Below are 56,741 nucleotides of genomic sequence, written 5' to 3'. Positions count from 1 at the left end.
AAACTACTGTATCTCTTTTTTTAAAAAAAGATGGCCTTATTTAATTAAGTCTTTTAACTTACCTTTCAAATACGTTCAGATTCTGCTGCTCTTACATACAAACCCATAGGTGCCCCCTTGGAAGAAAGGACTGTGGTATTTCCCTGGGGAAGAGAGTTGGGTCACGCAACTCCCTCATAGCAGTCGCAATGAAATTCAGAAGGCCTCACGCCCTCTCCTTTGTGTCACTGCTACACAGCTCTTCAGAAGTCTGGATATGTTTAAAATCCTAGATTATAAACATCTACATGAGTAAAGCCACAAATAGAAGGAAAAATCCAGAATATTAAACTACAAACTGTATGACACATGCTAAAATCTACCCAGCAGAAACTAGTCCATAGCATGCTTTTCCCCAGCCACACTAAACGTTGGTGAGAGGAGCCTTCGCTTTGATAGAACCGAGTATATTTTAATTTATTTATATCACGTTTCTGTGTGTTTGCTTATGCAATAATGTATACACATTAATTATTAATAATTTTGCTTTGTGGAAAATGTAAATTTGATCTAAATATTGAAAGAAGATGAAGGCTCCCTTGGGGCACAAAGGCCCCAACCTCATCCTGAGTGTAAAACTTAAAAAGAATTTACAGGACTGCAGAAATGCGGCAAAAGAATTCCCCACCAAGCAGCGTTATGACAGACACCTTTTGCTTGGTGTTGTTCCGTCCCTGAGAATTTTTTATGTGAGTTTTATTCAGACTGTCTGCTTAAAATGAGAAAGGAATCCAGCCAGGGCGAAATCCCCTTCGTTGCTGTCCAAGAGCACTCCATCAACAAAGAGGGGGGGGTCAGTTCCGTAAAGAAGGAGCTGGGAAGCAAAGAGATGATAGAAGAGCCAGCCAAAACCATGCCAGATAAAAATGGAGCATCTCCAGAAGACGATCATTAAGTTCACCATCAGGCACCGTTTAGACAACAGGCAGAGCCTCCCACTGCAGCAAATGTCCAAGGGACAGAAGGAGCGTCACCTGCCCAAAGGCATGTGTGTGGTTTGAAATAATCCCTTTGCACAGCTCTAAATGTCATTTTTCTTGATAAGCCAAATGAAACAACCATAACAATTACAAAAACATCAGCTCCGCTTCAAGCTCTGCTGCTGGTGAACTGAACCTCTTTAGTATTTTCAGGGAAGTTTTACCCAAACATTGGCAATATTAGAGACACACCACTTACGCTGAAAGCTGTTAAGTTTTGCCATTTATTTCGCTGAGGACCACCTCCTTACGTGCTAGAGCCTGGCTACTGGTTATGAATAATTTTCCCATTGTGCAAGCAGGCAGCTCCACTGGTTTTAGGGGTTCCTACTGTCCACTCTTCCATCTGGAAAGCTAGTAATCTGTTTAAATCTTTGGTACATTCTGTTTCTATGGTGAGGTGTTTGTAATTTCCATAATGGCAGCCTCCAGCTGAAGAAGGTGCATAAACTCAAACCTAAATTAAAGGTCTAGTAAAACCCGTCCAAGTTGTGTGTTTTAGGTACTTTGCTGCCCGGGGATCTCCATCTGTTGGGGTGATTTAATGCCAGGCAAGTCATTGCAAACAGCACAGGAAAGCATCTTGTACTAAGTGAAACTACTGAGAAACTATACTTATCTACTGTGCTATATTTATCTAGATTTTCCAATTTCTAGGCTGTTTTGAGCCAATATGAAGCAGCAGCCATCTAAATGCTGCACGTTTGAATTGCTGTACATCTGTTGGGTCACTGAAACTTTCCTCTGACTACTCTCAAAATAGCTATTTTAGCAACGCTTGCATTCTGACTGCAGAAATAAAAAGGGCAACTTCAAGATCGCTTTAAACAATTTCCGTCTAAACTGGAAAGATGTGTGTTACAAGCAGCCATGTCTTTCATGACTCGTTGCAGAATAAGATGTCTCAAATGAGTAGAGTCCCCCGGCACTTTGTCCTCTCCAGCTACCCCAATGGAGCACCAGAAGAGGAAACCTACAGTAACCTCCAAACAATCCCAGACACCACAGAGCAAATGGAGTTTAATATCAGGTATCACACCGCATTAATACTCCTTCTGTCGTCCTTGTCCTCCCCCGACAAACACAAACCCTCAGACTTTTAAGAAGACTCTTTGCTAAGCCAAATAATCATAGTGGATACTACTGGAAATGGAATAGATGCAAGTGTAGATAACCTGTAGTGCTTAGCACTGACCATACAAGATTATGCTGCATTAAATGTCTGCAAGTTTTTATCCTGCACAGGGACACAGATGTGTCTTTTCATTAGAAACCCACCTGTTATAGCAAGCAGCTGAGGAAGCCATTTTTACATAATTCTCTAGGCGCCTCTCACAACAAACTGATGGTGCTGCCTTGGGTTTTTCTTAATCCTGTACATACATTTTTCTCCAGTTCAAGAGTCAGGGGCTGCCTTTCCCCCCATCTGTGAAAATTCCTTTCTGTGTGGGATTTTTTGTTGGACTGATCAAACCAAGCCCAAGTTTTTTTAAGTAGATCTCTAGAATTAAGCTCTTAAACCCACTTACTGTTGAGTAGGTCTCATAAACAGATCTCAGCAGAAATACAAGTTAAAATAAAAATGTATAGTCATATTATTTTTTCTACCAAAAAAAAAGGTGCTTGCCTAAGAGAAGCTAAATTTCATTGAACATTTTCATCAGTAAAGCACCATCAGTTTTTGACATCAACACATGCCACAGACACAGTACAAGTATCTGCACGCCCCAGGACCTCCCTAACAGCCTTTAGGTTTGGGTCAAGTCATACCCTGGCATCACTCATTAGCTGGAGACCTGCACTGCATCATGGAAACCATTGGAGTAAAACTGTTGGATGGCAAAGCCAGCAGTTACACCATATGAAATATTTTGAGATGTTTGAAGGCTATTTCAATATTCTGGCTTTCAGATGCCCCCCCATCCCCAAACCAGAATTCCATTGTCTTGTATAAAGAAATTAGGCACCTAAATAACCAACACGTTTCTTCACAACTGCCAAATATGCAGCTTTTTATGAAAACATCAAAGCACTTTTGTATGCCTGTAAATATGTGTTTGAGATCTCTAATCAATGAAACCATAACAGGGGGAAAAACCTCCACCTTAACCTTTCACTTTTACATGTCCAGCTTATTCCACCTGTTAGAGGAATAACTGTGCCTGACACTCGCAGAGTGCTTTTTAGAGAATTGCTGTTGCAGTGTTTTGCTCTAACGTGCGCATCCCGAATGCCTTACAGCTCAGCCACCCAGGTTGGCCATCAGCTGGCCCTGATCGGGGATGAATTTGACAGGATGTACCACAGGAAGTTTGAAGATACACTGCTTCACCTGGCACGTGGGTAAGTTACCTTACTGGCAATCTCAGTCTTCGGATCCTTTTGAAAACCATGTTAGATAGATAAATAGTAATGTTTTGTTAGATAAACAATAACATTTCTGTACACAAAGTAAAAAATAAATAAATTGCTGCTACTGCTGCTTCATACAGAACCTAAAAAAATCAAACCAGATACCGCAGCTTGTTTTACAAGAAATAGCTTTATAATGTAAATTGTTTGCACAGACTATAGCCATTTACAGTCAAAAGATTAAATAGTTTCTTGGTATTTAAAATTGCATGGTAGTTTTCTAGGTTAGGCAGTATCTTTATGCACAACTGAGTGGTGAGAGGTCTGCAGCCTAGTGAGTGTGATGCTCTGGGCAATCCTGCTTCAGCAGGGGAGTTGGACTAGATGATCTTTATGGTCCCTTCCAACTCTAAAAATTCAGTGAAATTCAGTGAAATGCTTCAGGGATGAACGTGTTACTGCATGTCAAATAACCCACCCGTGCACATAACAAGAAAATGTGGCTAGACTAGTTTGAATTGCCTTCTATCTGCTGCGAGCCGACAGGGTTGTCATGGATAGATATTAACGGACATGCCGTAGCGTCCTAACCCGAGATACACCATCTGTGTCTGAACCCCCAAGCACTCATGTGCGGTTCTAGCTTGTCTCTCTTTGCTTCAGAGAGAGGACGGTCATTTATTGCAGACTTACAGAGAATGCAATTCAGTTACAGCTGTGTTCTTCCACATAGCATACAGTGATAGAACTTCTACCTCAGATGAATCCTCAGCTGGATTCATGCTGCAGAGAGACTGTGTGGAATTGCCGTGTCAGTCCTGTATTGCTGCCCCAAACTCTGATGCGTTAGAGGTCAACAGCTCTTCATTGGGTTGTGCTGTTCTCAGTCTGAAACAAGAGCAAAGGCACAGGATTGCTCTTCAGGAGCTCTGCTGCACATTTCCTTGTGATGTTAATGATCAATTAATGCTGAAACCACATTATCTTTAGCTTCCAAAGCCCTGCTAAGTTGCCAGATCTCCTTTCTAAATATTTGGAGAAATATACCTGCACACATAGACTTTCAGGAAGTAACATACTGGAGTTTGAGGTTTCTTTTTGTAGTTTTCTAAATCTTGGTATTTGATTTGCCAATTTTTAGAATAATAATAAAAAAAAAAGCATGGGGATAAAAAATTTATGTTGTTTTTGTTAAATCATCAGGTTTGCTATCAGTGTTTTCCAGACATGGAATATTATTAAAAGTGTTATAAGAAGCTTTGGAAATACTTTGAACAATAACTGGACAAAGAGGATCATTGGTTATGGAAGCTGGGTATGCACTCTCCCTTTTCTTCCACCTTTTTGTTGACAAGTAGGTAACAGCAACACCTAATTCCCATATAAATGTCAATAAGTAAAGCATATAATGTGGCTCTATGTTTGGGTTTATTCCTTAGTTTGTTGGTGTCCCCGCGTTGCCCCGTTTTTTCTTTTTAGGCTGAAATTTCTCATTTATAGACCAGAGTACACCAAATGTCTGCAAACAGACTCGAACAGCTGCCCAAGTCCCACACGACTCACGGGGGCTCCATGCAGGAGGAAGGCATCTCCCACCATAAGAAGCTGTAAGGGCCTACTCTCGGGGAGATAAGCAGGACTGCTACTGGCCGTGTTTTACCCTCCGTTTACCCCAGAGAAGAAAGGAGGTTATTTAGAGGCTGGATGTCACCCTGCCACTGCAGCAGTCACCATCGCCAGCAGCAAACCTGCACCCCAACACGCATTTCCGCAGAACTGGAATATATTCTCGATTTCACACTGACCTCGCACACAGGCATTCTTGTTAGCTTTTCTGCACCATCTTTTTGCCGCTTGTTATTTCTAATTACCTTCCCTTTTCTTCCCGCAGATTTGCAAGCTTCCTTTCAGGTGCGTCTGCCAGAAGCTGGTGCCTGCAGCCTTGCTTGTTGTTGCCTTTTGGTGGGCCATGAATTACGGACTGCTGAATTAACACAAGAGAATTACATTAGGAGGTCATTGCTGGACTCTGACCAATATCATTAACACCCAGGTGGTGGTAGTTGGTTTGTTTTTCAAATTTACACTGATAAAAATCTCTTTTATATTTAAAACCTAGGCTAGTGCTGGGTCACTGCTGTTTCATACTTTTTTTTTAAAAAGGAAAAATGTTTAAAATAAGGAGGTTGTTGCTGGATAACTGCCTGACTTGCTAGTTTTGATATGTGACTCCAGGCAATTAGAAAGTCTGTCTTTTTTGTGTTTGTTTTAATGCAATATAAAGTGTCTATTTCATATAAACAAGTTTCTTAAAGAGGTTCTGGATGTGGGGAAGACTGAAGGCATGCTGGACATCCTTTAAATTTTAACACTGTAAAAGCAATGGTAAAGATTAAAACCATGCTACTTCTTAAAAATTAAAATGTTGCTTCGGATGTTTTGCAGTGTTATCTACTTTATTTTCCAAGATTGTGCTATCACAGATTAATAACAATATATTGTCTCGTACATTTTATTACCTAATACTACAGGGCAGGCTTTATTTGATTTTTATGTGGTAAAATTAGCATATGAAATGATATTTTAGTGGAAAAAAGAGCTAGCAAGCTCTTTAGGTTAGGATGAGCTAGCAAGCAAGTTGGTTGGGTTGGTACTTGCAGTCCACTCAAGCCAAGCTATTACTTTTCTGGAATTCTTCAGAAATCTACTAACAGATTTTATATTCATCTGTTTCTTTCCCAAGTAAAACTTTGAGTTGCCCAGAAAAAAAAACAAAACCAAAACAAAAACAAGAATTTGATTGAATTTTCACTGAATTTCACTGAATTTTTTAGAGTTGGAAGGGACCATAGACATCATCTAGTCCAACTCTTCTGCTGAAGCAGGATTGCCCAGAGCATGTCAGAGCATGTTACTCAGGACTGCATCCAGGCGGGTCTTGAAAATCTCCAGAAAAGGGGACTCCACAACCTCCCTGGGCAGCCTGTTCCAGGGCTCTGTCACCCTCACCGTGATGAAGTTTTTTCTCATATTTGAGTGGAACCTCCTGTGTTCCAACTTGTGCCCATTGCCCCTCGTCCTCCCACTGGCAACCACTGAAAAGAGTCTGGCTCCCTCCTCCTTCAACCCACCCTTTAGATACTTATAAGCATTGATAATTTGGAAAAGGGTTTTTTCTGATGACACATGTCCTTTCGGAAGGCGTGAGCTCAGGGGGAAATAGATGACTAAGAGAAACTTGAGCACTGCTTAGAGAGTGGAGATGGTGTAGGTGTCACCCTCCTATGCTCCACAGGTGGCCATCAGGACACAGTTGGGCTGCTTCTCTCTCGACAACGCACCCCAACTGTACCAAGCTAGTCTCTATATCTGGGTGCATCTTCCCTACCCTTTGCTGTTGAAGCTGCTTTTCACTGTATACAGTTACGGACTCTCAGCGAGAGAAAATGAAAGTGCATCTCTGTGGTTTGGGTATTCCCCTCAGCAGAGGGGATACCTGCTTTCTGCCTAGTTACTAGAGTTAGCACACTTTTGAAAGAGGAAAATACAATATTTAATGGTCTAGTGATATAAGCATTCATCTGAGAGGCTGGAGTTTCAAGTTCGAGTCCCTGCTTTAAATCAGACACAAAATTTCAACCACTTTTCTTCAGTGGAGACAAACGCCAAACTCGGTCAAGTTTAAACGGGTTGAGGAATGTTTTTGCTTTCTTTCACGAATGGTGCCCAGATCCCATTATGATCTTAACCACCCATCTCAAAAAAATTCTTCTGAGAAAGAAAAAAAAAAAAAAAAAAAAAAGGTTCAACTAGATTTCATTCAACCATTTCACGTTAAAGGACTTTGAAATATCTTTGATTGACTTGAAACGCAGAGCAAAAAGAAGGTACGTAGAGGGTGGTGGTTCCAGCATACCTCGAAAGTCCAAGCAGCAGCACGTATTCTAGTGTCACCTTTTTTCAAAATGCCCTTGAGCTGATTTGCCCTTCAGCAGCAGGCAGGCAGTTTTTCCTAGAAAAGCACGGTTAGCACAACCTTAGTCTCACTCGGGCCAGCCGAATTGCTCATATAACCAAAAAAAAAACAACAACAAAACATATAACCAAAAAGTTTCATCAGCAAATCAACTGCTCTGTTTAATTCCATAACAGCAATGCGATAGAAAATATGTTAAAGTATGTTATTACATAGCGAAGGGTAAAAATTCCTCTCAAGACTCTAATAAACAATCTATGCACGTGTAATAAAAGTACCAGCTACCAAAGATGTGATTCTTCCCAGCTCAATCACTTTAGCACTACAAAATGATTTCAGTTATTTCTTGATAAATAATCTTTACGCGCTGGTGGGAGCAATGAGGAACGGGAGAGTGCCGCACTGCCTGCTCCATCCGAGAGCTGCGTGGGATGACTTTTCACACGCTTCCAATCAATAACGTAACATTTTCAATCACGAGAGAGGGGAATTTCGGCGTCCAGCGTACGCGGAGCAAAACACAGTCTCAAGGAATATAAAACACAATCACACCCACGAAGCACAGTGAAACACGAAGCGAACAGAATCCACAAGAATGAGCACAAAGTGGCGTGCGGCAGCGAGCAGTATTAACCAGACTCCTCTCACCTGCGAAGCTGAGCGAGGAGCCTCTTAGCTAATGCTCACTATGACTCAGGAGACCCAAATTTAATTATATCTCTTTTTTTTTTTTTTTTACTGCACACTTCCTCATGTGACAAGAGTTTACGGCACACAATTGTTTTTTGTTGGTTTTTTTTTTTCCACATCCTGTTTCTGCGTGTACCCAGGTGAAGGAACCGTGCCGGCTTTTCACCTCTTAAAACGTTCAGTTTCCAGAAGCAGAAGGGAGAGATGAGTAAACGCATTAAAAAAAAAAAAAAAAAAAAGGCAGACAACAGTAGTAAGATCCAGGATCCTTAATCGCTCTGCGATGCCGCTCTCGGCCTGGCCACAGAGAAGTTTTACGAGACACCCTTCTGCTCGTTTACAGCCATACACCAACGTGACGTCGCGCTGCCGGGCTCTACGCGAAAGCGAGCCCTGAACGCTCTCAATACAGAAGTAGGAAGACCTCCCGTCGCGTTTGGTTTTTTTTGTTTTTTTTTTTTAGCTGCTATAAACTGCAACATCAACACAAAAGCACGATACCGCTCGGCTTCTGGGTTTGGAGACAGGAGGCTCGCCGAGGGGCAGGCTCAGCGACGCAGGGCTTGCTACCTCGGCTTCGGCTCAAACGCTGCGCAGAAGAAAAGCAAACACCCACGCGGGGGCTACGCTTCCTTCTTCCCACTAATTAAACAGGGCCCACAAGAGCAGGATGCTCTTAGGATACAGACGTGCCTTCGGCGCTCTGCAGCTGACTAAGGCGCTAAGTTGATCTAATATTCTGCATTTGCAAACAGAGGTTTTAAGCTTGTTTCTCCCGAACGGCTTTTATTCTAGGCAAAGTGTGCAATAAAGTGAAATGAGGCCAAAAAAAAAAAAAAAAAGAGAAAAGCAATACAAATAGAAAACAGGTCTCCAAAACTTCCACAATAAAGTTAAAGAATTAAAAACTCCAGAAACTATAAAGCACCATACTAAAACCAAAATTGGTGCCACCAACATACCACGCTAAGTTCCAACTATCATAAAAGCCGCTTTCAAAGTAATTAACGTTGTGTTTGTGTAGTCGTAAACTTCTAACAGGGCACATAATTCAGCGTTCAGGAACAGGAACAGGATCTAGTCGAGATGTTCTTACCACCGAGCGACGCCTTTGGTATATGCTTTATTGAATAACTAACACCTTACCTGTAACAGAGGAGCCTCCACTGAAATAATTATCTTTACAGTATTCCCAACCCTTAACCGGCAGCCTCTAATAGTTCAATGATCAAACTGACAAATTCCTCCGTATTTTACTAATCATTAATGTTTACACATGCCAAAAGTGGAATTTGTACTGTAAAGGTAGGCTCGGCTGCCAATTCCAGTTCACAAAAGAACTGTTTAATAATACCATTATGCAATCATAATTCAGGCCAGGATTTTTAATTCACTTTTCCTTTCAGAAATGTGAAATTGCAAACCGATTAATACTGTAATTGGAAGTTATTCGGCAGTTCATAATACGCTATTCAAGATGTGCATGGTCATTTAAGTAATATATCCTAAATTTTTGTTAGATGTTGTTAAATATACCATTAAAATTTATTGTTACATATTTATATTATTATATTTATTATTAAATATACCATTAAAATACCAAAAAAAAAAAACAAAGTTAGAATTCAGTTGAAGCTTCCAATCCCACTGTAAGAGGCACAATATAACCTCTCCCTGTTTGTTTGTACGTGATCCTCTAGAAAATACTGTTCTAAACTCTTAGTTTAGAGTTTACTAAACTAAACTCCTAAAACTCTTAGTACCCCTTGCAGACAAGGGGGAAAGAAAGCAGGCACGCGTTTCCTGTGCAGCCTGCAGGTATCTTGCACAGGCAGCACGATGTTGTAACACGACCGGATCTATTTTAATAAGCCAAAGGTCGGTTACTGAATCCAAACCCATGGATTTGGATTCAGTAAATCCAAATCCTAAAAGCCATTCCGAGTGCCACCTCCAGCACTGCAGGCACTGAGGAAGGTGCTGGAGACCAGCAGGTGCTCCCCCCGCAGCCAGCCAGCCCGGGAACCTGCCAGCAGCCCTCACCCAGCCAACAGCAGACGGTGCCCACAAGGGAGCTGGGAAGCTCCTTCCGGCAAGGCTCGGGACAACCTGCTCCTCTCCAGCTCATCTCCTGCTTTTGGAAAACGTACATGCTGGAAAAACGCAGTCAAAAATATAGAAAACCAAAATACCAGCATTCAAATCCTTCTCCCTGGCACCCTGTTACCGCATTCACCCTGTCCAAAGGTGCCCCCCAAAAGATCTTTCCGCAAAGTTTCCAATGCTGACGTTTTCTGCTCCGTCAAGAAAAGTCACCCAAACTCAGCCTATGCAGCATCAGAGGCTCAGTCAGGGACGACAAAAGCCCTGCACCTCTGGGGAGGTGGGGAATTTTGGTAAGCTTCATTCAGTGATACGCTTCTTCTGCCTTTGGTGACTTTGCACAACCAACGCGGCGCTAGACAACTGGAGGGAAAATGACTTCCACCCACGTGTGGACTATAGGCCAGTAATGATGCACCCCACAGCATTAAAAATACCAAAAAAAGCTTTTTGGTTTATTTATAGCTTAACCTTAAGAAAATCACGTTCCTAATAATGTCTTCAGCCTTACCTGCCTGCTACCCGGCAATGCAGGCACAAATTAAAAGAATTTTAGAGAGATGAACGACCCACAAGTCAGTTGAGTTAGAAAACAGGAACATCAACGTACTGAAAGCCATACCAAGCCAGACGGCTCCTCCAAACACACCCTCGAGCCCAGCGCAGAGCCCTCCACGACCCGGAGCCAACAGCCCAGTTGTACCCCCGTAACCATACAGAAGATTCTGCACCAGACAGCCAAAGCTACTGACTTTTAACTTGAATCCACCACCCTCACCCCCCCGCAAAAAAAATTAAAAAAGGAAAAAAAAAAAGAAGAGAGGGGAAGTTGCTTGCAGGATTGAGGCCAAACAGAAGGCTATCTGGTGTATTTATTGGCTGTTTTGCAGTCCTGACACGGATGGAAGAGCCAGACTTTGCTTTTCCCTTCCACACCTGAGGCACACGGGGAAGGAAAACGTCCATTGCGATTACATGCATGGTGCTCTTTTCATCATGAGAAGCCATAAATGTTTAAAACTTCCTCTTTTAGGAGCACAAAGTTATTTTTAAATTAGGCAGAAAAAACAAGTTGCGTGGATTTTTCTCAAAAGGCTACTTTAGGTCCCCGCTGATTCCTCATCTTCCAGGGCATCTACGTGGTTATATTGTTTCCAGGCCTTTAAATTACATTTTTTGAGAACGGCTCCCAGCTGCTTCCCAGGCCCCACTTCAAACGTGTAAGGAAATTCTGTTCCTTGCTTTCTTTCGTACACAGAATGCATGGTCTGTTCCCACAGAACAGGTGAAACCACCTGCTTCACTAGCAGCTTCTTAATGTGCTTTGAGTGCATGTACTTTTTGCCATCAACATTGGAATAGACACAGACCAGTGGTTTCTGAATCTCAGTCGATTTTAGGACTTCAGCCAAGGGCTCTACTGCTGGTTCCATAAGTCTGGTATGAAAAGCCCCACTGACTGGAAGCATACTCGTACGTGTAAAATAGTATTTTCGGGCATTCTGCTGCAAAAACTCCAAAGCCTATAAAAGAGAAGAAGAAGTGAGAGTCTCGCACGACAGAGGTTCACCCAGCGACCCCACAAGAAGCACCTCACCAGACTTATCATCATAAAGCGATTTCTTTCCCCACCAAACCACGCCGTGAGCACACGCTGGCAAAAAAACCCACAGATCAAATACTTTTGTTTGGATAAACTAAGGCCGTACAGGTTAACTTCCACACAGAAGTGCAAAGTGAAAGTTTTGGTTTTTTTTTTTTTTAAAAAAAAAAAAGTGTTAAATTCAAATAAAGAGGTAATCATTCCGAAGCGATACCTGCAAGTGTCCTGCAATGACTCTGCTGTCTGGAAACAAATAGTTTGAGATTTCACACACGGGCTTTTCTATACCCAGCGATTCACAGTGTTTACGGGCTTCCGCACAGGCCAATTTGTAATTTGCCTCTCGCCGACCGATGACCGACAGCATTCCACTGGGGACAGCTTCCGACGCCTGCTGCATGGCCTCAGCGCGCACCTTCACCGCGTACAGCGCTACGGAGAAAAACAGAGAAGCCCGGTAAATATAAAGCCCCAGAAAACGTGGGGGCTGAAGGCGCCTTGCATCTGCGCCTGAGGAAGGGTGGCTGTGCGCTCTCATGAAACGTCCCTGCTTTTAATGCTGTGTTACACGTGGTAAAGTCAGCAGTGGAAAGAGAAAGTAAAATTTATCCTCTTAAAAAACCAAACCAAACAAAACAAAACAAAAAAAAACCAAAACCCCCCCCAAAAATCAAACAAAACCAAACCAAAACAACAACAAAAAAAACCCACAAAAAAAACCGGGAGGGGAAGAAGGGTAACATGCGATGCTTTGGAAAAAGCAGGGAGCGGGGGGGGGAGATCCCTACTCGGGGGGCTTGGGGGGGGCTCAGCGCACTCCCCGGGCACCTTCAGCAAAGTCCAGGGCTCCAGCGAAGACCAGCGCCGCGAACTCCCCCACGCTGTACCCGGCCGCCGCCACGCAGCTCTCCACCACCTGCACGGAGACAGACCCCAAGGCCCAACATCAGCCGCCCCGCGTCCCCCCGAGGCCCTGCGGGAGCCGCCCCGCAGCCGGCCCGGCGGGGCCCAGGCCCTGGCCTTCCCCCCACCGAGGGGGCCGCCCCGGCCTCCCCCCGCGCCGCTCACTTCAGGCCGCTGGTGGTTGAGCTTCTCCACGGCGGCCAGGGAGGCGACGAACACGGCGGGCTGGCAGTGCCGGGTGCGGTCCAGCTCGTCCCGCGGCCCCTCCAGGCAGAGGGAGAGGAGGTCGTAGCCCAGCACCTTCTCGGCCAGGCGGTACATGTCCCGCACGCCGGGATACCGCAGCAGCCCGCGACCCATCCCCACGAACTGGCTGCCCTGCCCGGGGAAAAGCAGCACCGTGCCCTCCCGGGGGGACCGCCGCTGCCGCCTCTCCGCCGCCTCCGCCGCGCCCGGCTCCTCGGCCTCCACCGAGCTCTGCAGCAGGTCGCTCAGGGTCGCCGCCCGGTCCCCACCGCCGGGGCGGGAACTGCCCCGCCGCCGCGTTACTACGCCGCGGAGGCCGCCGCGCCCGCTGCAGCCACCAAGCCGCCATGTCGTCGCCGCGGCCCAGCTGCCCATGGCGGCCGCCGCCCGGCCGCCCGCGCCCCGCGTTGCCACGGCAACCGGGCGGGCCCCGCCGGCAACCACCACCCCTATCCCCCCCGCCCCCTCCCCGCTCCGGGCAAAGCAGGGAGGAAAGTCGGGCCGGCCCCGCCGCCCTGGGCCCGGCCTGCACCGCTCCGCTCCTCCCGCCCGCCGCCGGAGGTCCCTCCCCGGGGCGGGCCCGGGCGGCAGGATGGGGCTCGGCCGCCGCCTCACGGCAGAGGAGGCGCGACGGGGCGGCGGCAGCAACGAGGAAGCGGAGGTAACCGCGGGGTTTCTCTGCCTGAGGGACGGCATGGGGATCGGGACGGGGACCGGGTCCCGGTGGCTCCCGGAGCGGTGCCGCCGCCGGGTTCCCGGCGGCGGCACCGCTCCGGGAACCACCGGGACCCTCCGGGGGCAGAAACAAAAAAAAAAAAGAAAAGTGAAAGGGTTCACTTCCCAGTTCAAGAAGGACAGGGAACTACTGGAAGGAGTCCAGTGGAGGGCTACAAAGATGACCAGGGGAATGGAGCACCTCCCTTATGAGGAAAGGCCGAGAGACCTGGGTCTGTTTAGCCTTGAGAAGACGGAAAGGTGACCTCATCAGTGCTTATAAGTATCTAAAGGGTGTCAAGAGGATGGGGCCAGACTATTCTCTGTGGTGCCCAGTGACAGGATAAGGGGCAACAGGCAGAAGCTGGAACACAGGAGATTCCATCTCAACAGGAGGAGGAACTTCTTTACTTTGAGGGTGACAGAGCACTGGAACAAGCTGCCCAGAGAGGTTGTGGAGTCTCCTTCTCTGGAGATACTCAAAACCCACCTGGATGCATTCCTGTCCAGCCTGCTCTAGGTGGACCTGCTTTAGAAGGGGGGTTGGACTAGATGATGTCTGGAGGTCACTTCCAACCCCTACCATTCTCTGATTCTACCCGACACCCATCAAACCCTGGGAAGAGTCGTGTCTGATGCTTTCAGTGGCAAAGCCCAGGGCAGCGTCCAGTTCCTGCAAACCTCGAGTAGCGAGGCTGCGGTGGGGAGCGAGCCTCAGCGCTACCCTTTCATCTTTGGTTTGCTGTAAAGGGTGCGGGCCACTTGTAAAGCACTTGAGACTTACCAGTGGTGACGCCCCAGGAACCTCCCACTGCTCTCAAAACATCCCTTGGATGGGGCACTTGTTATATTTTACCCCATTAAAAGAATACCTGGCGAGCTGAAAAGAGTCAGGCCTAGGCAGCACTTAAACTGGAAATATCCAAGAGAAACATAACTTTTTTAAGAATAGGTATGGATGACACTCTCCAAGTTAGGTGGACAAAGAAGGAGAATAAAAACCTACGGCAGGAGGTTGGGGAGCTGTTTGGAAGGAAGGTAGTCAACGGAACGTTTCGTCTTTACGCCGCGTGCAGAGGATTTTATAGAATATACATAGGGAAAATGAGAACAGATTGAGCAGTAAATGGCAAATTATCACCTAGGAAGACTTTGTTGTAGCGTACGTTTCAGTTCCCAGCATGTGACTCTTCGATAAATCCTAGACAATTACTTGCACAACTTGTGCCCTGCCGTTTTAAAAGAAGTGTAACCTGGGCAGTCAGGTTTGTTGTCTCTAAACCTGATGAGTACTCCTTGCGTTAGATCCTTAAATAAAGGCCATTATTTTTACTTTCAGTTATAAATACATTTTATAACCATATACTATACACTTATTTGTTAGATATTTATATTATGTAACATATACTGTTTTAAGTTTCTCTATTACTTGAGATTAGGTAACAAAGATAAGACTGCTTTTTTGTGGTAGCCATGTTCTGGATCACAAACGCGATATAGCTTTGGTTTTAGCATTGTGGTTTCCCAGAAATTAAAGCCACAACAGACATAAACAGTTCATTGATATAAATTAGGTATGCACCCCTTAATTCTTCAGACAGCTATCTCAGGAAGAAGCCTTTCCCCATGGAAAATTTCCGTGCTGCCCCTCAGACTTGGATAGAACCTGACCTGCCCTCAAAAACATACACCATAGAGGACGAGAGGGAGAGCATATACCTTGGGGGACACCCCCCCCAGCCAGCAGTACTTTCACGGCTTTGTCACTCTACCTCAGAACAGCAGGGACTAGAGAGCCCAGAACCACACGGGTGATTTAGCGCCGCCGAGAGATTTTTCTTTCGTGTTTTTAATGCGATAGCTAGAATTTAAGCCCCATGTGATGGGGTGACCAGCACCAAGTTGCACAAGAAAAGGATTAGGCAGAGGTTTATCAGCACAGGCTATAAGAAAATGCAATGAAAGTAGTTGTCCTTTCTTTCCTTCTCCTTCCCACTGACCGAGCTCTCCCTGGGAGTGCCCGGAGGAGAAGGGGAAGGGACCCACCTGCCTTCCAGAGACCTGCTGGAAGCAAGTAGGTGGTTTAGTTCATTTTTCATCAGGCTGAAGCAAACCAGCTCCTCTGTCATGATACATCTGGTCCCTGCCCTGGCACACCCCATCCCTTTTTTTGGGTACACAATGTTTTTTCCAGAAAGAGGAGGACATGGAAAGCCTCTGTTTTTTTCTGCATGTTACACCAGCACAGAGAAACAATCTGCAAAAAGATAGAAGCCCAGTAGGCAGTAAGTTGCAGTATTGCTCCCCCCCCGCCCCTTCATTTCTGCTATTACTTTTTGTAGCTGGAGCCATCTTTGGGCAAGATGGATGTCTTGAACACCTAGAAAAATTATTTTAACACATTAGTAAAACAAGCTGGCCTGCTGCAGCCCTCACTGCCCTGCTGAAACTGCCTGAAGTCAGACTAGGGCTAAACAGAAAACGGGCAGGACAAAGAAAATGTTGCAGGGCAGAGATAAGAGGTGGAAACAGAAACAAACAGGTTAAGTGTGTGTGTGGAGAAGAGATTTCCAACTGTGGTGGTTCTTAGAGGCAGATATCTGCTGGACACGCTGCAGATATCATCCACAGACATCCAGGTTTCTTCAGGATGAAAATCAGGGTGCAAGAATATTGTGCAATCAGATCTCACCCTGAAGTTGAGCTGGGATATGATTGGGAAAGCAGTAATTATTTCTAGGTTGTGTAATACAGATGCAGCCAGAGGGGCTGCGTTAGCAAGCCTGTGCCATGCAAGTTATCAACAACTAATTTCAGCATTATCAACTATAGACTAAAAGGAAGTCAGGGCTGATAATCCTTTATATACTCTGTGATTACATTACTTTTAAAAAAATGTACTGGGCAACCTATAAACGTTGCACAGATCTGGTGCTGCCCAGCTAACCAAACGCTACAGCACTGACCGGACACACCGACTCTCCGGTGCGTCCCTGCCTTTTACTTACTCTCACCAGAGACCTACACTGAGTAACCAGAGGAAGACGGACACGGTTTCTTCCAAAATCAGCTAGTGCTGCTCCCTGAGTTAGCTACTGCTTTTTGTGGGAAAACGATAGTAGTATTTCATTTCTCGGGAATTAAAATACAGGAACTCGCGCTGCTAGATGGACAGCTGTGGTCTGCTAGGCCGACCCTACCAGCACATTCTGATCTTCCTGCATGGCTTTGTTCCCCTTTCTCCTTGGTACTATGCAAGAGAGTATTTTGCCATTCTTGGGAAGTCCTGAGAAATACTATTGGAAAACATAGTATATAATTAGTAATAACAGTGGTCAAAAGACTGGGAGGCCAGCGTTCAGTTCAAGCCAGCATGTTCAATCTCATCACTTCCATTGCTTCCCCTTTCCTGTTCACGCACAGCTTCACTTTCCCTATTTGCTTTGTGCCTTCCCCACTTCTCTTTGCCTGCCTGATTTTCTTGTCCTTTAAGAATTATTTCATCATTCTTCCATCATGCAGAGGGACAGAAGCGTAGCTACATCATTTATTCACTAATGACTGCATCAGAGCAGTACTTCTCCAATTTGATGGCATTTAGCACTTTCAGCTTGCAGAACGCTTTCAGACTTTCCTCCCTGGGGAGAAGCTGACAGAAGCCCTGACAAAGTCCAGGTGCTTAATACCCTCAGGAAACCATCCTGATATTGTTACATCCAAATAAAGCATAAACCCCTTGGGGTCCTTGCTTATCACTTAAAAAAGTATTAGCGTTTGACAGCCCCACTGGAGCTCCACAGACAACCAGCACTTTACAGCATGTGTAGAGAACTAAGCCCAGTGTTTGTTCTCTCTGTAGGCAAAGCAAGAGCAACAGCGTTAAAAATTAGTGAGATCTTAGCAACTTTAAATTTCTAACTTAACCTTTGGGAATCACTTATCTGAAGGCAACCAAAGAGAATCGTTGTGCTTGGAGCTCTTGTTCCTATTATACCTTGTTGCTCCTGCGTGTAACAATTCCTTCGCATCCCAGGAAAAGCAGAGCCTTTCATGCTGTCGGTACGGGTGACAAGTAGTGCATGCTGCAGCTGGCAGCCTGCTCCCTCAGGAAAGTAAGAATGCAGATCTAGGCATAGGAGAGGACGTTAACTCCTTTGCTCCATTTAAGACGCTCCCTGGTAAATAGCAAGTAGAATCCATGAGGCAGGAAGTATGGCAGCAATGAGCTATGCAGATTTTTTTTTTCTCTCCCTTCCTTGTTGTCCATCCTCCACCCAAGACCTAATTGATACAGTTCCAGCAGCCTAGCACATCGTTCTCCCACTTCTTCCCCACAACCTTAGTTCTGAATTCTTCCCTGCGTAGTTTTTCTTTCACTCGGTCATTCTTTTGCTCTGTTTTTCACTTTGACAGTTGTACTGCTTTGTCTGTTGCCTTTTTTTGTGTGCATTCCTACTCACTGCCCTCCCACGACTCTCCCCTGAGGCATGCCCACAGCCCAGCAGCCTACATGCCCTTTCTTGTTTACTCCTTACAAACTTTCTAATTCTGCATGCTTTACCAGTCCCTCCACACTCTCCGTTTTGCCTTCAAAATTCTGCTCTGCTTCTGTCACCACCAGGATTTTTCTTGATCCTATACAATATGGCTTTGGGTCCCAGCCACTGAAGTCTCTTCATTAAATCTACATAATCTACAGACCTCTGACTACAGGGACAAAAATAATAATGTGAGAGAGCTCCCTTCCTTGCTGGCCAAGCTTTTACCTGTTCTTCAAACAGAAATCCACTGTACCAGCAGAACTGCGAGAATGCAACGTCATCTGTGCGCCATTTCCTATCAGTTTAAGCACATCTGGCACAAGTGGGATTTCCTCTTCCCCACTCCCTGCCTCCTCATCCCAGCAGTCATAACCTCAGCAATGAAAACTTATAAATGTGGGCCAAGACAACAGCCGAGTTAATAAGACACTTTTCTTATTGCCTTAAGCTTCTGAAATGCTGGTTGCTCTAAAACTTTATTTTCTCTCCCGGGGCTTCGACAGTTGCTCTTCCCCCGCTGCTGCAACCTCTCTTACGGTTCCTTCCTGCTGTCTCCCCCTCCTGCATAACAGATGAACAGGAATTGGGTGTATTTGCCTACTGTGTATTTGAAAAAATAACGCATTTCAGTTCTGCCCTTTTTTATCATACCTCTAATCTGTTTACATTTTAACAAGCTAAACACAGCTCTTCTGTAGCATTTGGCTTTTGGCCAGAAAATCTGCAATGAAGCTTTTTCCTGCTTACTTTTTTTACTGCCGCCTGTGCTCTAACTAAAGCAGCGCAGCCTACAAGAACAAGCCATTACTTAGTCTTACTTCTGTAGGCAAATTTAATCCAGTACACTTTATGGGCTTGGCAGCTAAGATTGCTGCAACCGATTGAATGCTTCATGAAGAAGCCACAGGTGCGCTCCCCATTTATCCACTGAGATCGCTTTCCTTGTTTAGCAAAACATCATTTAAGTACTTATCTTCTCATAGCCTTCTCTGGTGTTTATTTTCCGAGGCAGCTTCTCAAGTGTCTGCTGCTAATTCACATCACTCCCTAACCATTTAGCATCCTCAGCATCCTTTTGAGGATAAAAATGCAACACAAGGTATACAATTATTTTGCTTGAGCACAGGAAAGCGCAAACTGTTTTCTTACTCTGGACTACACCATTTCATTGAGCGAATGGGCTTTCTGGCGAATACAGAAATACATACTTCTTGGGGCATATTTTTTTCCCCCCAGGTGCAGTTCATATAATATCCAACTGCTTTATTCCACTGGCATACTTATGGGTGAGGGTATTTATGTAGGTAAAATTCAGTAATCTTAGAGCTGAGAGGGAAATAAAGGCCTTACTTCCTCCCATGTAAGTGACAGGTTCCTTTATAAGGCGAGTATTGTCCAGTGAACCTGGTACAAGACCCATGTATTTCAGCAGCTGTCTCTCTCAGTGACAAGACTAGGCTGTGTATCAGATCCCCCACGTGTGTATTTTTAAAATCTGCCAAAAATGGAAAATTATTGTAGTTGCATTTTAAAATTGCTCTGCCAAATCAACACGTTTGGGTTTGTTTCAGAGTCACCGTCTCAATGGAAGTGGTACCAGCCTGGGCCCCAGCAGTGGGTTTCACACTCCTGCCCCATGCAGGAGGACTTTTAGGAAGCAAGATAACCAAAAAGGAAATCCCAGTGTGGTATGAATCTCTACAGAAGCCATCCTGGTGTCCACCTAACTGGGTGTTTGCTCCTGTTTGGGGAACTCTCTATACATCTATGGGGTATGTTTTTCCATTGTATTAAGGCACTTACCTGATCTCAAAGTTGCTTATTGCGTAATGCTGGCCCAGTGAACTATTATTGTATTCCTGTGGCTGTATGTTTGTAAGAAACTGTGTCAAGCTGCCTGTTTAACAGGTAAAAACATGTTTTGGGAGTTGCGTGTGGGTTTGATAGGACATTTTGTATGCACAAGTATCCACATCAAAAGCAGGAGTTTGAAAAGCTGCCATTAATATGCTTTCCTCATTCATTCTGAGCGGAAGACCTGCCAAGCTGGCAGTGATGGAGCAGGGCAGCCCTGGGATTTGTTCTCTCTGTGTCCTTCTGTAGTTTTAGGAAAATAAAAAGAAAGGGGGGGAGGGAAGGGGCTTGGGATAGAACTGTTCCAACAGAACTCAATTAAAAGAAACCAAAATCAAAATACACACGTACTTTTGAATAAAACTGCCAGGCTGTTAAATTGTAAATGTTTGAAGCCATCTATTGCCTCCTTAGTTAATGAGTCTAAGATACCTGACAGCACAGCAATTACTGTCAAATGAACACAGAATCACAAAGCCAAATACCATTCCCACAGGAACCTTAAAAGTTTACTAATACTCCATTTTGGCAACTACTACTTTTAATGAGATGTAGCAAAAGTATTTATAGAGGTAAGTTGTCTCCAGAGATTGATTGTGCAGTTTTGATACTCCTCACAGACTGCTCTAGAAGCTGCCCGCCTACCATTACATGCTTTTATGTTAACTCTGGTGAGCTGGTGCTACAGAGGAGAGGTAGCACTCTGCTCCTAGAGCCGCAACAGAGGTCGGTGCAGCCCCCAAGCACCAAGTGATGCTTTGTGTCTCTTCTGCACTTGGTCATTAAGAACTAGCTACACACAGAGATTCAGCATTGTTTTTTTCCTAGCTATCAAATACACGTTATTGGTAATCCAACAGTAGTAGTTTTTAGGCTACAATATGCCTTTTATGGCTTACCCCTCCCATTTTTTCCGTCATGACAGTACATTTTAAGTGATTTGTAGTTTGCATATAGCACTGGCTTAACTATATAAAGTTTCAAAGAGGCCAGATCTTTTCCAAGTTAACGTTACATAGTCATCCTGCAGGTTATCTTAAACACCACACCACCTGTTGCAAAATACAGCAATGATGCAATGTCTGAAACTGTGTCTGAATGCTAAATCGGCTCTCACACATTCTCTCATTTTGGTTTCATTTTCTTTCCAGAAAAGCTTTGGAATTTTTATAGCCTCATGTACTCTCTTCTCCTTTCCTATCAGTATTCTCTTTTCTTTCTCCTCTTACGGAGTGTACTTTTAAAAACTGCTCTCTGCTCTTGTATATTCCAAGAGTTAGCATTTGAAGCAGGTCATTACTGTCCTGCGAATAAAAAAAAATAATGCCTTTTATCAAAGAGACAAGAGCTGAGTGGCTTTCCCATGAAGGGATTCCTTCAAGTGGACTGCATCATTTGTAACTCTTTTTCTGGATTCCTCATCATAAACCTGAATATCAAGTTAAATATTTTAAAAATCCAAATTGTGACAGCTTATCCCTTACTTTGATAATACCAGAATCAGTATATTATGAGCTGGATGGTCCCAGTTATGTGCTATGCAACTAGGTCAGTGAAAAGATCGTATTTAATACCAAGCCTTTTCTTCTGTAATCCATCATGTGCACACATTCATTGAATGATCAAGACATCTCATTCCTTTAGAATCTCTTGAATATATTAAAAACAAGATTTAATAAGATTACCTGCATTTCTTGACATTTAGCTTCCTAGCAGATTTGTACATCATGATCTTGGTCTGAAGTCAAAGTTAGATGTATGAACAACTGTAAGTCTGCACTGTGGCTCTGTAAATCTCTTAGGAACAGATTTGCATCCTGATGCCTTTTATGAAGATAAACAAGTTTGTAATACATACACTGCTCTCCCTTTTTTTTTTTTAATACGCTCTGCAGTTAAACTGCCAAAACATCAAAGCTGCATTGTTCAGTCCCTATGAAAGTGGGGGCCAAGATGCATGCTTGTGTCACTGACTGGGTTAAACAGGAGAGAAAAATAGCCTTCTTGTGTGACCTACAAATGAAGACAAACTCCTTGCAATTACTCCTATGGATGTTTGTCTGCTTCTGAAAAAAAATAATGCTTACAAGTTGGTCTCCACCTTCGCTCCACTGCCAGCAGAATTACGTGTGAGCCACCTGCCGTCCAGCATAGTGCACAGTCCAGTTGGCATTCCTACCAGGATGGAATCAGTATTCAGTTACTAATTCTGAAACAAGGTTAGAATTCCAGGTGTTGGTTTTTTTATCCAGGGGATTCTATTCTAGTCCCTTGGAATGGCTGTGCAGTCATCTGGACCAAGATGTAGCTAATGTCTACAGGGGAAGTCAAACAAGAGCAAAAGAAATAGTCTTAGGTGTTGAACACTCCCTGTTCTAATCAGGCTCCTTCAGTGCAAAAATAAACCTTACGTTAGTAACTCTCCCAAATCCTGAGAATTCCTGTCTTTAGCAGCGTACATTGTAAGATCCCTGCAGTGAACTGTTCTTCTGTGGCATTAAGAAGATCTATTCAAAATCTTCAAAACATATTTTTCCAGATCTTTCAGTAGCCAGAGTCCTGCAGAAGGGAAGGGTGCTGGATGCTCCTTATGGTGAATTCTTTCCACAGAACTCCTAAAACCTTTGTTCTCCCCCTCTCAGCCTCCTTCTTCTGAAAAGTGACTGTAGGGTTCCTCCTGTTCTAACACCATCCATCCCCACACTCACCTGTGCTTTGGGGTGCCACTCAATTCCTACTTCTCCTATATAAATTTCATCCACTTAAAAAGTTAGTGGGTTGTGTTCTCCCAGAACCAAAATTAACAGTTCCTTCACTATTTAGAGACTTACCTTTTACCCTTGCATCTTAGGACTTGCTTCCGTTTCAACACATCTTTCCCTTTTAAGGCTGAAATGCAGTAGGGTCATCTGCTCCTCTGCACCTAGAAGTGAGAACTCTGGCAGGATTGGGAATTTTTTGCTCTCCACATCAACCCTGTGCGGTCCGTTACTTTGCCAAGTAGTACCTGGGTATCTACTTCTCCAAATGAATTTAGACCCCAGCACTGAAGTCGTTTCATCTGATCAAGAATGTGTGGCTGCTTTCTAACCAACATACTGAATTACACCTTACATTTTTTTTCTCCAGATATGGCTCCTATCTGGTGTGGAAGGAATTGGGAGGCTTCAACGAAAAGTCGGTGGTTCCTCTGGGTCTGTACGCAGGGCAGCTGGCATTAAACTGGGCATGGACTCCAATATTTTTTGGAGCTCACAAAATGGGATGGGTAAGTGGAAAAGTAAGTTTCTTAATCATAAGCATCTGCTGTCATTTGTGAGGTGCTAAGACAGAAATTTTATGTTATAATCTTTTCTCCCTGAAAATGAGCCTGAGTACAGAATATGGCTTGCAGAAGTTTTCTATAATTCTCTTTAATGCATGCCAGCAGCCACCTGAGAGAATTTACATATCTACAACATCCATAAATGTTTAGATTTCAAGAAGCTCTTTCTGCCACCCTTTGATAAGAGCTTTTGTATAACTAGAAAATGTAAACATTTATGCCTCGCTAAGATTCCTAGGTATCTCAGGCAAACAGCAGTGATAAGAAGCTTATCATAACGTTTCTCAGGCAATAGCACCCATTTTAGACAAGACTAATTTTCTTCAGTCAGAAGAGAAACAGCTTGCCTCAAAAATAAAAATCACTAATAAAAATAAAAAATATTTGCCTGGTTCTCTAAATACATGTATGCAGTGCTGTAACAGTGGAAGACTTTGCAATCCATCGATTCTTTCACGCTGCATCCCTTCAGGCAGCACCTATAGCATGAAAAGACTGGTTAAGCTTACTTAGCTAAAAGTGACTTGCTCAAAGTCACACTGGGTTGTAGTCAATGTGGCACTTCCTGCTGCCAAAAAAAGAAGGTATGGTGAGAGGGATTTTATTGTCCCTCTCCTATTCCCAGCTGCAGTGCCCTTTCTTGTGACTGTTGTATCATTTTTATGAGTCAATTCAACTCATAACTCCGCAGAAATCTCTTTTTTTGCTGCCTGGTTTTCTGAGGAGAAATTAACTTATGGAGGGATCCACCAAGTGCCAGAGCTAAGTGGAAAAAGCCACACAAAGACTATCTAATTAAGAAAATGCAGGTGAAAACAACACTAACCACCTTCCTGTATTTCAGGGGTTGGTGACTCTCCTGCTCACGACTGGTACGGCAACAGCTACAACTGCTTCCTGGTGTAACATCAACAAAACAGCAGCTTATTTGATGGTTCCTTATTTAGCTTGGCTAACCATGGCTTCTGCGCTCAATTACCGTGTCTGGAAGGACAATCGCAACAAGAAACAATCTGAATAAGGAGTCTTCAAGCAAAGAAGATTTTTCTTTTTTTTCCACAAGAATTTTCTAAATAAACCTATGGCCTTATTTTATTTTTAGCTGAACTACTTAACAGCATTCATTTGCTAATTACAAGTTGACAAAGCAGCACTTGTTTGAAACAAATATGCCTTTACTAGGCAAGTCACAAAGGGGTATATTCCTGACGGGGTTTTATAACAAACTAAAAGATAGTGCTGATTGAAAAAGTACTAGTTTTCTATATTACAGCCTTACATTTTATATAACAACAGCATTTTAACTATTAGCAGAAATAAGCATGAACTCCATTATGCTCAGAGGAAGAAATCCAGCCATATATTAACGCAACTTCCAGAAAGCTGCTCCTAACAGTGACAGGCATGATTATGGCCTGAATCTTTCATGTTTACCACTAGACACAGTGCATTAGTGCTATGTGTCCCACTACAGCTGCCAGATATTTCTCTTCTGGTCATTGTACTCTGGAAATATTTAAGACAAGATTTTCCCCCCCCCCCCCCCCAGTTGGTGCCTTCCCACTTTGAAGCATTGTACAATCTAGTCTCAGCTAAATGCATTAAACTACACATAAACTTAATAAACTTGTTCCTCTGTTTTTATTGGTTTTAAATGGTTTTGAGCAGAAAAATACTGAAGGCAACAGGATGCTATCGCCTCAAAGATAGTCCCTGCATCTCTTCTCACCACTGCAATGGGCAAGACAAAACGGGAAACTTGGAGCAGCTGGACAGAAACCGAGAGGACCCAAATACTCAGCAGCCCCCTGCACGCACCTCTGAGGCATCACCAGCAGCACTGGCCAAACAGCACTAACGTGCTCCAGCTGGACCCTCAGTGTGATGCCAGTTCACCACCACAACTTTACAGCCAGCAGCCAGGCCACGGGGGGATCTGCTGCTCAGCAGGGCAGTACATACACCATAGCTACTAGTGTCTCCTACCCGCACCTTCTCACTTGAGTTGCTTAGAAATAGAAACAAGGGTTTCTCCTCCTCAGGGTTATGGCAACTGACAAGAGTCAGATCTGGGCTGCTTAGTTCAACCAGTTGCTTCCCATAAGATAAAACCATCTTTTGTATAAAAGAGTACAATGGACTATTTACGCACACAGCTTGTGGTCTCACTGCACAAATCTTACTATTTTTAGAAGTCATTCTCCTGGTTTGCTAAACGTGACATCACTTTTCCCTTTGTGATGAGGGAAACCTTCCCCTTTAGTCTAGATCCACAGACACCTTGTTAGATGTTTTCAGGTACTCTGAAGGCAGAAAGTGCCTTTTGCTCTCCTAGAAGTGAAAAATACATCTGCTGAGCAGCACTGCACGTCCCTTGGCATCCAGACTCAAGCACCCATTATTATATTCTGTATCACAGACACTTTTTTTCCCTGCATTGGAAGCAGTCACACCATCTATGTTAAGCACTTCACCATGTTTCTTTAATCACGTTTAAGTACAAAAAAGTTCTGACTCACGAGCAGGAGAGTAATATGGCTGTCAGCACCACTTCTGGCTGTGCAATCCAGCTCTCCCTTCTGCCCCACCTCTGCAGTGACTGAATTTTCCATAGGACACAGATGGTTTATTTCTCCAGCCTATGTTCCAGTCAGTTAAAGAAGTAGGTTTCTGCAGACCAGCCTGAAATAGCCTGAAATATCCCTCTCCCTTCCTGATCATGAAGTATAACACGTTGCATATTTGCAAAACTTGAAGCAAGGTTTAGAGCATTTATACCATTTTATAACTGTACTTTGTGCTCAAGCAGATCCAATTACTGCAACTAGCTTAAAGAAATACTACCCATATAATATATATTTCATAATGGACAGCAGAATTTTCATAACTTGTACATACATACAAAGCAACATAAACAGTCTAAAATTGCTAAATTTCAGCCAGTTACCCTGACGTGAGGAGGGAAGAGAGACTAGGAACGATTACTTCCAAGCTGACACCCCACTCTCAAATATCTCTATTTTAGGCCCTAAACTTCGAAGTCCAAAGTTTGATTGGGCTTCTAGCACAGTCTCCCAGATCCTTTTCACTCCTTCAAGGCTTCTTCTTCTTGCCTGTGCTGCTCTAGACATTGCAGCCTTCTTACTTCCTGCCCAACCCCTTCTCAAAAAAAAAAAGTCTAGTTTCTTTAAGGGGCAGGCTAGGATAGCCAGCAGTACAGAGTTCCTAAATGTTGCAGGGTTTGTTTATGGGAAGAGCCATTAAATCTTTAATCTCATTACCCTAGTCATTCATTGCATTTCCCATCAGAACATTTTAGATCTTTGAATAACAGAGGGATAGATAAGAAAGAGATACACAAACTCCAACATGATGCAGTAAATTACAGTTTTAATGTTGACATGGGGAACTTGTGCAGTGTTTCCCAGCAAGCAAGCGGGCTACCTGAAAAACAAGTCAATTGCTCCAGTTACTGTCCTATTTTGAGGTCTCCCATATTCAATAAACATTTGGTCAACACAACCGATGATTTATAGAACAAAGCAAGACAAGGAAAATGCAGACAAAATGATTATCAATACAGTATATGGTATATGCATATTCTTCTAATATAAATTTTTTTTTCCTAGGTTACCAGTATAGGAAAATAGTTGCATCAGCAGCTCATAGAACTGAAATATAAATCTTGCTGTTAAGCATATCTGGGAAGGAAAAGAGTCAAGCCTCCTATGGCTAGACAATGCACGTCACATGGCAGCTGTCTGTTTCATCCAGAAATAGGGTGCTGAAGACATCATTAAAAAAGGTAGGGTGGTATTTGCAGGCTCTATCACAGTCAGGATTAAAGTTCACCTCCAGGATCTGAGGCTGCATAATTCTTTTCCCTGTAAAGGGGAACACAGACATTGTCTCTTAATACAAGTTCTATAAAGGACCTGAATCACTACCTGTCTTTAAACCACAGACTATAGAAAATGACTGAAAAAAGCCATTTTTTATGACCCAAGATGGCATGCTAGTAGAGTGGTTTTGTTTCAGTAGGTTTGGTTTGGGGTTTTTTGGGGAGGGACAGAGCTGTGTTCTACCATCATTACTCAGAGGACAAGTACCTAACAGATTCTGCAATCATTATGCTGATCCAATGCCTCATTTGGAATGAGAATTTGCAACACTGTAATAGGATTTCCCTGATAGAGCTGTCTTGCTTTACAGTTTGAAACATCTTCCAGAAAACTCTGCTTATCCTTTCACATTTCAGTACAAACCTTCCTTTCTTAAAGTTCTTAGATATCTACGTTTCCAGTTCTGGCAGTTCTATTCCTTTACGCTTAAGCCACTCCCACCTACCACTTCATCTCACTCCTAAAGGGAAGCCTGGAAGTTTAATTTTCTCTTAAAACTTCACCAGTACAGTTCAGAATCAAATGCATTCTGTGCAAAGAGAAATGAAAGATTTTATTTCCTCTCTGGTGAGTGTGCAAGCATCTGATGCATAGGTAAACCGTACTCTGCTCTGCACAAACTAACCTGTTTGTCCATACGCTGCCTACGGCATCACAGCTGTGACTTTCGCACCTATGCCCGCACCTCCCAAAGGCTAGAGACCTGCACAGCTCATGTACAGCCAGGGCTGTAATGTAAGGTTGGTTCTTTTACTGCAATAGTTTTCCCCGAGCTAGTAATATTAGCGAGTTGCTTTGCCTCTCCCATTCAAGACAACCGTAGGACAGGTGAAAGAGCGTTCAATGTTGATGTAGCAGACCCAAATTCAAACCGTTGCTCCACCTGATCTGAGCAGCAAAGGCTCAGTTCCACACTGCCTGTTCCTCAATTATTTCCCTCCATGAAAGTGATTCAATATTTACAGGATCAGCCACTACAGCAGAGGGCTGGGGGAACCGACACATTATACATCTAATCACTCCTCCAGCAAACCTGGGCTCAAGCAATTAATTTCTCCTGTGTTTCAGGGACCACAATGTTACAAGAAAAGAGTACACTCAGTTGTGTTTAATAGTCACCCCAACAGTCCTTTTTGTGTTGGCTCCTCTGCTGCTTTTCTACCTACAAGAGACATGTGTCTGGGTTGGGCACGCTGACAGAACTTTTTTGAACCTCCTGGTGAGATAATAAAGAATTCACCCTGTCTGGTAAATTTTACTACCAGTCCTCCACAACTGACTGGAAGAAAGGCACCAGGTAGTTAGCGATGCTGTGGCACTAACATGAAGCAGCTTCGCATACATGTTCTTGCAGAGACTTGGCAACAACTGAGTGATGGTCCTGAGGACATCAATAACACTGAGATCATGAATGTGGTCCCTTCCCTGCTTTAGTAAGTCATTGTGCATTGAAGACACTGGTCCAAGTCTGGAATACTTGGACAGATACTAAGATGTCTCTTTAAAGGTTTTCATAAAGAGACAGGTATTTCAGGCATTCTTTCACCATAAATGGGAAAGAAAACTTGCTGCTGTCAGAGTGACTAGACTGTGGATTGCTGTACAGTTGGGATTTTTCTGTGTGGGTTTTTTTTTTTTGTTTGTGGTGGTGGTGGGTGTTTTTTTGTTGTTTTGTTTTGTTTTTGGTTTTGTTTTTTTTTTTTTTAAACAGAGAATGTCAGTAGCAGAGGCACAAGGGAAGCAAGGACTCAGCCAACCACAGTAAACAGGTCCCCCATCATTCCTGTTAACCAGCTTGGCAGATGCTAACCCCAGAGATCAAAGTGTATCTGGAGTTGCAGATATCAGTGGGAGGCATAGAGCACACAGCTCTCACTGCTTGAAAAACAGAGGTCAGACTGAAGTAGTAAGTTTCTGAAAAGGTCCACAAATATAAAAGAATTGAACATTCAAAGAAACAAGCTTCTCACCATCTCTGCTGGTGTCCCATTTAAGCATCAAGTCAACAGCATATATTGCTCTTGATGACGGGTAATCGCAGATGCCAAGAGGTGCGGGTTTAGCTGAAGCAACTTGGAACAATTCAGCAAATGCCTTAAAAATATTTGCCTAATAACAGAAAGAGATCTCTGAATAACAAGTGAGGTTCCATAAAAGCAATGTTTTTAATAACATCATTCATACAGATTTTTAAAGATTTTGTATAAACTACACTAGCCAACAGAGGAAAATCTGCACAGTATTAGCTTCAAAACGTGCATTTAGACCTAAAGACAACACAGTGAAAACGCCAAGCACCTGGCAATATCCATGGACTTTTCTGGGGAGCAAATCAGTACTACAGAAATCCTGTAAACAGGGCATTCAATATTAGAATTAACCCCCTTCTCAGAGGTTATATACAGTATTGCACTTATGCATAGAGGAAGGGAAAAAGAAAACCCATGAAAGTTCTGTGAACACCAGCAGTACAACTGTGAAGTTCTGACTTTTTCCTGCCTATTAATTTGCATTCTAGCTTTGTTCTGTTTTGTTCCACAATGAAAAGTCTTCCACCCATTTATACCTCCCCTAAAAAGGGTGGTGGGGACATGGAGACTTTAAGAATATACTACATTGGTATTTTGAGAAACAATCAGATATCCAAAATGACGGTGAAATAAAACAGGAAGAACACACAGGTGTTAATTTCGGCATTGAGTTTATACTGCAATGAACCATTCCTTCTGCAAATGAAAAGATGGTGTAACACTTCCTATTCTGCACACTGGACTACTTTGGGTAACCTACAGTACGTATTTTGATGTCTCTCTTTTCACCCCTTATAGTCTCTTCTAGAGTACTTTAAACCCAATGCTGCAAAACCTGTCATGCTCTGAGTATCATTGATTGGATGTGAGGTCCTAGTTAAAACTGATGAAAATTAATTTATGGAAATCAACCCACAGTTGAGTAATTTATTCACTTTTGAAAGCACACACACACATAAATGCTCAGCTATTGTTCATTCTGCATCTTCTAGCTCCTGATGAATATGGAAGGATGCAACAATTCAGTTTTGTCCATGTTCTGTTCATGTTCAGCTTTTTCTTTCAAGCACGAATTATGGCAACAGTCAAAGAGAAGGTCCTCATCCACCTTCCTGCATGTTTTGTGGAACTACAATATCTGGAGCTTCCTCTTCGCAGATAAAAGATGCCCTAGAATTAGGGAACCATTTGTTTTTCTTGTGAAAAGACATAATGCAATGACTAAGGTCAGGCCTCTGGCCAGCTCGCCAGCACAGAGAAGCTGGGGCAGCAGCAAGAAATTCTGCATGCAGTCTCAAAGGCAAGATTTAATTTAACAAGCAGGGGTCCTGACTTACTGGCTGAGATATTATGTTGGCAGAGGAGGGGTCTTTAAGAAAAGAGAGAAGACCAGCCTAACTTGGTTTCTTTAAATATGCCACAGAACACAAATGCAGCCTCTGCACCATCCAATCTGGCAGTGTAACCTTTCAAGCACAGTACCCCTGGGAGCAGAGGCAGTGCTTATTTCCCCCAGCTACTTGGGCACAGCTGGGCACATCCCAGCTTGCCCAGCAAGCAAACCTGAAAGTGTGCAGGGAGATCTTTAGACCCACAGCTCTGCTTAAAATAGATAAATCAAAATCTGTGATGCCATTTCACTGGAATTACCATATACTGTAATTTCCTATTTACTTTAGTTTCCTACTTGTTCTGACAGCTCCTTATCTTGTGAAGCTGTTTGGAACAAAGGAGGCAAGAGCCTGAATACTTCGCTGGTTCAACTTTTCAGAATCAATGTTCTACTGAAGAATAGTGAAGGTTTTTGAAAAAGGCTTTTCCACACCACGTGAGCAACAACTGTAGTGATCAGCACACCTTATATTCTGGACTTCCCTGCCTTTTCGCATGAAATACTAAGTCTTCACAACCATGGGCTTAGATTACTGGCAACCTTCTGCTAAAAAAGATGGAACTTGCAACAACAACAAAAAAAAAAGATCCTTCTCCCAGGATCCTGAGGGTAGTCAGGACTTACTAAGTCTAATATACAGAATTCTTATAGTATAATCATGAAATAAAATTCTCAAATGCTAACAACAAAATATTTGAGAGGAAATTCCGCTAAGTTAATAAATGCTTCTAAAAGAAAGGTTCACATTTGTTGTCTTTTGTGGAAATGATACACATGAAGTATGTCTTATGAGGGAAAAAAACACAACACTTTTGGAAAAGCTAGTTTGCTGAGTAAAAAGAATCCATGAACATTTACACAGGAAAGATGAATTGCTGACTTACTTGTACCATTGTCCAAGGATATTCAGGATATTGTTTTTCAAAGAGAGGAATAAATTCTTCACAGTGTACCTAAAACAGTTTAGCAACATCAAAGACTGGTTTGGTTGGGAATGACTGAGTAATCAGATGAAAAGAGAATGGAACATCAAATATTTTTTGCCATTTATACAAACCCAGGTAGAGAACTAGGGAATTAGACAGTTCCCAACTACCTTCCTTGTTCCAGTATTTCTCATTATAAAAGATCACACTGAAGTCTTTGACAATGATTAGGTGCCATTTTAATAATTCTTTTTCTGATCTCTATCAATGTCGGTTACGTTAAGGATCTAGCTTTGTGTTACCTTAGATAAATCACAGATGATTAGGGGGGGAAGAGTCTAGGAAAATAATTGCTTAGGACTTAGGGTACTTTCAACACACTGACTGCTTGTTTAAGTGGATGTGAAATAGGTTATTTGGCAAGAGTCACAAAGGAGGCACTGGAAGAGTTTCTAACAACGGAAAGGTGAGGGAATGTCTTGGTCTGTTTGCTTACCTGTTTTAATGTCACACCAGGAGCATAATTCATGACTGTGAAATGCTTCTCATAGTCATCCAAGTCATCAAGTGAAAATGCCCTAGGGAATAAAACAATTCCTTAGTTTCCAAGGTATCAGATTTAATTCTAAGCCCCTCCACACTAATGAGGAGAACGTAATTACCGATTTGAGAAGCGCAGCCAGAACACATCATAGGTATACAGCTTGAGTGGTTTTATGGACCGCAGCAATACAACATAACGGATGTCAAATTTAACCATCCCCACATCTTCTCGATGAAACAAGACTGGATTCTCAATATATTTGCACACTACCTACAACAAAGCAAAAACACTCACAGTAAATATAATTCAACTGAAATGAACACAAAGTGTCACCGGATCTCGATGATTTAAGGTATCCTTGTATGCTTTTCAGTTTTTCTTTAGAAATGTGCAGCATTTGAACTAGAAATGTGAAGCAATTCTTTGTGCATTTCTGCATTCCAGAAAATATGTGCAGTCCACACACCAACAGAAATAAAGCTGAAGTGACACTCTGAGGTACAACTGCAGACTCCCTACAAAAAGCTTCATGATTCATCTACTGTTAGCAAAGACGGTACTTTGTGCCACTGAGCAGAGCTGTAGATCTGCAATAGTGATCAACCAGGGGACAGAAGCAATAATGTACCAAAATTTATGACCAACACTAACAATAGCTAATGTGTGTTCATCTGCCAGTCTGAAGATTACCGTTAAAGCAGCACCACACTGGTGTATTTATTACTGTCAGGGTAAGTTATATTTCTTTTAAATAAGAAAACACCAGGCTCTTTGAGAGCTGACCAATTCGAATCTGAATCAATCCTGAATTGACTGAAACTGTATGCTTATGGCCAAAAGATTGAAACTGCATGCTTATTTTTTGAAGAAAATAAATTTCCGTCTTTATACTTTCAGACTTCCTTTCATGAAACAGTTTTTTCAGCTCTTCCCCTTAAATCACATTCAAATCCATGCTCTCTAACCTTCGGGCTGCTTTCCCTATGCCTGATGATATTGTTAAGGCTGTTGGTGATGTGGGTATCCAGGCTTCTGGCCAAGTTCCATGGTTTGCATATCCAGTGATTGTCTTCTCCTCTGAGAGAAAGAGAGAAAGAGAGAGAGAAGCCAATGCCTGTAAAAGTATCCACCTCATTCATGTGTCTGAACATCCACTTGAACTGATCTATGTACTCCCCTGAATAAATACTTTATTTATGTGGGCTATAGTGCAAAAACTAAGGAATTTGACTGACAGCTGGGAGCATTTGGCCTTAGGCACTAAGGGCAGAAAAGGCAGCAGTAGCTTTCACTGATCTTTTCAGTTAGGGCTTAGCATGCTTTCACTGTTTATTTCCTTCTTCTGCACCTGACTCCTTCAAAAGAGGAAAACTACCCATCAACAGGGCAGCATCATCGTGAACAGGCACAGGTCATGCTGCAGAAATCATTCTGCCAAGAGTCTGAGAACATTCTGGCAGGGTATCGTGCAGTTTTCCAAGTTGATTCCCTAATAACATCTTCAAATCATTCATATTAAATGACACCGTAACTCATCTCTTTGGGAAGAAATCGCACAATATCTCAGCAGTTCATATTGCAAGAAAATGAAAGCACACCACCATCTTCTCACTTTCTAGTACCTAGTCACCTCAAGGGGCAAAATTCTGTGAAATATCCTTGAGAAAAGCAGGCAACATGCTGGTCTTTCAATGTATCTTTCCGACTAAGGGCAGGGTGACACTTGATGTCTTCCTTTCCTCAATCTATTAAAGCATCCTGAGAAACTTCTTGAGCTTCATGATAAACAGCATAAACTGAGCTGAAGTTAGCCATGTTAACTTAAGAGAGCCCGTTTTGTTTGTTTGTTTGAAAATTCCCACTTCCTTCTTCCCATTCCCTACAAACACATTGCATTCACTGTCAATCCTTGGCATTAAAAAGGAATTAAAACACCACACACTAGGGACACATGGAAGAAGCGCTCTCTCCTGGTCATGCCAGTCAACCACAAACTATGTAGAGCAAAGAAAGGCCAAATGAAATGCCTGGCAGATGGCACCATAAGCAAGCATCAACAAAGAAGCAACCTTTCCACCAGAATACTCCATACTAGGCAAAAGAGGTTATTCCACTAGCAGTACCTAATGGTCTCTTTCTCTCTTACCAGAAGAAAAAAATCTTAGGTTCCATCCACTCCAAGGCAGCTGTAGCAGCAGAAATAGTGTGGACTTAAAACTGCAAAGCTCCACAACTGCTTTAGGCTAATGCTAAACCTCAATTTTACTTTCACAACCTTATAGAACTCAAGCACTTTAACTGTAAACATTTTCCACTCTGGCTCAAGTGCAAGAACAACTGCTACTGGTGCCCTGAAAAAAATGCAACAAACCAACATACATTGCAAACACATTTTGATCCTTCTTATATCTGTTAAATACTACAGGTAAGATCTTGACCAGACAAAAAGCAACAGCCTTCAAATCTGTATTCAAATCCTGGTGAAGTTTGTGTTTCAAAATGCATCGCTTAACTACTCTTACAATAAAGAAAATACCTAAAAAGCTCACACTTCCCAGGTAAAATTCATTTGAACATTAAAGCAGCAAGAACAAACTTATGGTGGTGTAACAGCTGCCAAGCTCAAAATGCAGGGTACTGGTCTTTGAGGGAAGTGGGATTAAGAAAGCACAAAATGTAAGGAAGTGGAAACACGAGCCACCTTCTCTCACGTTGCTGAAAGTAGCTGATGAACTGAGGCAATTCTGTTTGGAGGTTAAAAGTACGAGGCAACCATCTTGGCCCATCTAGTCCTCCAGCTCGTCTAGAGATGGATGCCAGGCAGTCTTTGACAGTCAGGAGGTTCTCACATGGGAACTGATTCAGCATTACCTCGGGCCTTTCCTCACTTAGCTTCCTACAAAAAAAATAAATTGTTGGGTGAAGGAGGAAGGTTGGGGAGGCCTTTGGGAACACAGTTTTTATAACAAAGAAAGAATTTGTATTATCAGAGGAAAAGTTGCAACCTATAATCTTTGAAGTGTGAGAAGTTGTAGAGGATGTCTGCTTCTCCCTCGTTGTCTGTGAATACAAAACGGGGATGTGTCAGGTTGTTGAGGACTTGCTGAATGTCTGTGAAAACCCTAGAAGAAGAAAAAGTCATATGAAGAAACACATCAGTTTGGTTTCTCAAACTGATCAACCCATGCTTGAACAGAAAAAAAGTTTTAAGCTCAGCTTTCTACAAGAATTATGCTTTACACTGTGACAATCTCTTCTTAACCCACAGAAACATCTTATATTGCAGTGGAACAGATTAAAAAAACCAAACTTATTTTGAGACAGAAATATCAAGGCTAGTTTATCTCCTACAACTTCACAAAAACAGCGGTTCAGAAGACAATGACCAAGTGTCTAACAGAGAAGCAGTAACATGAACTCACTATTATATAAAATGTCTTTGAGCAAAACAGACCTTGTAAAGACGTTTGTTGCTGGAAGAGCTCTAAAAAAATCAACCTTCTATCATCCATGAAAAAGAAATTCATGGGACATCTTGTCAGTTTTACTCAGTAGCTTCAGAAGACTATTTTCATTTATTCAGAACTTCACACACACAGAGACATTTCCAAACAATCAAAACATATGAAAGTATGTACATTAGATATGTGCAGGAAGTACACACAGCTTTGAGGTTTAATACAAATCCCCTCCCAGCCCCATTAAAAAAACCACACCAAACCCCAACCCAAACCCGATACGCGTTACTGAACACAACCAAGAACGAGGCAAGATGCTGCACATATTAGGAAATTCCCTTCTCAAATAAAACCAGTGACTTGGCTGAGATATTAAAATGAGCAGATAGCAATAGAGGTTAATTTGATAATTTTACAGCTTTAAGTGAGGCCACTTAATTCAGAATTCAGCATAACGACTCAAAATCAAGACTGACATAGAAAACAGTTCTCATGGTACGGGAACATTTTTACAGACTAGCAACTGGTAATTTTTTCCATAAGAAACCACTATATTCTTCCTCCTCTCCAGATCTATTCTTATCAGTCATGTAACTTTCCTCTCCTCCTCTGCTACTAACCAATTGGAAGATATATTCCCCTGAGAGAAACTTCTCTGAAACGATCAACCATAAAAATAGCCCAGTCACAGGGGGAAATATATTCTTTAAAAAGAAATGTAAGATGTTTTGCATAACTCCGTGTATGACATACTACAACAGTTATACTATATGCTGAAGCCTAAGACCAAGAGACATGACTTCATTGTAGATAGTCAGCCTGGCATCCCAGCTGAAAGAAGTTACCAATCTTTCCCCACTGTTGCAACAGAGCAAGGTTAGTATCTTCATACAGCCCCACCAGCGTTTCTTTCTGCACTATGTGGCTTCGTGGCTTCTCCTTTTAAGTCTGAACACTAGGAAAAGTACAATACCAAATTTGATATACTGGATCCAGTACAAGTTCCTCCAAACCCATTTCATATACAAACCATCCAAACACCCACTGGTTTGGAGCAACTTTTAGTTCTTGCTGAAGTAAAAGGGAATCGAAGTGGTGACTTCAAGATAAAAGGCCTTATAACGCTGTAACAAAGTCTTGAAGTATCCAACACCCCCCCCACAAATATGCATGCAAGAAAACACGCCACACGACATACCAGAATTTAAAGTTCCTCATGCAGCCCCAGATGAATTCCTTACAAACACACCCTAGGAGTTATCGATCCCACAAAGACACAAGTCTGATCCAAACCTAGCTAATAGGTCTTAGTAGCAAGAGGATCATCAGATTACACAACAGATCTATTCTGCTTGTTAAATCCACTCTATAAATGGGAGCAGAAATAGTTTTGGTTGCTGGTTTCTTTTTTTTTTTTCCTTTTCTTTCTCTCCTTAGTGCAATTAAGCTCCTTCAGCATGGTCTGGAAATATTTTGCCAACATATTGGACAACCTTTTGTGGCAGTGCTGGAATGCCAGCCTTCAGGATTCCCGGCTTCCAATCCAGGCTATGAGAGCAGTATCTGGTTTCCAGCTCAGGAAAAAAAGAGTAAAACCCAGCCAAGCATACAGTTGCTATGTGCAGTTTGGTACATTCATTCTAAAAAGCAATGTGGTTGGATAAAACTTGTATAATGTTTTGTATTTGGAATAAAGCTGGGCTAAGGCTGTACAATCATGTGGTTAATTATCTGCAAAACCAGTCCAGTTACAGTTGCTTTCTCCAGGACATAAGTGAAACCAAAGTTAGTGTTACACTGCAGCTATGCAGAGTCACAGAAAGTACTCCGTTTGCATATGAACTGCTGAAGACCTTGAACGCACTTACAGGTAAAGTTCAAAAAGGTATTTCCTGAAATTAGTGGAAGTATCTCAGTAGGGGATCCTTGGGATTCAAAAGAGTAAGGCTTCCTTCTCCTCCAATTGCAGCTACAGCAAATACCTTTGAAACATCTGGTTCAACTGATGGTTCTCAAAACAATTCTTCCAACTAGGGTAACAATGAGGCAGAACTATAACCCAAGGTGTTAAAATGGACTGATCTGTGCTTAAGACCAAACGAAAACATAACCCCTGTGGCAAACTCCCTTACTCCAGTCAGAAAGAAGACACGGAATGAAAAATGCTGCTGTAACAAAGGCCTGAGGCCAATGTATTTGGCCTTACACAGCATGGAAGGACACCTGGAGAGCCTGGCAGCATTTGATAAGTCCAGTAAATCTTATTCCACATCATTCCCTAGACATCATTTAATCAGAGGTTCCTCTCCACCCCTGTCACTCCTTCCCCCCTCCCCACCTTTTATTGTATGTTTCCAACCACATCGTTCAGCAAGAAACTCCCACTGCTGGCTGGGCACCAGCTACTTTTCTCAGCTGAAGAGCAGTGTTCTCTAGACAAATTGGGGATTCAGCCGAGAGGTGGGTCACCTCCTCTTCCACATCCAAAAATCCATTTCCTCTCAGTGTTAATTCACTTAAACGCTCTACATAAACTCTACACCACACAGAAATGCAAGCAGTGACCTGCATTCGGTCACTCCACACATCAGGCTTAGACAGATGCTGGTACTTTTTTCCTTCCCAGTTAAGTATTAAAAACAAAGAAGCCCCTTCCTAAAAAACTAATACTTCTCTTTCAAAAATTTCCCACTACAATGAGCTGCCTTCATAGATACCCAGAAGACAGTGGTATCTTCTATAACACATCATTATCAAAGACTATTAAGACTTTTTTTTCCCCCAGTAGCTTACAGCTATACACAAGATTTCACAGGTGCTACTCACATCAACAATAAGAAGCCTGCTTTCTTAATCTTGAAGTCTTGCTAAGAAACTCATGTGCCAGACCATTTTGGATCTTAAGACTTGCTTATAGAACACAAAAATGCAGCACAGAAGTAACAGGCAAGCTCAATCATCTTTGCCAAGTGCGGGAAGACCACTGAAATAAGCTGATGGAGGTTAAGATTAGAGGGAAAATAAGGCCATTCCACTCATTCCAAGTTTTTAAAATTACTCCATCCATTCTACACCATCCTCTTACCATAAAAGTCTGGAAGTCTGGAAGGCAGGCGATTTGATTTTGAGAATGAAAATTTCAGAGAAACACTACATAAAAAGCAATGTATTTCACCGCCACACATATCACTCAGTTTAGTGGTCAGATTCCCTTAGGTACTTCAGTATATGCATTTGAAAAAAATCAGACCTCTGCACTCAGGAAACACAGACTATAAGGGCAGGCACTTGACAACTACTGGGAGATTCCTCTGTTGTTATCTAAGGAATATGTAGGATCTTTATGGTATTCCCTTGTTTTCACTTAAGTAAGTTGGTACACATTCTCATGTCTACCTCTAATAATACACATCCACATATATACATAATAATACAGACAGGTAAGAAATGCACCAAGTCCCATTCTGGGTTTGATAGATGACAGAACCTCTACACTGCAATACTGTGGTATCAGCCAACTTACTCTCTGGACCTTTCATTCCAACATCAATGACCCATTGAACTAATGAAGCCAACTAACCATACTTCCTGAATGATTCCCCCCCACCCCTTGTCATACAGAAGTCCTAGTAGGGATGGTATAAAGCCTGGGATTAAAGAAGATATCATTCAGTGGAATAGTGCAAATAAGGTAAAACATGTTAGATGTCACTTAATTTACTCAAAGCGTTTAAAGCTAAGAAGCAGTTATAAGAATCAACTTCCAAAGTACAGAGCTGACAAGACTGATAAAAAGAAAGAGCTGTCGTCTCATAACAGCTCTTTGGGCATCTTAAAAAAAAATGACTGATGTAGCTGAAGAGAAACATGAAAGAGAAGATCAAGAGAAAGAGAGATGATCAAGCCCAACACAAACTGGAAGAACTTTTCATGCGAATTTTGTCTTTGAAACATTTAGTTCTTTTATCCACCTTTTTTTCAAGCCAGTAATCAGCACAGCTGGATAGAACAGTGTCCTTAGGGCAGCAGTTACTATTAACACTACAAGACCTACTTCAACCTGTAATTTTGCGATATCAAACTACATGTACTTTCTCCCCTGCTTTTCAGGATTCAGGTTAAACATTTATTTCATCTTCCCACTCTCTGTCTTAGCTCTACTTGGAGACAAGATGACTAAGAATTTGTCCCAGGTTCTAAACCTTGCAACCTCGTGCATTTAATTTCTTCCAAATTCCCTACAACAGTGACAATACACAAGGCAGAGCGTACACTTTAACAGGCTACACACATCTACCCAGCTTCACACATTCCCATCTGCCTGTCCGTGGTGGCAGCCTTTAAAGTTTTAAGGCTTTGAAAGAAGCCAAAAGCACTGAAAGACCGCAGTTCCCACTAGATCACCAGGACCTAGTGGGATGCTACCCTGCTCCTGGAGGAACTTTAGTAGATGAAATTCAGAGAACAAGGAGGACCTTCTGGCCTCCTGTGGGGGCTATGCTGCTCTCCTTTCTCCTCTCCAGACAAGAACTGGATAAAGAAAAAGAGAGGAAAACCCTTCGGAGTACATAGAGTGTTGATAACATTCCTTAGAAGCAGAGCAGGAAGGATTTGGCATGTGTTTCCCCGTCCTTCCCTGATGTGAATGCCATTCACCTGAAATATGAGATGCAAAATAAAGAGGCAGCAGTGAAAAATAAGTTGACATCTCCCAACAACCTCACTGTTTCTTTCCATCTCCGTTAGAATGCATCTACCTTTGGCTCCCTTATCTGAAATACAGGCAAGAACACTGATGAAAAAATAGCTTTTGCTTATCCTCACAGTCTTGTAACCAGAGATTTCAACTGTATAATGAAGTCCAGACTACCACTAAGCAAGTTAACAAATGCCTCTTAATTCAAAGTGACTTCAATTTTCAATAGTTCTTCACAAGTAAAGTTGATCTAGTGCACAACAAATCCCCTCAACACAACCAAATACCTTGTAGCCTAACTTCATCCCTTAAGCAAAATATCCTGAGCAAAAACTCAGATCCCAGTGTCCGACTACAAACACCCTAGAGTGCAACTCACAGCACATGCTATGCAATAGTATGTTTTTCTGGAATAAAACTAGTAATAAGGCAGTCTAGCCATGCAGTGCCACAGCTTTTGCTCACAAAAATCCCTTATCTTTGCAATGTTCTCCCAGCTTTCTTCTGAAATAGTTTCACAACATGAAACTCCATTTTTGTAGTTAGGAACAAATCCAATTCAAAACACCCCAGGTTTTGACAAAATTCCTGTTTGGCAATCTCATCTGAAGGAGGGAAATAGTCCGTTATATTCACATAGCACAGAGAAGCACATGTACCCCTACGGATGTAAATCCTATAATGCAGAAGAGAAGTCTTTCTTATATACTTTCGTTATACTCCTTAGTGAAAACAGTGCTACAATATTATGCAACTTGTCTTTCACCCAGAAGGTGGCACTTATTTTAAAAAAAATCTGAATTTTTTTTTAGAAATTCTGTAAGTGCAAATTCATTTACTCTGAAGCATCCAACAAGAACAACTAGTAAGTCAAAATCTTAAGCAATTGGCTATATATAAACACACTTTACTTGCCTCTGTTGTTCAAAGCTGGAAAAGGCAGTTCAGGCTCAGCACACTGCAATTATTATACTCACTCTTGGTAAGAAAGCATTTTGTTTGCAGATACGTACTTGAAAACTTTGTCTTTGTCATAAACTGGTGGGTTTATCGCTATAGGCAGTTTTTCCTTGTTTTCTGATAAAATAGCCTAAAAAAAACCAGAAAACCCACAAAAAGTTAATACTAGGCAGAATAAATGAGCAACCTTAGGTCAAACTCCACAATACTCAGCAGATATAAACAGCAGCTTAGACCAAACTGAATTTTAAAGTGTGCATAATCATGTTTATAAAATAAGTGATTGAAAAACAAACACAATCTTTAAGGAGAAACTACAAGTAAAATATTCTGTATGATTCAGTTCATCCAAGTGTTTTATTAGCAATAGCTTGTTGAAGTTTACCCTGCTGAAATTTTCTCAAATTATAAACCTTTACAGGTCATTTTTCTGCAATTCATTATCTCCATGTAAGTATTTAAATAATGTATAGAGGTGCATTTGTAGTCACATAGTCACAGTAAAAATGACAGTCCATCTGCATGTCTCATTGGCAGAAGTGAATTCTGCCAAAGCTGCATTTTGAGAAATATGTTGAGTAATATTGAGAAATATATTCTGTTGTGTAATATGCTGCTCAGAAAACAAACAAACAAAAAAAAAAAAATCAGTGCAAGAGCAGAGGCAGAGGGGAATCAGAGGTAAGAGGATATTAGCAAAAAAAGAACAAGAAATACGGCTTCGAGATGAGGGCTTATGAACACTGTCAAAGCACTCCAAGAAATTCCTGTTTTTTCTAAGCATTAAAGAAAATACCAAATCACAGATGACCATATGTAGTAAAAAACAAAGTTACTGTATTTCCAACAAAATGGAAGATTGACCGTTTAGCCATGATGTTTTATTACAGATAACTAAAAAAAGTATAGGAAGTTGGAACTTAATTCTGCTGCTATAAAAATGAGCAAAAGGCTTTTTGCAGTCTTCAGCAGTAAACATGCTTGAAAAATCTCACCCCATCTTTTACAACACCTCTAACTGATAGAAGAAAATACACATTTGGACCACGGCTGATACACTGCCAAAGAAAGTAGCTCACAAACTCTGCGATGGCAGAAATGCACATTGAGAAACCAGAGTAGCTGCTGTTCTGCAACAGCTCCCTGAGTTCCAGTTGCTGCTCATAAGGTGCAGTCGTGAAACATCTGTCTAGCCATAGACATATCTCTTTACCTTGAAGGCTGCTATAAGGGAATATAATCATACATAACTGGAAAGCATAAACAAAACCACAATTGTAATCAAAGATCTTAGACAACACCTTCTAAAACAGACTGAACAGTACAAATACAAAATAATTCCTACAGTGACCTAAGAATAGGAAGGGAACCTGTGTTTTTAAAAGAAGATAATTCTCAGAGCAGTACCAGAGGATTCATTTTCTGCAACTTGAATGCAGGGAGCTGTTGCAGAACAGCAACTACTCTAGTCCCTTCAAGAGATACTTCTTCCATCCCAGATATTTCATTAGAAGCCGTCTCCCCTAACACTAGTTTCTGCAATCATTGCCCAATCATTGCCCATAGTACCAATTAAGTTACAGTCTTTGTGGTCTGTGTTGGAGACCAGAATTAAGTAACAAAAAAAAAAAAAAAAACAACCAAACCAGGTAAAAGTTAAGCCACAATGTTGCTGTAATAACTCTGTGATTCTTTTAAATAGAACACTGAAGCCTTCAGGTTTAAAGGAAAACTAGAATAAGAAATGTAACATCCTTAGCTACAGTAAAAACCACAACAACCCAGCTCACTTAAATGTCAATGATTATTTGCACATAGTAGCAAAGCAGTTGCAGAAATTGTACAGTGATAGCAACAAAAAATTTTGAAACATGACTTGCATAAACATTTAGAAATATTTCCACACAATTTTATATCCCAGCAGAACTGCTGGCTCACATATTAATACTGTAAACAGATCTCTGAAGTTGTCTGTACTTTTTTTTTGTCCATGCAACTCCGCTTCTGTGAAAATAGGGGAATTAGACACATCAGCAACATGGTATCTCTTTCTAGCCATGTCGCTTTTGATGTTTAAGGATGTGCTACACCCTAAGCTACTCTTCACTGGTCTGTCACCAGTTAAGACTTTAAACTACAGTTAAACATTCTAGAGTAAAAGAAAGTTCTGTTGGTTGGTTCTACCATCAATATTTCGCTGTCATCTCTTCTCAATAGCTGAGCGTCAGAAACACAGTAAAGAACAAAAGGATACTTGATACTTGGAGAAGATGTTTTTAAGGTGGGGTGGTAAAGGAGGATACTGTTTGCCCATTTGCCATACACAGCTCTTTAACTTGACCTGATCATCCCAAAACAGAATTAAAACACATGCAAAACATTGCCTTATCTGAGATCCAAGCATTTTTGCCAAGAGAACACCTGTAAGACATGAACTATGGGCGCATTGTTGTTCCTCATCTGTAGATGTAAAGTACATCTATCCCTCTTCCAAAAACGCAAAATCCCAACCAACCAATCTGACTTAGATTAAAAGACAGCCTAGCTATTTTGAGTGTATACCTTTATTTGGCAGAAGCAGGTTAACTTCATTTCTGACTAGATATTGTTAATAACAAGCTGGATCTGGCATTTTCTGGCTATTCTCCATCATAAGAAACAGATAGTTGGGGTATAGATTCATTTTTAGGAGCTGCACTTTAAACGCTCCTTAGTGGCCAGTACCTCATAAGCATCAGGTTTCTTCATTTTTCTTAGAAAGAAAGCTCATGCAGACTTGGTTCATGAAAAGGACATTCCAAACACCATTAACTGCAAGTCCTTAAAATATCACAAACCTTTAGCAGAAAGGAGAGCTCAAAAGAAAACAGATGAACTCTTTATAATAATGCCATCAAATGAAAGATGTTTCTGCTCCAATATTTAATGGTTCTAAACCACAACATTAAATGAGTAGACAGGCTGAAAAATATAACCACTCCTAAAAATACTAAAACAAATCCTTCAGTAATTCAAGACCAACCAGAAGTGCTGCAACAGTAAATCCATCAGCAAGCCTAATAGACAATGTATCAAATATTTAACTGGAAGACAGATAGGTCATATGAAGTACCTTGTAGCATGCTTATAAAAAAAAGTTACACAATACTGTGGTAACATATTAGAGCTCACTTGCGTCGCTTCAGTTTTTAAACAGTTAAATATATGTAAGACATTTCTTGTCTCACCACACTTTTCTTTGCATTTCTTTTTATTTAATAGCTATACTCTGAAACAGTCTTTAAGCCTAACGAAAGCAGCAAAATCAGAACTCTTGCAATGCTTTTTAGACACTGCTTCTTCCTAAGAGAGACAAAATATGATATTAACTCATTAAAATTATACCTGGTAATGCTCATCTGATGGCTCTGGAGTAAAACAGTTGACATCCAACACTTCAGTAGGCACCCATGGTAACAAAACACACTTCCTGATCAAGCGATCCGTTTCCCCATAAGCATAATCACGAGTCACTTCATCTGCAGCAAAACAAGGACAACCTTTAGGAACTGCCTTTCATTCTACACTGAAAATCTTCTTCGTGGCATATCACACAAAAACGATAGTTGAACAGTTCATAATCCCACAATCCCCTTTTTTTATTTAAATGTAAAATTAGAGATAATTAAAGAACTACATTAAAAAGGGTATTATTTAGGATGGAAAAATTAGTCTGAAACCATCTGACTTGGGTCAGTTTAGTCACACAGCCAAACACTTATCTCCTCCACATCATGGGGGCATAAAGTGGCCCCAACTAAGATTACAGGAGTAAATTGTTGGCCTGGCATTTCCAAACTTCCAGTACTTGACTTTCTCACTCAAAGCTACAAACACAGACTTTTAAGGAATTTTTAAAGCATCTCAGATGACTGAAACAGTTCTTCCATTAAGACAGTGATGCAAGATTTAGGTTCTTTCAATAAAACTTTAGCAATATTTTTTGACTGATAAAGGCCTCTCACATAAATTATGAAAATATTAGTCAGAGAACTTTTAAGTTTGAGAGCATTACAAATATGCAATCATTTTGGTCTTGAAATTTTTGTTCTACTGTGAAGTGCTCAATGATTTGTAAGAATATGGCCCATCTTCTATTATGAGTTTAATAAAAAAAACCTACAAAAACTCAACAGACCTACACTTACCACCGGTTTCAAGGTCTCTCAGAGGCCAGAGAACAGTGTAAGCAATTTGTTGAGGCATATAAAACAGAGGTGCTGTTGCAAAACTAGGCTGATCAGAATGCTGAATGCGTGATCCAAATTCATCCATAATGTACCAGACAGGAACCTTCTCCTCTGCAGTCTGTGCAATTAAAGAGAGTGAGACATCCTGCCCATATCAGTTGCTAGAAAAGCACCGCAAGACAGAAGGCGCTGGCAGCACCCCCTACAACCATTTCTCAGTTTCCTAGTCTAGCCAAGACTGTGAGCAGGTGCTAGGTACAGAGGAACACTCATCTCTGAGGCTAAGCCAGGCTAGCATCCAGCTGGTGCTCAGAACAGCTTATTCCCATCTCCACTGCACACTCCCATCCTCATTCTTATGCTACTGTCATTGCCTACTAGATCTGTGTACCCTGTACCAAACTAGCCAGTTCAGGGAGCTAAACCAGCAGAAGGCTGTTTGGTAGGATTAGTTCTCCTTCAGTTTCTACCATAATCAGTTTGCTAAAAGTAGTTTGAAATTTACAGCTTAAGAGTAAAGGGCAGCAGAACTGCCTCCTGCAACAACAGCTGGCTGTCAGAGTGTTGAGGTTGCACCATCAAGGTACCCCTTCCTGCAACACTTGTCATGGTAAGATTCTGAATGAATAAAACTTAAATTGCTTGGTAGCATTACTATTGCCTTTCTACATAGGCAGAAATGGAGCACAGAGATTAGACTTAAAATACTCAAGCAGCCCAGTGCCAGGAAGAGGAACAGAAGACAAGCTTAACTGCAGGTTTAATTAATTGTCTTCCAGGAAATCACTTTTCAAGTGGTAACACAGATACCTGACTCACAAGCCATTCATGACATCAAGATGGGAAACAAAGCCACAGGGTAGAAAGATTGAGAGATACTGTTCAGATCTCCCTTTTATTTAAAAAAGAAAAAAATTTTAAATATTTTAAAGAAAAAGAGAAAGCAGTCACAATGAATCCCTTTCTCGGGCATTTTTCAGGCCTGATACTACTGTGAGCTAAGCTGATAACTTAATTGATAAAGGTCACCACTCCAGAAAGTGTTTTCATTTACACATTACAGACAATCGGTTGCCAAATCCAAACCAGGAAGTTAAATTCTTTGACAGTGTTGATATATCCCCAGTATGTAAAGCATTCTACACAGGTGAGGAAAACTGCCAGCATAGCCAAGACACACACTTTTATGTGAGACAGTTGATTCATGAGAGGTTCTTTCCTTCACTATGAGAAAATTTGAGTAGAAAAACCCCACATAACATACAAGCAGAACTCCCCCTCCCAGCCCCCTTCTTTTACAGCAGACTCTTCTACTCTATATAAAAACCCATTCAAAGTTCTCATCAGAAAGCTGGTAGCAAGCTGCTGTGCATTTAAGCCTTACATGGCATCTGCTTTCTTTCCAAGTAGAAGTTTATTCTGAAATGGCTGTAAAGGCCCTTTTTTAATGAACATGTATCTTCATCAATAACCATATATTGGAATGTCTTCACTCAGGATGGCTCAGAACTTTTTAGCATCCTAATTAGGCTTTAGAGACTTACCCCTTGAGAAAGCTGGTAGGTCTGATTGTATTTCCACATTTCCTGCAACACTTGCTCAATACTGCCCTCATCTGGGATCTCCCCGTGAAAGTCGATTCCCATGAGATTTGTCATTCTGTGCAGTAAGCCAGGTACATGAAGCAGCTGCTGCCGGGCATGTTCAACACGGTATGTCCAGGCGTGGTCGATGAGGAAAATGCTTAAAGAGAATTTTGGAACATTACAACAACACTTTTTTTTTTTTTTTTTTAACACATATATTCGCAGAACATTTTACTATAAGAGCTACATTTCCTTGTAACTAAGTCTTCTCTTATGCCCAAAGTAACTCCCTGAGTACACACTGTGACATTTAAGGTTAGGAACAACCTCCCACTTACACTGTTTTTGTTCTAGAAAACTTATTTTGCATTAGTTACCATTTCCATGAAAATGAGGAACAAACACAGCACAGGGCACTCAGTTTGTATGCCTAAAGGTCCCTTTAAAGTCCGGGAACACAAGTTTCTTCCCTTTTGATCATTATTAACTCCACTCCATCAACTTGATGTTCCTGCCTTTCTTTTCCTTCTTGTATTTGAGGATCTTGTTAGTCATGAGCTCTGTGGCATCTACCATCGTCTATAAAACTAGGTGGAGAGGTCTGATTACCAAAAACCTGTATCTGCTATTAAAAAAAAAAAAAAGCATTAATTTTAAGGTTCATTGATTGTTTCTCTATGGAGTTTTTGGGGAGTTCCCTCCTCTTCCCAATCTTTTTAGAAAAATTACATTGTTTTAAAATAATATAACCCAAACCAAAACCTTACACAACTGACACAGCTTCCCTTGACAAGTTTAGTCCTTATTTAGGCCACATGTTTTTTAAAAAAAACCACAGTTATTCAAACAGAAGCATTCTCCACATTTTGGTTTTACCCTCTTACTGAATCAAGTCAGAGAAAAATCTGAATTCTACTTGCTAAAATAAACCAAACCAACAAACAAACCCACAACAAACCCACCTCCACAACCCGTATTTCAGAAAGTTAAAAACATGTCAACTATCATGTACAGCAAGTATCCTTGAACAATTATTGTACCTAAAATGCCACATACAGAAAAAAACTCATTTAATTTTAAAATTAAAGACTCCAGAGAATGCTAAGGTCAAACTCTTTGGAAATGTCGGCAAAGAGGCACGTTGGTGTTCTGTTCCTATATTCACATACATCTGAATGTTGCAAGGAAGCCCAAGATTATTGTAGGAGCTGTTTTGAACTTTAGTTTTTAAGCGTGTTCTCAGATTTAGAAAGACAATGACTTACGCTAAAACAGGCACGTAAAGGCAGGTACCCGTGTTCTATGTTGTTTTTGCTCATGAAAGCTAAATTTAGATTTTTAGACTTTGTATGTTTACCTAAGACCTAAAAACGTACGAAAATTCTGGCAAAAGAAGTTTTATAGAACTGAGCAGAATTGCATTTACATTTCCAGCAGATGAGTATACCTCGCTGCTATTTATTAATATACAATGTAAATATACAATATTTATTAATATACACTTAAGACAAATAGCCTGTTCTATGTTTAAAAATCAATAAGAACACAAAAAGCTGTTTTAACATCGTTGTTTCTTAAGCAACTTTCTTCTAGTTTTATAACTGCACACTAGTCTCATATTCACGACAGATAAGCTGATTCTGAAGAAAGCCAACAGTAACCTGATATATTCAATTATGTATGCATGCATAGCATGCAATCACATGATCACACTCTTGAATTATATTTTAGCCAACTGGAGGAAATTTAATAGTCCATGAATCATTACTTTGAAGCTGCTTAGTACCTCCTTAGCCTGAGATCTGTGAAGGTCACAATTATTTCTTCAGTTGGTTGTTTTTTTTTCCCAAGGGCAAACAGTCTTGCAGATACAAAGGGTTTTTTTTTTTTCTGCAGAATTCATTTCAAGGTTGCCTTTTCCTTATTTTCTCCCTCAGTTTACTAAAACCAATTTCTAAGCATCTTCCTGCATGATTTAAAAAGGAACAACATTAAGACACTTGCACTTCTAGTAACCTTTTCAAGATGTGCCTCATAGCATGCACCTTTCCTCAAACAGGCAGCTATGTCTTACAGTAAGAAAAGAGGATTTCTGAATAGGATCAAACAAGTTTTAAAGCAAACTGTCCTTATCATTTTAGGGTTTAAAACCACTCGAAGTCTGAACACTAGTTCTGAAATCACTACTTACCTGTTGGGATTGGAGGCTTGAAGTCCATTCTCGTTTGTTACGATAACTTTGAAACAAGGTTCGTTTCCAGGATTTGGTTTCTTTTTTAATTCTTCTTCCATTTCTTCATCACCTTCTTCCTCTTCATCCACCTCTTCTACTTGCATTATCCCAAAATAGTCACCAGCATCAAATATCTGAGATGAAAAGTGCAAAAAACATCAAGCAGTTGGTTGAGGCAGTACCCCAATACGCACAATGCAGCTCTGAAAAGCACTTGCAGACACTTTTGGCCTGCAATCCGACAGAAAACGGCATTTTTAACGTAACAGATAAGTGAACAACAGTACTTATTCCTTAACACTAACAGAGCTGTTTGTTTGGGAAGTTTCTTTAGTTAATATTGGCAGGAAGTTTTGTTGGTTTCTTTGGTACCAACAGGTCTACTGATGATCATCTATTAGTTGAAATCCTCAGAAAGAATTTTAAAAGCTGAAAACAGAGTATCTTTGCTTAACTTTGCTAAAATCAACAATTTAAGACCAGCAAAACCAGGTGTTACCCAAGCTATACAACCATAATAAAGTACATTAAATTCCCTGAAGAAAAAGAGCTTTCACCAATCAAGTTCCAAACCAGTTAAGAAATCTCTGCATGCCTCCCCCTCTCTTCTTTCCCTACAAAAGGAACTGCCCACGCTCACTCACCTCCGGATGAGTTGTGAGATTCCTTATACTTCTGCAAGTTAAGGTCTATACACTTACCTCTACTAATGTGCTGAAAAGGGTTTGTTTACATTCTTGCCTTCTCTGGACATAACACCTTCATCTACATAAATTAAGTAGGTCACTACACAGATTTCCCTTCTGCCCAAAATCTTGCCAAATGGCGGGCTTGCATAACTTTTGAAGAACCAAGACTCTGCTAACAACTTTCATGATTTCAAAGTGAACATATGCTTTTAAGAAGAAAAAAATGAATAAAGCCTCAGAAGACTTTTCAAAACCTTTCAGAGGGAGTTATTTTGCTAAGTCACCCACATGCTACATAATGAACCAGGCAGGAGCAGGCAAATTATTTGCCTCAACCTAATCTCACTAGAAAGTAGCAGGGAGGGGAAAAAACCTAGAAATGTGACCTCTAGAGCTACTGGTTTTACAAGCCAAGCTCAGGTAGACCTAGCCTCTGACGTTACATTATTAAAAGCCATTACTTCTAGACATTGACAACTTATTAGCAGTGAAATCCCAGTGGCAGTGACAAGCTTTTATTTGTTTGAGTATTCCTTCGGGATAACTATTTCTGCTATAGCTATTTCAGGAGGGTAAGGAAATCAACTCCACATTTGTAAAGCAAGGCCACCTAGACAAAGCAGAGAGCTGCCCAGAGACATCTAACAAGGGAGGAAGGCAGCAGGGAAAGACCACCTGCTTCAGATCTTAAGCCACAGCATGGTATCTTAGACCAGATCCAAGCAGACAAGTGCCTGAAATTCCCTTCTGAGGAGCAGGAGATGGCATTTTCCTTTGGGCTGGGAGATAGAAAAAGAAGATGCCAACAACATGTTGGCTAACTCCACATATACATTTTTCTTAGGATAAATAAAATTACTTTGCAGACAATCTCACTGGAGAGTAAAAACACACCTATTTTTAAAAAGAATCAGAAATGGACTTAGTATCTTCCACTTCAGCAGGCATCACAATAGCTAGCAGTTCTAATTTATTTCTGGTTTTTCAGTTTTGCTAGAAGAGGATAACATTACTCAATAGTAAGCAATATCACAGCCTCCTGCTGTTACAACAGTACCACCAATGTTTCTTTAAGTCTCTGCTCAGTTGCCTGGAAAATTCACAGCCATTCATGTAACTGCAGGCAGGTCCCAGCAAAAGGAAGAGCCATTCCTTGTGTGTGGCCATCCGTGGTGCTCACCATTCATTTTTGCCAGGTTAACTCCCAGCTGGATCAGCTCGCTGATCTGGCTCACCACACAAGTGCTAATCCCGGTTTACAGTAGGTAGCAAAAAAGCGCACCAGGCAACACACACATTCAACTCCTCCCTGAAGTGACACTTCCCTGCTCCTGCTGCTGTCCTCATCAAGCTCATTAGCTAGCAGAAGAAACTGCAGCTAAGTGACTGACAGTCATTAGAAAATTAAAACCACAAGTGTGATTCACTGAGTCCACTTGACACCTGCTACAGTATGGCACTATGTATTCTTTCTACACTTGACAGTGTCTTAAAGAGTTTGTACAAGCTGGGTTATGAGGTGAGCCAGCTGCTGACTCAGAGATTAGCCTTCACTCGCCACAGGCTCCACTTGTTCACCAAACACCCATGAGGAATGTTAGTATCAACTCCTACGACTAAAGGTAAGCTGTTTGTTTTATATTTTATTAAACATCAACTCAAGACTTGAAAATGAAGGGACTCCAAATCCCCTAAGGCAAAGTTTTGATCTCTCCCTCCAACAGAGCAGCAGCAGCATGAGACTGTAGCAGTTGCATTTAGCAAAAAATTTCCACTTTTAATACCTTTTCAGCAGAAGTATGTTAAAAAACCCTCATAGAGAATTTATAAAATTGAAAAAATAAAGTAACTGTATTCCTCACCTGAAGCAATTCACACTTCTCAGAACAGTAGTTCAAGACCACCTTAACCAGTGGCTTTTTCTGAGTTTTTTGTTGGGTTTTTTTTAAATTTCTAATTGATAATGCAAACAGTTCAGTAGCGAACTGACTAGTTTGGCAGAAGTGGCTGGCCACCACTGTGGACACACAGCCTGTTAAGCAGATGGAGGACACTGCTGTTCTCCTTTTCCCCTCCCTCCCTTTAAGAGGGTCCGTCACACTGTGAACCTACTAACGCAGGAGCTCCATTAAAGGAATCTTAAGCTACTTAAGGCACACATCAGCCAGATAAGATCACAACACCAGTTTGAAAAGTATAACCTTTTGCTTGAAGCAGAATAGGGAGAACTCCACCAGAATAAGTAATAATCTCTAGAAATCAGCAAAGGGATAGCAACACATTTCAGTGGCACAACCATTTGCAAGCAAAACATGCTTGGGCAAAATCACTCCCTCTTCATATTCAGGTGCAGTTCCAACCTAACAAACCTAATGAACCAGAGAATGTGATAACAAAGCAGGCACATCATGACAATTACCACGCACAGGCATCTTCAGCAAATTCCTTATAGGCACACTGCAAACTACTTCGAAGGCCACAGGTAGCCTCTGAACAAGAGCCTGCTCTGGAAAATAAAGTCTAGTGATATTGATCAGGCTTATTCCTTCTAGCAATTAATTAAGAGCCTCTATTTCTAACCAGGATGAAACTCTAAGCAGCCCTTTGCCAGCAACATCTCAGGGCCACAAAAATCTTGCTGCAATATGTTTTGTTCTTCAAGTTTCTGCCAGTAATATAGAAAAGTTTGCTTCCCAACAGAGACACCGAATGCCAAATGCAAAATAAATAAATAAAAGCAGTTTTTTTGATCTAGCAGATATACCATGTTTTGAATGAGCAATCCAATTCAAATCATGGTTACATAATGTTTTCAAAAGAAAACCTGCTCTAGCAGATCTCAAGATAAATGAAAAAAACCAAACCCTCCCCTTCTCTTGCAGGCTTTAACGTACACATAGGAAGGGGAGTGCATTCACTCTGTATGTTGAAGCACATGTGTATGTTGGAAAACAGGTGCCTGGGCTTGGGCTCTAGAGGTATCCATGTAAGAGAGATTTTTACCTGGATTATGGATGCAAATTTTCCAAGTCCTATACTAGAAAGTTTTAATCTTTGCAACAGGTTAGGACAAATGAAAAATTCCTCCTACTTTCACACATGAAACAAGGAAACTCATTCTATGCTACATGCTGCACTAATTTTCACACCCCATACTCCCCCAGTTATTCTTTATTACCCAGACTCCCAAAACATTTTCATTCTCTCCCTTCACTCCCTTTGTTTTCTTTACTGCTGCTCCTCCAGCCACTTCACATGGTCCAGTTCTAATTAAGGTACTGTAGTTGTCTCTACCTCCTTTCAAGAGCTCATCCCAGTCCACAGCACTCCTCACAGTTGTTTTCCCTAGACATCCCAGTCTTCTCCATATCCTTCTGCCCTTCTTCTGGATAAAACCCAGAAGCTGCGACAGTGGAGACAAGCACCATCAGCAGCATAATTTACCTTCCTAAGCACAATGAAATCATTAAATCTCTTTCTCCACACGAACTGAAACACTTAGTACAAAAGAGCATGCTCAGACACCACTGCAAGCAAAATGAAGCAGAAGCAGCCTGCCACCTTAGGGCATATGCTTTCTTCATCCTGCCTTTCGCCATCCTAGCCTCTGCAAAAAAATCAGGATCACGAGTCTCCCCTTGCTCTATTGTAATATGTTCTAATTTTCACATCCCCCCCAACAAAGCTGGTAATATGCAACAATTTCAGCCACAGGACACCAATCTTCAGCCTGCGTTATGTCCACAGTTTGCCAGCTACCTCCAGCTTTCTGATACCGACATATGGCAATGCAACAGTTTGCAACTTTATGTTTCTTTACCAGTTTTATACTGCCTTCTATTTCATCCTGTTCCAACACATCCTTTCTCATACCTTCCTATTTAAGCAGAGCAGTAGACATTCCTTGCTTCAAGTCACTTGCACATATGCCTGCTGAGAGAGGTATAACATAACAGGAAGCTTGTGACCGGCATATGCTTGAATTAATGTAGATTTATTTTCTCTGTAATACACACATAATCCTGTTACTAGCAGTGGCAGACACACAACGGTTAGAAAGCAGTAAGAACACATTCAGACCCTGTGCTATAAACACTCAGATTATATCACAGCTTGCTATGCTCCCTCCAGTCCCAACTTTGAAGTTGATGTGGGGAAAAGAACAGTTCAAGTAATCAAGAATTAGTTTACTTGTACATGGGTGTTAAACTACAGTCCCCTCTCCTTGCCCACTGTCCTACAATTCCTGTTCAAATCTATCATCCCATCTGTTTCTCCACTGCTCATCAGTTTGCAGTGAGCAACTTGCACACTGCACCCCACCGCTAGTTCCCTTTTCTCCCCGTACCTTAAGGTTCCTATCAGATCTCTTTCTTTCCCCAAGACTGAAAGTTCACCTCATTCTTATTTCCTTCTCCAGGTAGACTCCTCCAGACTCCCTGGAGCACTCTCAAGTCTCCAGACAACTAGTTTCGGGTTCTGCCTCTTTCCTGCCTCAGTTCCTGGTTCCTTTACTCCAATAAATCCAAGACAGCTTTCCTCACTACTAAGGCTGGCTGCGTATGTCCGAAACAAAATAAATTTTCTAAATTCAACTCCTGTCTTCACAAGCTGTTTGTCCAAAATTACTACTTTTCTTGGCCTGATGAAGTCAGACAGCACCGCTACTCTGAGACACTCTACAAAGTGGTTCTTGCGTTGTTATTATTTCAACCATTCCCAGAAAGTTCTACCACCATCCCTGTCTTCTGAAAGAACTGAACAGCTTGTACTCGGGTCAGGAATAAATGAGCAAACCAACTGGCCGAAAACACTCCAGAAAACAATCTGAAACAGGTAACTTGCGCATATGCAAGACAAGCTCTGCAGAGTTATAAATGACTGAGAACTGGGTAGACCAGCATGGAAGTGAAGAGAACTGAGAAAAAAAGAAATATATAATCAGGTAAAAGCCAACCCAAACCATAACGCATTAACATATGACAACATTCTGACTTTAATACTACCACTGCTGCTTTCCTAAATTCCTCTTTGGCAAAAAGGGCTGAAGGCTTCAGGACACATTCATCAACCCTCTCCAACGCTGGATCTTCAGTTACCAGGATCCCCAAACGTTTTCAGGCTTCAGGCTGACAACAATAAGACGACATCGGATACGCACAACACACCCAACCTCTTTCGCAGCCTCAAGCTGCAGCTTCGGTAACGCAACGGGCACAAAGCTTTTTCCCACAGCAACCCCTCGGCTCTCTTCTTCGCCCCGGCGGGGAAAGGGGAAGCCGCCCCCCACCACGGCTCCCCTCACCATCGCGGGGGGGCTGGAGGGGGCGTGCCCGCTTCATACCCAGCTGCGGAAGGGAGGAGAGGGGACCCCCACTCCCCACCACTCTGTCCTCACTGAGGGAAGAAGCCCCTTCGACGCCGGGGGTTCCGCCCCCGGCCCTGCGCGGCTTTTCCCGCCGAAGGCGCTTCCCTCAGCGCCGTTCTTCCCCGCCGGCCGGCCACCCACCTCTCCACGCAGTTTGCGGCACAGGCTCTCCCAGTAGCGCGCCGGCACCCCCGAGGCGCGGAGGGCGGCCCCGTGGAGGGCCACGAAGGCCGGCAGATCTTCCTCGCCGTCTCCCGACATGGCCGGGCACCGCCGCTACCCGCTGCCGGCCCCGCCTCGGACCGGAGCATGGCGGCCAGGGGGCGGGCCCTGAGAGGGAGGGAGCTGCGCGCGCGGGCGGGGCGTTGCCAAGGGCGGGGCTTTCTGAGGGGCGGCGGCGGCCGTTGGCGGCGGCCGTTAGGCGGTGGGTCGCCTGAGGGAGGACACGGCCGGTTTCCAGTCACACCCCCCCCCGCCCCGAGAAGAAGGGGGTCTGAAGGGGTTCTGCCTGTGCTTTGTTCTTCTCCTGTCCTTAAGCTTTAATAATAGGATCTACCCGGCTGAGGAGCAGCTCTGTGGAAAGGGGCCTGGGGGCCCTGGTGGCCAACGAGCTCAGTATGAGTGAACGGTGTGCTGCTGCGGAAAAGAAAGCCAACAGGGTGCTGGGTTGCATCCACAAGGCCATCACCAGCAGAGACAAAGAAGTCATTATCCCATTCTACTCAGCTCTTGTCAGGCTGCACCTGGAATACTGTGTTCAGTTTCAGTCCCTGCTGCACAAAAAGATGTGGACAGGCTGGAGAGGGTCCAGAGAAGGGCCACCAAGATGATCTAAGGACTGGGAAGCCTGCCAGATGAGGAAAGGCCAAGAGAACTGTGTATGTTCAGCCTTCAGAAAAGAAGGCTTAGGGGAGACTTTATCACCATGTTCCAGTATTTAACAGGTGGCTACAAAGAAGATGGAGACTCTCTTTTAACAAGGAGTCACATGGAAAAGAGGCTGGACAATGGATACAAGTTACTCCAGGACAGATTCTGATTGGACACGAGGAAAATTTTTCACAATGAGAACAATCAGCCATGGGAATAATCTCCCCAGGGAAGAGGTGGATTCCCCAACACTGGACACATTTAAGATTCAGCTGGCGAGGCTGCTGGGCCATCTTGTCTAGAGCGTGCTTTTGCCAGGAGAGTTTGGACCAGATGATCCTTGAGGTCCCTTCCAACTTGGTATTCTATGATTCTATGAATGAAATGATAGCATTCGTGGTGTGATGCTGGCCACAAGATTTTTGAGTTTCCCAGTATTTTGTGACGAAGGGGCTTTTTGGGAAGGACACAGCCATAGCCCCTGAAGTGGGTTACAGGTGGGGTGCAAGGCATGACAGGGGCTACCTGCCA

The 56,741-nt window shown here is 42.1% G+C and overlaps 3 protein-coding genes across 3 annotated transcripts; 1 reads left to right on the top strand and 2 right to left on the bottom strand.

Moving 5' to 3' along the window:
* Positions 1-10,575: 10,575 nt before the first annotated feature.
* Positions 10,576-13,267, bottom strand: MCAT (malonyl-CoA-acyl carrier protein transacylase). Its single transcript, XM_074154949.1, has 4 exons — positions 12,812-13,267; positions 12,572-12,659; positions 11,958-12,175; positions 10,576-11,663 (listed from the first exon to the last, which is right to left on the bottom strand). The coding sequence occupies exons 1-4, from the start codon at positions 13,265-13,267 to the stop codon at positions 11,241-11,243; spliced, it is 1,185 nt and encodes a 394-aa protein (XP_074011050.1). The 3' UTR covers positions 10,576-11,240.
* A 207-nt stretch (positions 13,268-13,474) lies between these two features.
* TSPO (translocator protein) lies at positions 13,475-24,968 on the top strand. The gene is made up of 4 exons (XM_074153497.1): positions 13,475-13,553; positions 19,719-19,919; positions 23,131-23,269; positions 24,171-24,968. Exons 2-4 carry the CDS (start codon positions 19,732-19,734, stop codon positions 24,345-24,347), a joined length of 504 nt encoding a protein of 167 aa, XP_074009598.1. The 5' UTR covers positions 13,475-13,553; positions 19,719-19,731; the 3' UTR covers positions 24,348-24,968.
* A 1,729-nt stretch (positions 24,969-26,697) lies between these two features.
* On the bottom strand, positions 26,698-55,654 carry TTLL12 (tubulin tyrosine ligase like 12). Its single transcript, XM_074151762.1, has 14 exons — positions 55,482-55,654; positions 49,242-49,417; positions 47,009-47,207; positions 45,423-45,582; positions 44,620-44,753; positions 41,289-41,365; positions 35,127-35,243; positions 34,823-35,017; positions 33,087-33,198; positions 32,240-32,391; positions 32,074-32,155; positions 31,536-31,604; positions 29,199-29,337; positions 26,698-27,210 (listed from the first exon to the last, which is right to left on the bottom strand). Exons 1-14 carry the CDS (start codon positions 55,599-55,601, stop codon positions 27,059-27,061), a joined length of 1,884 nt encoding a protein of 627 aa, XP_074007863.1. The 5' UTR covers positions 55,602-55,654; the 3' UTR covers positions 26,698-27,058.
* Between the last annotated feature and the right edge of the window lie 1,087 nt (positions 55,655-56,741).

This window comes from Numenius arquata, chromosome 1 (genome assembly GCF_964106895.1).
Source record: "Numenius arquata chromosome 1, bNumArq3.hap1.1, whole genome shotgun sequence".
Lineage (NCBI taxonomy): Eukaryota > Metazoa > Chordata > Aves > Charadriiformes > Scolopacidae > Numenius > Numenius arquata.
Note: the sequence above shows the minus strand (reverse complement) of the source record. Positions and strands in the feature narration are given on the sequence as shown.

Coding starts and splice junctions, on each gene's coding strand:
- MCAT (XM_074154949.1), bottom strand. CDS start 13,267: ATGGGCAGCTGGGCCGCGGCGACGACATGGCGGCTTGGTGGCTGCAGC. Junction 12,660..12,811: donor TCAACCACCAGCGGCCTGAA/GTGAGCGGCGCG, acceptor GTCTCCGTGCAG/GTGGTGGAGAGCTGCGTGGC. Junction 11,664..11,957: donor TCATTGCAGGACACTTGCAG/GTATCGCTTCGG, acceptor TCTCTTTTATAG/GCTTTGGAGTTTTTGCAGCA.
- TSPO (XM_074153497.1), top strand. CDS start 19,732: ATGGAAGTGGTACCAGCCTGGGCCCCAGCAGTGGGTTTCACACTCCTG. Junction 19,920..23,130: donor ACTCTCTATACATCTATGGG/GTATGTTTTTCC, acceptor TTTTTTCTCCAG/ATATGGCTCCTATCTGGTGT. Junction 23,270..24,170: donor GAGCTCACAAAATGGGATGG/GTAAGTGGAAAA, acceptor CCTGTATTTCAG/GGGTTGGTGACTCTCCTGCT.
- TTLL12 (XM_074151762.1), bottom strand. CDS start 55,601: ATGTCGGGAGACGGCGAGGAAGATCTGCCGGCCTTCGTGGCCCTCCAC. Junction 41,366..44,619: donor CATCAGATGAGCATTACCAG/GTATAATTTTAA, acceptor GGTTTTTTTTAG/GCTATTTTATCAGAAAACAA. Junction 32,156..32,239: donor TGGCTGCGCTTCTCAAATCG/GTAATTACGTTC, acceptor TTTATTCCCTAG/GGCATTTTCACTTGATGACT.